Source organism: Coregonus lavaretus (assembly GCF_964263955.1).
Source record: "Coregonus lavaretus genome assembly, chromosome: 14".
In the NCBI taxonomy this organism is placed as follows: Eukaryota; Metazoa; Chordata; class Actinopteri; order Salmoniformes; family Salmonidae; genus Coregonus; species Coregonus lavaretus.
Window position 1 is genome coordinate 15,716,612 of NC_140001.1, and position 72,089 is coordinate 15,788,700.

Genomic DNA, 72,089 nt, shown 5'->3' on the forward strand with positions numbered 1-72,089 from the left:
TGCACATGGGGGGGCGGAAGGTAGCCTTGAGGTTAGAGCGTTGGGCCAGTAACCAAAAGGGTCCCCTGTAGCTCAGTTGGTAGAGCATGGCGCTTGCAACGCCAGGGTTGTGGGTTCGTTTCCCACGGGGGCCAGTATGAAAAATGTATGCACTCACTAATTGTAAGTCGCTCTGGATAAGAGCGTCTGCTAAATGACTAAAATGTAAAAGGTTGCTGGTTTGAATACCGGAGCCGATAAGATGAGAAAATCTGTTGCTATGCCCTTGAGCAAGGCAGTTAACCCTAATTGCTGTACAATGGCGATCCTGGTCGTGACCACAGTCCCTGCGGGTGTCTCGGGGGGAGTTGTGATATGCAAAAAGACACATTTACATTACAAGCTTGTGTGTAACAGGACAATAATAATTATTATGTTTGTAATTGGCGGGGCAGAAGTGTCTGTGGTCTTGTTCTTCTATCCTCCTGGGGAACTGAAATCCCCAAAAGTCCCCACAAGGATAGTAAAACAAGAAAAATTCTCCCTCATGGGGACATTTCCCACGTCCCCACAAGGACAAAGTTAGGGTTAGGTTTACAATTAGGGGGTAAGGTTTAGGGTTGGGGTTAAGGCTAGGGTTAACATTAGGGTTGGGGTTAGGAAAAAAGGATTTTGTATGGAATAGGTTTTAGGCTCCCATGAAGATAGAAAAACAAGTGTGTGTGTGTTTGTTTGTGTGTTTGTGTGTGTGTGTGTGTGTGTGTATATGGTTTGTGGTTGAACGTGCAGCCTTTAGTTCGACTCAATGAGTCCTGCTGTCCACTACAAATGTTTAGTATGTTCCTCTGCCTCCATTACATAAATTTGCAAACAAGCTCTCATACAATGACAACCATCTGTCTCCACTGCCGCACTCCTCACTGCATCTCCAAAGTAGAGGGGAAACTGTTCGGCTTTTACAGACGATCAAAATTAATACACACCGTACAATGGCTCATCAAATGACAATTGTTCTCAATGAAACTGGAACTTGCTCCGTTGCCTCTCACTCTCCAACAGATGTCCAAAAAGCTGTGGAAACTGGTTTATCAGGGTACACAAAGGAAAACATTTAAAAACCTTTTGCAACGGAACAGTTTCCCTGTTTCAGTCCATTTGGAACCTCACATACAGTGCATTCAGAAAGTATTCAGACCCCTTGACGTTTTCCACATTTTGTTACGTTACAGCCTTATTCTAAAATTGATTAAATAAAACATTTTCCTCATCAATTTACACACAATACCCCATAATGACAAAGCGAAAACAGGTTTTTTGAATTTTTTTCTAATTGATAAAAAATTAAAAACAGAAATACCTTATTTACATAAATGTTCAGACCCTTTGCAATGAGACACGAAATTGAGATCAGGTGCATCCTGTTTCCATTGATCATCCTTGAGATGTTTCTACAACTTCATTGGAGTCCACCTGTGGTTAATTCAATTGATTAGACATGATTTGGAAAGGAACACACCTGTCTATATCAGGTCCCACAGTTGATGTTTTATTATGTTATATTTATTTATTTATAATTATTTGATGTGAATGTCAGAGCAAAAACCAAGCCATGAGGTCGAAGAAATTGTCTCTACAGCTCCGAGACAGGATTGTGTCGAGGCACAGATCTGGGGAAGGGTACCAAAAAATGTCTGCAGCATTGAAGGTCCCCAAAAACACAGGGGCCTCCATCATTCTTAAATGGAAGAAGTTTGGAACCACCAAGACTCTTCCTAGAGCTGGCCTCCTGGCCAAACTGAGCAATCGGGGGAGAATGGCCTTGGTCATGGAGGTGACAAAGAACCCAATGGTCACTCTGATAGAGCTCCAGAGTTCCTCTGTGGAGATGGGAGAACCTTTCAGAAGGACAACCATCTCTGCAGCACTCCACCAATCAGGCCTTTATTGTAGAGTGGCCAGACAGAAGCCACTCCTCAGTAAAAGGCACATGACAGCCCACTTGGAGTTTGCCAAAAGGCACCTGAAGACTCTCAGACCATGAGAAACAAGATTATCTGGTCTAATGAAACCAAGATTGAACTCTTTGGCCTGAATGCCAAGTGTCACGTCTGGAGGAAACCTGGCACCATCCCTACTGTGAAGCATGGTGGTGGCAGCATCATGCTGTGGGGATGTTTTTCAGCATCAGGGACTGGGAGACTAGTCAGGATTGAGGGAAAGATGAACGAAGCAAAGTAAAGAGAGATCCTTGATGAAAACCTGCTCCAGAGCGCTCAGGACCTCAGACTGGGGTGAAGGTTCACCTTCCAACAGGACAATGACCCTAAGCACACAGCCAAGACAACGCAGGAGTGGCTTCGGGACAAGTCTCTGAATGTCCTTGATTGGCCCAGCCAGAGCCTGGACTTGAACCCGATCGAACATCTCTGGAGAGACCTGAAAATAGCTGTGCAGCAATGCTCCCCATCCAACCTGACAGAGCTTGAACGGATCTGCAGAGAAGAATGGAAGAAACTCCCCAAATACAGGTGTGCCAAGCTTGTAGCGTCATACCCAAGTAGCCTTGAGGATGTAATCGCTGCCAAAGGTGCTTCAACAAAGTACTGAGTAAAGGGTCTGAATACTTACATTACCGGTCAAAAGTTTTAGAACACCTACTCATTCAAGGGTTTTTCTTTATTTTTTTACTATTTTCTACATTGTAGAATAATAGTGAAGACATCAACACTATGAATTAACACATATGGAATCATGTATATTTGACATTCTTCAAATAGCCACCCTTTGCCTTGATGACAGCTTTGCACACTCTTGGCATTCTCTCAACCAGCTTCATGAGGTAGTCACCTGGAATGCATTTCAATTAACAGGTGTTCCTTCTTAACAGTTAATTTGTGGAATCTCTTTCCATCTTAATGCGTTTGAGACAATCAGTTGTGTTGTGACAAGGCAGGGGGGGTATACAGAAGTCCATATTATGTCAAGAACAGCTCATATAAGCAAAGAGAAATGACAGTCCATCATTACTTTAAGACATGAAGGTCAGTCAATACGGAACATTTCAAGAACTTTTAAAGTTTATTCAAGTGCAGTCGCAAAAACCATCAAGTTCTATGATTAAACTGGCTCTCATGAGGACTGCCAGAGGAATGGAAGACCCAGAGTGACATCTGCTGCAGAGGATAAGTTCATTAGAGTTACCAGCCTCAGAAATTGCGGCCCAAATAAATGCTTCACAGAGTTCAAGTAACAGACACATCTCAACATCAACAGTTCAGAGGGGACCGTGTGAGTCAGGCCTTCAGGGTCAAATTGCTGCAAAGAAACCACTACTAAAGGACACCAATAAGAAGAAGAGACTTGCTTGGGCCAAGAAATATGAGCAATGGACATTAGACCGGTGGAAATTTGTCCTTTGGTCTGGAGTCCAAATTGGAGATTTTTGGTTCCAACCGCTGTATCTTTGTGAGACGCGGTGTGGGTGAACGGATGATCTCCGCATTTGTATTTCCCACTGTAAAGCATGGAGGAGGAGGTGTTATTGTGTGGGGGTGTTTTGCTGATGACATTGTCTGTGATTTATTTAGAATTCAAGGCACACTTAACCAGCATGGCTACCACAGCATTCTGCAGCGATACGCTATCTCATCTGGTTGGGCTTAGTGGGACTATGATTTGTTTTTCAACAGGACAATGACTCAACACACCTCCAGGATGTGTAAGGCTATTTTACCAAGAAAGAGAGTGATGGAGTGCTGCATCAGATGACCTGGCCTCCACAATCCCCTGACCTCCACCAAATTGAGATGGTTTGGGATGAGTCGGACCGCAGAGTGAAGGAAAAGCAGCCAACAAGTGCTCAGCATATGTGGGAACTCCTTCAAGACTGTTGGAAAAGCATTTCAGGTGAAGCTGGTTGAGAGAATGCCAAGAGTGTGCAAAGCTGTCATCAAGGCAAAGGGTGGCTATTTGAAGAATCTCAAATATAAAATATATTTGGATTTGCTTAATACTTTTTGTGTTTCTACATGATTCCATATGTCTTATTTCATAGTTTTGATGTCTTCACTATTATTTTACAATGCAGAAAATAGTACAAATAAAGAAAGACCCTTGAATGAGTAGGTGTTCTAAAACTTTTGTGATATTTCAGTTTTTGCAAAAATGTCAAAAAACCTGTTTTTGCTTTGTTATTAAGGGGTATTGTGTGTTGATTGATGAGGGGGGAAAACAATTTAATGAATTTTAGAATAAGGTTGTAACATAACAAAATGTGGAAAAAGTCAAGGGGTCTGAATACTTTCAGAATGCACTGTATTATTCAAATCAGGCAGTCAGTTAAAACCACAGAGACAATCCAAAGTGGCACCCTATTAATTCAAAAGGCCCGTTGCGTATGTCTGTCTGTCTGTCTGTGTGTGTGTGTGTGTGTGTGTGTGTGTGTGTGTGTGCGTGTGTGTGTGTGCGTGTGTGTGCATGCGTGTGTGTGTGTGGGTGGTCTCACTTTACTATCCTTTTGGTTCCAAAAGTCCTCACAAGGATAGTATAACAAGAAAATAAAAAAAGTGGGGATTAGAGTTACAATTAGGGTCAGGGGTTAGGGGTTATGTTTAGGGTTCGTTTTAGGGTTAGGGGTTTCGGGTTAAGATTAGGGTTAAGTTTAGGGTTAGGAGTTAGGGAAAATAGGATTTTGGATTAGGGTTGGATTAGGGTTATATTCTTTGGTCCCCACTTGGATATTAAAACCAACGTGTGTGTGTGTGTGTGTGCGTGTGCGTGTGTGCGTGTGTGTGTGTGTGTGTGTGTGTGTCTGTTTGCGGGCATGTGTGAGTGTCTGTGCTTATGTGTGTATGTGTGTGGCGTTAATTTTATTTGTGTGTGTGTGTGTTGTGTTTTCGTGTGCCACTTAGAAATCTGACGTCTGTCCAGGCACCAGGGATATTAGGAGATGCCTTCAAAACCGGGCACTAGGGGCAATGGTGAGTGCTATTACCATCAAGAAGGCTTTCTATGTGGGTCTGGACGGGGGTGGCAGATGGCCGTAAACCGTGATCTCCGGCTCCGAGGGTCGGTTGTTCAATCCCAGTAATAGGCACCCGTTTATATTTGTTTTGTTTTAACCCTATCCCAAACCTTAATGATCCCCCCCCCCCTCCCCCCCCTCCCCCCCAATCTGATTAATAGTTGTGGATTACAGTTAATTCATATACATTTTTTACATCGCAGAGGAGATGCTGGTGATGAGGAGGATGATTGTTATCATTACCATAATCATGACACTTTGTCTACACGTGTGTGTATGTGTCTGTGTGTGTCTGTGTGTGTCTCTGTGTGTCTGTGTGTGTCTGTATGTGTGTGTTGTGTCGCGTGACCGCGTAAATACTGTATACCCGCTCGCAGAGGTTTATAAACTCATATTCATTTGCATTTTGTCTAGACATGACATCACATTTATCCTTTTGTTTTCCATAAACAATATGTATTGATCTCTACTTATGTTTTAAGACCGGCAGCTAACAACACAGATAAAAACCCTTTTGTTTTAAGAGAGTGGGGACAGGAATTGGAGACTAATTTCCCATCTCCTCCTTCTCTCCCATTCCGTAGACGAGGGTGAGACACGGAATTAAACAGAATTATGAGTGCCTGGATAATGTGATAATGTGGATAGACAACAGGGAGGAACGTAGTAAGCAGAGGGATGCTGCTACAAGGTCAAGGTTAGGCCATAGTGCCCATGGAGTAAGTCAACATTGCTTTTGATTCATAGTGGCATTTCAAACAAAAAAACATCCTCTTGCAGCATGCAGACTGAGCCTCTCTATCTCTCTGTCCAATCACAACACTACAACGATCTCAGAAACAATAAGAAGGAACTGCACAGCCAGTTAGAGGTTTCCCTATGTAGTGATCTCCTTGAGACCAACTCTTGCACAGCTCCACGCATGCTTACTTAGATGTCTCAATAACTTGTGTAACGATTACTTCAAGCATGGCTTTTGAAAGAACGCATAGATATATGCCATATGTCATATTTGTTGTATTTTGTATACACCATCTGTCATATAGGGCGGCGCACAATTGGCCCAGCGTCGTCCGGGATTGGCCGGGGTAGGCCGTCATTGTAAATAAGAATTTGTTCTTAACTGACTTGCCTAGATAAATAAAGGTTAAATGAATATATATATATGTACAATTTATAAACCGGGTAGTTTGGATCATGGTTTCTGATTGTCAGAAACAGCATTTCCAGCCATGTGTATCAGATGATATACGTGTTTAATGTTCTATCTGAAGTATCACTACGCTGTTCTTGATATGCCATGGCAAATTACAAAAGAAAAGCAATAAAGCTTTTATTAACACACTATTTACCCTTGCTTCTAACCTAGTATTTGGTTTACAACAGTGGGGGTTTGTATTAACCTTGCTGTCTGCCGCTGTGACCTCGGCAACAATGTTGATATTTAGAAATGTAATCTCCCCTTTACCATAGAGACTGAACGTTGTCCTGACGAGACAACAACTTTTCTGAGCCAGGCGAAATCAAGTACCAGCATTATTATTATGGATATATTCAAATAAATGTCAATAGAAAATAGCTTACAGAAAACGAAAATGCAGCTAGTTTGTTGTCATTCCAGCTGCAGAGTTTGACATGATTTTGTTAGCTGTAGATGGCTAGCTAATGAGGTAGAAGAAGGTTAGCCAGCCTGCATAGCAACCATTCATGTTGATAGACCCTAGGATCAAACTCAAGCAATGTCTTTGCGCTACCACTTAACCAGACTCCGGCACTTGATTTTGACTTCCAAGATACCAAGCCTGGTTTTCTCCTCAGCGGTGATACACAATAGAAGACTGATCATAGAGAGATTGTTAACACTCAATCTCACTGGATGAATATAATTTGGAGTGGGAGACATTAAGCCTTGTTAAACATCGTTAATGTTACTATAGGACATCCCTGCCATAGTGATCCCTGCCAAACTCAGGCCTGACGCGCGAGACTCTGGGAGGGAGTTTTGTTGGACATGAAGAGGCGCTGGAAGAGATGAGGCTGTCACTTCAGCTGTCTGTCTGTCCATGGCGAGGGAGGCGCGAGGATGAGACTGGGAACCCCTAACGAGCAGGTCCCTAAAAGCCCGCCGATTACCCCAATTAAGCAGCGTTCCCATCACCATCCAACAGTTCCCATCACCGGCCCGGAAGCCTGTCTGAATCAGTTTACTTAGCCCACACGGACCTCCCCCCTCCCCCCCTTCCAATATAGATACACAAACTCGCTCCCAACACACAAACTCAAGCCCCATCACAAACCCCCCACCTTCCCACATATACACCCCCCCACCCCCCCCAGACACCCCCACCCTCCATCGGATACAGAACATACACATGCCCCCCCCCCCCCCAATGCACCAGGCCCGTTGCTCTGTCTGAAGGACATCCTCACACACACACACACAGCCTACACAGTAACAGTGCGCTCCTCTAGTCCCGTCCTGTTGTCTGGCTGTCACAACCCAATTGTTGGGCCTACTGCTCACTCAGACAAGCGCTCTCTGGGCAGATCATATTTAGACAGATTAGAGAACCCACGTCCAGCTGTCTACATCAGCAAAACACTGCCTCTGTGATCTTTTAACCTGATATGCTCTCGCTCTCTCTCTCTCTCTCTCTCTCTCTCTCTCTCTCTCTCTCTCTCTGTCACAACTTCCTCCGAAGCTGCCTCCTCTCCTTGTTCGGGCAGGCTTCGGTGGTCGTCGTCACCGGCCTTCTAGCCACTGCCGCTCCTCATCTCATCATTCCATTTGTTTTGTCTTGTTTATTACACACACCTGGTTCATATCCCCTCATCAGTACCTGTATAAGTGCTCCCTCTGCCCCCCTTGTCTTTGTGTGTGATTGTTTATTGTGGAAGATAGCTAAGCTCAGTGGAGCTATATTGTATTTTGTATCGCCGGGATATTCACCCGTGTGCCTTGTTGTTTTCCAGTGCGCCGTATTTCCGCACTGGAGTGTTTTACGCATTTCTGCGTACTGCTGTGTTATGGAATAAACCAGTTATTCTGTGATTTACCCTCCTGCGCCTGACTACTTCTAAATCACGCATCACACTCTCTCTCTCTCTCTCTCGCCCTCCCTCCCTCTCTGTCTTCCCATCCCATCTTTATTTTTGTGTGCTTTGTTACCGTATAATGTTATTTGGTGCTGGATGTTTGTCGACTGCTGTCAGAGGCTTTTGCTGTTGAATTAGATTAGGTCAAGTTCTTCTGAGCATGGCTGTGTAAGCCTTTTTCCTCCTTCGAAAAAGCATTGAAGAACACATATAGTTATCCATGTATAGAGCGAGAGATTGCAAAATAACAAAACTTGCATAATAATGTGCATCTGCCTGTGTATGTGTGTGTGTGTGTGTGTGTATGTGCATGCGTGTCTGTGCATGCTTGTCTGTGTCAGTCTGTTTGTGTGTGTGTATGTGTATGACTCATGCTTGCCTGCAACCACTTAAATATCCATTGGTTCCTAATAAAACTTGTTTCCGAGCCCACACACATGCTGTAAATGTAAAGTAAATATCTCATTATCTCTGCTTTGTTTACATAAGATCACATTGCCACTTTGGAGCCAAAATTGAAGAAGATTTTCCAGGTTTACCAAGCCTACTGTTCTCAGGGACTGCTGAGGGGGAATGAGCAGGTCCCTCTTGTCAGGGAGTGTGTGATGGCTGAGGGCTATTCTAGTGAATGGAACGGCTCCCTCCTGCGCCATAGCGTTCTAATGACACAACAAGTGCTCTGAAGGGGGATTAGAGATGCTTACAGTACATGTGCACTCAATAGACCTCCACTTTGCACTTTCTCCCCCTCCATCGTTATCTGCCTGTATGTATAGCAGGTGAAGAGATAGGGGGAGGAGGGAAGCTTACAGGCCCCACGCTGATCAGACAGATTGCAGAGTGACAGGTCTGTGTAGTTTGAGACCATTGAAAAGACGACAACATGAAACCAACATAGTCCTATGCATTTCTCTGTGGACAATGTCTTTTGGCAGTTTGTTTTCTTTCTTCAAATCAAATCAAATCAAATTGTATTTGTCACATACACGTGTTTAGCAGATGTTATAGTGGGTGTAGCGAAATGCTTGTGCTTCTAGCTCTGACAGTACAGTAATATCTAACAAGTAATATCTAACAATTTCACAACCTATACCCAATACACACAAAACTAGTAAGGAATGGGATTTAAGAAGATATACATATATGGACAAGCAATGACAGAGCGGCATGGACTAAGATACAGTAGAATATTATAGAATAGAATGCAGTATATACATATGAGATGAGTAGTGCAAGATATGTAAACATAATTAAAGTGACTAGTGTTCCATTTCTTAAAGTGGCCAGTGATTTCAATAGGCAGCAGCAGCCTCTAATGTGCTAGTGATGGCTATTTAACAGTCTGATGGCCTTGAGATAGAAGCTGTTTTTCAGTCTCTCGGTCCCAGCTTTGAGTCACCTGTACTGACCTCGCCTTCTGGATGATAGCGGGGTGAACAGGCAGTGGCTCGGGTGGTTGATGTCCTTGATGATCTTTTTGGCCTTCCTGTGACATCGGGTGCTGTATGTGTCTTGGAGGGCGGGTAGTTTTCCCCGGTAATGCGTTCGGCAGACCGCACCACCCTATGGAGAGCCCTGCGGTTGTGGGCAGTGCAGTTGCCGTACCACGCGGTGATACAGCCCGACAGGATGCTCTCAACTGTGCATCTGTAAAAGTTTGTGAGGGTTTTAGGTGCTAAGCCGAATTTCTTCAGCCTCCTGAGGTTAAAGAGGCTCTGTTGCGCCTTCTTCACCACACTGTCTGTCGGTGATGTGTACGCCAAGGAACTTGAAGCTTTCCACCTTCTCCACTGCGGTCCCGTCGAAGTGGATAGGGGGATGCACCCTCTGTTGTTTCCTGAAGTCCATGATCATCTCCTTTGTTTTGTTGATGTTGAGTGAGAGGTTATTTTCCTGGCACCACACTCCCAGAGCCCTCACCTCATCCCTGTAGGCGGTCTCGTTATTGTTGGTAATCAAGCCTACTACTGTTGTGTCGTTCTGCAAACTTGATGATTGAGTTGGAGGCGTGCTTGGCCTTGCAGTCATGGGTGAACAGGGAGTACAGGAGGGGGCTGAGCACGCACCCTTGTGGGGCCCCAGTGTTGAGGATCAGCGAAGTGGAGATGTTGTTTCCTACCTTCACCACCTGGGGGCAGCCCGTCAGGAAGTCCAGGACCCAGTTTCACAGGGCGAGGTTCAGACCCAGGGCCTCGAGCTTAATGATGAGCTTGGAGGGTGCTATGGTGTTGAATGCTGAGCTATAGTCAATGAACAGCATTCTTACATAGGTATTCCTCTTGTCCAGATGGGATAGGGCAGTGTGCAGTGTGATGGTGATTGCATCGTCTGTGGATCTATTGGGGCGGTATGCAAATTGAAGTGGGTCTAGGGTGACAGGTAAGGTAGAGGTGATATGATCCTTGACTAGTCTCTCAAAGCACTTCATGATGACAGGGCGATAGTCATTTAGTTCAGTTACCTTTGCTTTCTTGTGTACAGGAACAATGGTGGCCATCTTGAAACATGTGGGAACAGCAGACTGGGAAAGGGAGAGATTGAATATGTCCATAAACACACCAGCCAGCTGGTCTGCGCATACTCTGAGGACGCGGCTAGGGATGCCGTCTGGGCCGTTAGCCTTGCGGGGGTTAACATGCTTAAATGTCTTAATCACGTCGGCCATGGAGAAGGAGAGGCCACAGTCCTTGGTGTGGGCCTCGTCAGTGGCACTGTGTTATCCTCAAAGCGGGCGAAGAAGGTGTTTAGCTTGTCTGGAAGCGAGACATTGGTGTCGACGACCTGGCTGGTTTTCCTTTTGTAGTCCGTGATTGTCTGTAGACCCTGCCACATAAGTCTCGTGTCTGAGCCTTTGAATTGCGACTCCACTTTGTCTCTATACTGATGTTTTGCCAGTTTAATTGCCTTGCGGAGTGAGTAGCTACACTGTTTGTATTCTGCCATATTCCCAGTCACCTTGCCATGGTTGAATGCGGTGGTTCGCGCTTTCAGATTTGCGCAAATGCTGCCATCTATCCACGGTTTCTGGTTAGGGTAGGTTTTAATAGTCACAGTGGGTACAACATCACCTATACACTTCCTGATAAACTCAGTCACCGTTTCAGTGTATTTGTCTAAATTATTTTCGGAAGCTACCCGGAACATATCCCAGTCCGCGTGATCAAAACAATCATGAAGCGTGGATTCCGATTGGTCAGACAAGCGTTGAATAGTCCTTAGCATGGGTACCTCCTGTTTGAGTTTCTGCCTATAGGAAGGGAGAAGCAAAATGGAGTCGTGGTCAGATTTGCCGAAAGGAGGGCAGGGGAGGGCCTTATAACCATCCCGGAAGGTCGAATAGCAATGGTCGAGGATTTTGGCAGCGCGTGTACAACAGTCGATATGTTGATAGAACTTCAGCAGCCTAGTCCTCAAATTTGCTTTGTTAAAATCCCCGGCTACAATAAATGCAGCCTCAGGATATGTGGTTTCCAGTTTGCATAAGGTCCAGTGAAGTTATTTGAGGGCCGTCGTGGTATCGGCTTGAGGGGGGATATACACGGCCGTGACTATAACTGAAGAAAATTATCTTGGGAGATAATACGGTCGGCTTGTGAGATATTCTAGGTCGGGTGAACAGAAGGACTTGAGTTCCTGTATGTTACTACAATTACACCATGAGTCGTTAATCATGAAACACACACCTCCGCCCTTCTGCTTCCCAGAGAGATATTTATTCCTGTCTGCGCGATGAACTGAGAACCCATCTGGCTGGACCGATTTCGACAGAATATCCCAAGAGAGCCATGTTTCCGTGAAACAGAGTATGTTACAGGCCTTGATGTCTCTCTGGAAAGAAACCCTTGCCCGTAGTTCGTCGACCTTGTTAACCAAATACTGAACATTAGCAGGTAGTATACTTGGAAGCGGTGGGTGGTGTGCGCGCCTCCTAAGTCGAACCAGCAGGCCGCTCCGAGTGCCTCTACTCCACCGGCGATGTTTTGGGTCAGCCGCTGGAATCAGTTCAGTTGCCCTGGGGAGAGCAAACAAAGTATCTGCTTCGGGAAAGTCGTATTCCTGGTCGTAATGCTGGTGAGTTACCACCACTCTGATATCCAATAGTTTTTCCCGGCTGTATGTAATGATGCAAAACTTTCTGAGCTAATTATGTAAAAAATAATACATAAAAAAACAAAATACTGCAAAATTTCCTAAGAGCTAGTCTTACTGTGTTGTCGTTGAACTCACATGAGTTGTATCCAAGAAGACCCAACTTACTTTTTAATCAGGCAGAACACGGCAGAGTTTTGATTTTCAGCGAGGTGAGAGGGAGGGAATGTGGTGAGAGAAGCAGAGGAGGGAAGGAGAGAAAGACGAGTGGTCTGCACCGACCAGTGCTGATAAGAGAGAGACCTCCCACTGCAGGTGCCAGATTGGCAGGATTTCCCCTGCAGACAGGAGACCCTCCTGCCACAGTTACCATTGTTGTGACTGATGCATGGATCTATGGAAAGATCTCACTAGCATACTCCTCGTGTCCTCTCTCCTCCCTCCTCGTCTCCTTCTCAAAACCCATTGTAGGAGAAGGTCAAAGGGGAGGGACCTCTGGCTTTCTCATCTAATGGGTTTTGAGAAAGAGATGAGGAGAGAGAACACGATGAGTATCCAATTGAGATCTTCCCTATGTTGTCCTGACACATTTAGTCACACGGTTATAGACTGACAGTTATAGTCAGCTATTTACTTTTAGGATAGAACAACTGTCTGATTATGGAATAAATCAGGACAATTTCGTTTGACAGAAACCTGTATTGCAGTATTGCAATATATAGAAAACAGTATTGCTATATTGCAATATATAGAAACCAGTATTGCAGTATATAGAAGCCAGTATTGCAGTATTGCAGTATATAGAAACCAGTATTGCAGTATATAGAAACCAGTATTGCTAGTAGATGGCAATTCAACTGTTTTGTGTCTTTCTGTGAATTCCTTGACTGGCATCATCCAGAGTAGGTTCAGGAGGAAGTGATGCCCGTTTCTTTTGTATCTTGAAGCTATTTCATTTCACACAGTAACAATGAAGACGGGACACAGAGGTGGTCAATAACAACAACCTTATATGCGTATCACATAGAAGTGCAGGGAAAGGACAGGCCCCATTCAGGCCCCATTCAGCCTGTGCCAAACTATAAGCTATACAACAACACCCCAAAACAATAGTAAACAGACCAAATAAAAAACATTTATTTAAAACGCAGGAACAGAACGAGAGAGAGAGGGTTCTCTGGCTGTTGCATCTTCTACCATCGGGGAAGGAACAGGGAGGTAGCGATTGCGACATGTTTTAATCTCAGCAAACAAAAGTGTTGTTTCGTCTCTTTTGTCGCCTCGGAGCGCCCCAAGGGGGAAGAGGTGTCGCCTTTTTGCGTGGCTATTGTCCCGCGGACGGCAGAATGGCCTGCTGGGTAACCTGAGCTGGGAGGTAATGGGTGAGCTGGAGCATCAGATGTAGGATAATAAGAGACATGGACACCTCTCCAGGTCTGGTCCTATCCCAGCACACTCCCACTTCCCTCCCCTTCTCCTCTTCATCATCCTCACCATCTTCATCTCCTTCCTCCCCAAGTGTTTATCAATCCAACGCTTAAATGTATTCTTCTGATGAATAAAAAAACATTCACAATGGGACCAGACTATCTTTAGATTTCCCTGTATGAACTACGAAAGGTGTTACGACATCCACGTCAATGGCGATCCATGTCCTTTATATTAAAAGGAGTTACTCTGCTTTGGATTGCGTTGTCGATTCATGTTTTTATTATTTATGCAACAGGCTGGGGTAAGGTTATGTCATGGAGGTGCAGCTATGATGGCGGGGGACTATTTAATAACTCTTAGCAGGAGATGGTGATGACTTGAGAAAGTCAATGAGGTGGAGATCATGTGACTCTGGGTGATCCAGTGTGTGTGTGCATGTGCGTGTGTGTGCGCACATGCGTGCGTGTGTGTGCGTGTGTGTGTGTGTGTGTGCAGGCTCAGGGTGACCTGGAGGCCAAGATGCCCTTCTCTCTTTGAAACAGCAGCAAAATAGAATACAGTATGTGTTGTATTATTATTAGTTTTACAGATCCACTCACTCAGAATAGGTCTATCTATCTGATATACACATACACATTGTCTGTAGAATGTAGAGAGAAGCGTAATTTTTTTATTTTATTTTTACATGTATTAGATGCAGCATCAGCGGGTTGGGAGATGGAAAGCTCAGGAGAAAGGGTGCAGTAGCCGAATCCAGAGCCACTACAGTACTATTAAATCACACCAGTCTCCTCTGGGTTGACTTGCCCTGACTGAGTATGCTACAGATTCTACATTGACAGATTCAAACACCCAGAGGCAGGACTGTCACAGGAGTGACTTATTTGCATGTTTAACCTAACTAGCAGTCCTATTGGTTAATTGACAGATCATGTGACTTTAAATCATTGTATTTAAACCCCCCTGTTTTTGTCTTCCAGGTGTCCGCACACAGGAAGTGAATGCAGTATGGAGGAACCGAGGTTGTGGTTGGGTTCCCCTGCTCAGATGTTGCGTGCATCAACCAATAGTTGCTTGCCACATCATCGACTGTTCTGTCAGGCACCAGATTGCTATAACATAAGATGTGGTTTACCTGATACATAAAATACCTATCCAGGCGTTGTAAGATCTGACATGCGTCAGCAACACCTGAGCTGAGGAATGCACCCTTTGTCTCAGAATGTAGTGCAGGGTTTCCAAAACTTGGTCCTCGGGACCCTAAGGGGTGCACGTTTTGGTTTTTGCCCTAACACTACACAGCTGATTCAAATAATCAACTAATCATCAAGTTTTTATAATTTGAATCAGCTGTGTAGTGTTTGGGCATAAAAAGCGGGGGAAAACGCTTCTAAGTGGATAAGGTGATATGCCTCCGCCTGTAATATTTGATTTAAAATGGCGAGGTCAAGTAGGGCCCTGGTGAGGACGTTGTGTTGGAGGCCGAACAGTCTCCTTCCTACACCTCTGCTGTTCCTATGGGGGGCACTCTGCAGGAGTGTCTGCCCTATGACGGGGTGTGTGAAGTTTTCATCCCGACATTTGTACCCCCGCATCAAAAGGTTAGTGGACAGTGTTTAGGGCCTGGGCAAGGTGTTCATCAGATTCAGAAAACTTTAATGTCCTCAGAGAGGCAATTTATTTTGCAGCAGTCATAAAACATATCACATATATAAAATAAATAGCAAAGGATATTTACAAGCAAATAAGCAGTGTAAGTGCAGTTTCATAGTGCAAGTGCTAATTGCAATTAGTCCAACATTTTGTTAAGTTGCAGAATTGCATTCGGAATAAAAGACTTGGCCCTATTATTATTAGTTTTTTGAATTTTCTTTTTTTAACCTTAGGTAGTCTGTACCTGTGGCCAGAGGGAAGGAGCTGGAATTCGGGGTGGAGTGGAAGGGAAGAGTCAGCCGCTATTTTATTCACCTTCTGGAGGGCTCTGCCCAGGTAGAGGGATGACAGTTCTTGCTGTTGCTGCCCCATGTTTTTCCCACAAGTCCTGACTATCTTGCCCAACCTATTTTCTGTAGGTCAAGCAGTAGGACAGAATGCTCTCAAAGAATGATTTTATAAAAGAGAACCATGATGGTTAGATCAACATAAAAAAAGTGCAGTTTTCGTAGGAAATACATTCTCTGTCGGCCTTTCTTAAAAATAGCGTCAGTACACTGATCCCAGGACAGCTTGTTGTCAATGACTAGCCCAAGGTATTTGTCGTCCTCCACTATTTCAATGGGCTCACCTTTCATCAGTGATGGTGTGTGCATGGTAGTGTTCCTTCCAAAGTCAATCACCATGTCCTTTGTTTTTTATGTATTTAATTTTAGATGGGATGACTCACACCAGACCATAAAATCATTCAGAGCCGGTCCGTGCTCCGTCTCGTCCCCTTCGAGAAGACTGACCAAAGCAGTGTCGTCAGCATATTTGATCAGGTGGCGCCCTGGGAACCGGCTCCAGCAACTGTCTGTATACAGTATGTATAGTACTGGTGAAAGAACACTGCCCTGTGGGGTTCCAACTGAAGTAGTGCACACCTCAGAGAGTGTATTGCCAACTAGTACCTACTGAGACCTATCAGTTAGGAAGTTGGTGATCCATATGATAAGCATAGCATCAAGTCCGAAGTCTCCTCTGTCTGTCCGTGAGGACCAACGGATTGATTGTGTTAAATGCCTAGGAGAAATCTGCGAACATGATACGCACATGGGTTTTACTGCCCTCCAAATGCATGTACACCAGATGTAAGAGTGAGAGTATGTTATCATCTGTTCCTCTCTCCGACCCGTATGCAAATTGAGGGGGGTCAAGAAGGCGTTTGGTGGTGTTGATTATGTATGCCTTGATGATCTTTTCAAGTGAGAGGAAAGAGCGACAGGTCTGTAGTCATTTGATGCAGATGGATGAGAGGTTTTTGGGACAGGTACAACAATTAATTTTTTTCCATAGAGATGGAAACGTCTCTCTCCACTATTGCGGGCTGACTCCCGCCAATTCGTGCACACTATTTGTTTCACTGTGTCAATTGTTTGTCAATGCCTTGTGAAATATATATATATTCATCAGTGAAGTTACTGTTAACATATTCACCCATTAATTTAGAATGTTTGGTTACGGAGATTAAATATAATATACATTCATACCATTCTCATTTTCCAAGTGTACATGTTGTTTGAAGAGCACACAAACTGCGCAACACTTGTGATAAAGAACTTTTGGTTTATTTCATTGCGTTTACCTGTCAATTTCTTTGTTTGGAGAGCATGTGTTCCGTTTCTCCATGTTGAATGTTGTGTGAACCCTTTAGTGTGCATAGATATACCTGGCCTGTGCGCCAAGAATAGGTGGCCAAATGTATTTAAGTGCCCATTTAGGGATGTTCTAGTTAGTTCACTTTTGGTTAACTCAAGGGGGAGGCTGTATCTGAGCCTGCTAGACCCCCCCTGTGCTAAACTTCTTGGCTTTTGTTGACCCGCAGCAGAGGGAAGTGTACTCGTGCACATGCGCAAATACTCTGTGTGAGTGCAGCATCTTGCATGGCGCTGATCTGCAATATCTTCGGTTCATCCTGCTGCTCGTGACAACATCATATCGCGGATTTTCAGTTTAATCTTCAGTTGCACGAATTGGAATTTGCCCATTTGTTTCAATGAGGAACCACCCATTTTCATAAAGAATCTGTACTCCCTGCCAACATAATCAGTCAGCTATTTTTAGAGGTGTACTCTAATCTGCATGAATATACAGTATGTCTAGAATCTGTTTATAAGTGCCTGGATTTTTTCAACTTTGGAGAATCTCTCAAGATGGGTAAAAGTAATGTACAACAATCATTTATATAAAAAAATATAAAATGGTTACTTCTGAGAACTTTGAATTGTCAAGAGGCATAAAACAAGGTTGCCCTCTGTCACCATACCTGCAGTATTTATTATGGCCATTGAATTGTTAGCTTTAAAAATCAGATCTAATGATAACATTATTAAGGGGATAAAAATGAAGGAATTAGAGTACCAATGTATGCAGACGATTCAAGTTTTCTCTTGACTCCTTAATCTTCAATATTGAAGGGCCTAATTGAGGACTTTGATAATTTCTCCTGTTTCTCTGGACTAAAACCCAACTATGATAAGTGTACTATATTACGGATGACTTTCAATTGCTATGTGGTCTCTCGATTTAAATGGGTGGATGGTGAAGCTGATGTGCTTGGTGTACATATCCCGGAAAAGTTGAGCGATTTTGTGACTATTAACTTCTATCTAAAATGTAGCAAAATATATAGTGTCATGACTTGCCCTCATGGGCTGAGGATCAAAGATGCCAGCTAGGCAAAGGTTTGAACACCCACTTTCCTGGGGGCCAGTTTTATGACTGGTCGTAAATTCCTTGCAGAAACTTTCTTTTCCGTGCCATGCAATATTGGGAGAGGGAATTTCCCTGTGAGACAAAGGAAGTCTTCCTGCCAAGACTCCAACATCCAAAAGTGGATAATGAAACAATATTCCTACTTAAAAGAATGTGGGAAATGGTTGGTGAGGACTTAAAGGACAATCTTGTCAAATTCGTTACTATGTTGTGATGTCATTAAAGATGGTGGAACAACATAACTGTATCTCTGGGGGTGTACACTTCCCAGTTATGAGGGTTGCATCTAATTGTTGTATAAAACAAATTATTAAGTATAATAATACTTTTGTGAAGATAACAATGTGATTTTAGCATTCTAGATGAGATTACTCAGTCAGTGGCCACGCCCAGATGAGCACAAACATGATGGAACGCCCCTTTTACCCCGAATACATAAAAAGCCTTGTGATGAAATTCACCTCAGACCAGGAAGCCCCACGGCTTAAAATGGTTGAAACTCTACAGACCAGCAGACGTGAAGCGTGAGCTAAACATTACAAAATGGTTTAAAACTACAACTCCATTACCAAAGGAAGACCAAGCATACTACGGTATTAGCCAGATGTTGCAAATGGTTGAATTTCTACAAGACCCTGAAGCTACACGTTACAAAATGGTAAGACCAGAAAACGTGAGATGTTAGTCCACACGTTTAAAATGGAGGAACTCTGAAACTCTCAACCTCTACACGTGGTGAAGACGAAGACCATGCACTAGACATTATCATCTCAGTCTGCAGCTGGCATGTTTAGTCGTCTAGAGAACTGTCACTAAAGACACGAGTTGGGAAAGACAATCCCTCTCAGACAACTGCTGCGACATCTGAAGTATCCATTCTAACCACCACTACGACCAGAAACTCTACCAAGGACATTGGGATCTCTGGTGGGCAAACCAGAGTCCTACAACATCAACTCAACTATCGAGGACAGCTACACGTAAATACATGTTGCATTTCTAATCCGAATGAGCGTTTAGTGGAGTTTTAAGCATTTGTATTTCCGTGAGCGTAGTTTCCAAAGTAACCACGATAGTTTGAATCTCTTTCTCTCCCTTCCACTCTGACCCTCCTCTACCCAAGCATTCATGCTATTATTAGTCCAGTCCACTAGGGACCTGTCTTCATTGTTTTACGTTAGTAATCAATAACCTGTGTTTGTGTGTGTGTTTGTATTGTAAATAAGTAATTAAGCCAATTTGTGTATTGCTGATTCATCAATAAGGTTAGGGTTCTTGCAGGTTCAAGGATTATGCGACGGTCAGAATGAGACTGATAAGAGGTAATTATTTGATAAGTGACTGTTATATATATATATATATATATATAAATATTTATGAAGGACATTGTAAACAAGAACGGTAAAATTATGTCACACAAGCAACTAACAACAGTGTATGGAGGTGTATGCGCAATACAAAATGATAACCAACTCATCATGGCTCTGCTACAAAATTGGAAGAGACAATTACTTAAAAAATTTATGAAAGAATTTGTCTGTCACCCATAAAAAAAATATAAATGGCTTAAAATAATTAGTATAAATTGAGAAATGTTTCAGTTTCACTTCAAGCCAAAACATTTCACTGCAATACCGTATACATTTCAAATCAGTTGGGAACAGGTTTTAGATGTCCCAATACCTTGGCTTCGGGTCTATGAACTGATATATAAAACAATTGACACAACAATCCGTTCATTTCAATTTAAGCTATAATATAAAATAATTACTACAAAAATAATGCTCAATATACAGTGCATTCGGAAAGTATTCAGACCCCTTCCCTTTTTCCACATTTTGTTACGTTACAGCCTTATTCTAAAATGGATTTAATTAACATTTTCCTCATCAATCTACACAGTGAAAACAGATTGCTAATTTGTTAATTTATTAAGAATAAAAAACTGAAATACCTTATTTACATAAGTATTCAGACCCTTTGCTATGAGACTCGAAATTGAGCTCTGGTGCATCCTGTTTCCATTGATCATCCTTGAAATGTTTCTACAACTTGATTGGAGTCCACCTGTGGTAAATTAAATTGATTGGACATGATTTGGAAAGGCACACACCTGTCTATATAAGGTCCCACAGTTGACAGTGCATGTCAGAGCAAAACCCAAGCCATGAGGTAGAAGGAATTGTCCGTAGAGCTCCGAGACAGAATTGTGTTGAGGCACAGATCTGGGGAAGGGTACCAACAAATTTCTGCAGCATTGAAGGTCCCCAAAATCATAGTGGCCTCCATCATTCTTAAATGGAAGAAGTTTGGAACCACCAAGACTCTTCCTAGAGCTGGCCGCCTGCCCAAACTGAGCAATCGGGTGAGACCAAGAACCTGATGGTCACTCTGACAGAGCTCCAGAGTTTGTCTGTGGTGATGGGAGAACCTTCCAGAAGGACAACCATCTCTGCAGCACTCCACCAATCAGGCCTTTATGGTAGAGTGGCCAGACGGAAGCCACTCCTCAGTAAAAGGCACATGACAGCCCGCTTGGAGTTAGCCAAAAGGCACCTAAAGGACTCTCAGACCATGAGAAACAAGATTCTCTGGTCTGATGAAACCAAGATTGAACTCTTAGGCCTGAATGCCAAGCATCACATCTGGAGGAAACCTGGCACCATCCCTACGGTGAAGCATGGTGGTGGCAGCATCATACTGTGGGGATGTTTTTCAACGGCAGGGAGACTAGTCAGGATTGAGGCAAAGCTGAACGGAGCAAAGTACAGTGAGATCCTTGATGAAAACCTGCTCCATTTGCAAACAAATTCAAAAAACATGTTTTTGCTTTGTCATTATGGGGTATTGTGTGTAGACTCAATTTTAGAATAAGGCTTTAACGTAACAACATTTGGAAAAACTCAAGGGGTCTGAATACTTTCCGAATGCACTGTAGTCTACCTATTTCATTATCAAAATAACTCGGTCACTTGTGTCATGGCTTAATCGACTCCATGTAAACCAAATCTATTAATAACCTATGAAAGAATATGCCGCTTGAGTGTTGTAAAAATCATTACTGATCAATGATCACTTGTAATGATCATTTATCTCAGCAGGGTTGTTGTGAGAAGCTCTGTCGCTCTGAGTAACAAGACTGCATCAGAGATAAAGTGAAATAACTTTCACTGGCAGTTACAATCAAAGAGGATATGACTGAGATTGCAGAGGCAGTCAGGCCGATGATGGCTCGCCAAATGCAACATTCCACAGGTGTGGATGGTCAGTCCTTGCATCCATTGCGCTGTCTATGAATTGGAAAGTGGATACATTTCTCCACCCCCTCAGCTGTTTACCAAAAAGTGGTGGGGTAACCGCTTTGTTGTTGTTTGAATCCCAGATTGACCCTTTAATGGACAGATATATTTTCTGAAAACACCTCATTGGACAGAATAAGGGGCACACAGTCCCACGCCCAGAAGCAGAAGCTCAATTAACATTTTATAATCACTACATCCTCACTTTTGTAACTGCAGTTGTGCAGTCATTTTGTTGTTCAACTGCAGTTCAACTGTAGTTATTTTGCAGTTACAGTGCAGTACATACTGCAATTACTGCGTCCAAATTAACACTGTTTATTTTAGTAAAAGTAGGTATCCAGGTAACGAGTATTGCCTGTGTCAATGTTTTTTTAAGAGTTACCTACATATTTGTTTGTTTTGATCAATCTCCTTACGTTAGTGAGAGGAAACCATTTTTCACTGCTCTTTGCGGACACTGCTTTGCCTCATTGAAAACACCTCACATTCCTGCACATGATGAATGACTGTCCATCCACACCTGTAGCAGGCAATCAGCAGACACTGTCCACTGATCTGCTCGAGCCTACCTGGCCAAGAGGGTTATGTCATCTCAGGTCTATGGTGTACATAAAACCAAATGCCTAGTTATCTTTGCTGTCTATGGTGATGTGTTTGGTAATGGGAGCCAGTTCGTATAGTGATGTACTACTGTATAAAGAAGCTGGTCTGTAGGGAAACGTCCAATAAAGAGGGGCCTATAGAGTCCTTTCTGATGGGTGGAGATGTGACAAGCTGCCAGCTCATGTGGTGTTTGTGGTTGAGTCACTTCACAGTGGGTCGCGGGCCCCTCTCGCCCCCATCCCTGGCCTCAACCCCATTCTCTCACAACCTCGTTTGAGCCATTAGGGCCATAGCAGAAGACGCCCCATGTTTCAACCCCCCCCCATCCCTTCATTCCTCTGCCCTCTACTACAACTCCATCCCATCACCCCCTCTGTGTCTCATAGACAACCTGTCATGACACGTTGGCTGAGGGTTAACTGCACTGCGTCACAGTGTTTAGGGTGTGTTATGAAAAGCCCTCTCTAACGATGCCATGATTACATGTCTGTCCATCAGCCAGTGCTGTAGCAAATCCACAACTCTGAGAAGACAAGGGGCCAGGGATTTGAAGGGGTTAACTGCCTTTGTAATAGTGATTGAACTGAAGTGATTCATCAGGATACTCTGTCTCACATTGATAAAGCTCAAGGGAGTCGAATGAATATGTATCTTTGTCATGTATCTTTTGTTGTATCTGTATCATTTTCAATTCTTCCCAGATAATGTAATATTTGATTGTGTTAAGCCATGCCCTTTTCACTGGCAAGGAAACCATTTTTGGGGGGCTGGTATGGGTCTTCTGTCTGGATTTTCTGCCAGGTTACCTATTGTACAGAGGCAGACGAGTGTTGGGTTTTCCCTAATCTGGTAAATAACACCTGTAGGAAATACAAGGATTACAACTGACTTGAAACAGACAAATTAGGCAATGTAATACTCAACAGTGCTGTACTGCAGGAAAGCTGAACACTGCATGTGTAGTGATATCATCGCTCAATGTTATGTTAGAATTTAAATGGGTCTATTGATTACATGGTCATTCATGTAGTCATTCTTCCAAACACCTTTGTTTTGATTCTCCGACAGAGAGCCAAACATGATCAATGTGTGTTGAAAATGCCTATACCACATGTGATTTCTGAGAAATACCAATGCTGTAGCTAGAATGTGATGGGTGTGTTGCATGGAGGAAGGGGAAGGGTATAGGAGAGAAACTGAGTCTCTTTTTCTCTCACACACACACACACACACACACACACACACACACACACACACACACACACACACACACACACACACACACACACACACACACACACACACACACACACACACACACACACACACACACACACACACACACACACACACACACACACACACACACACACACACACACACACACACACACACACACACACACACACACACACACACACACACAGAGCTATGGTTATCAGGAGGACCCTGATGTAATGAGATCTTGATCCAGAGTAATATAGGGTGTGGATATATGAGAGGCGTGTGTGAGGGATTCATAATTGTGTCCCAAGATTTGGCATGGTGGAATGTCCCCAACAATGGCTAGACTAAATCTTCTTCAGTCCGCTGGATATAATGGGTATGATATATTAACTTTATGCTTCTATCTCTTTCAAATGTACAGGTGTTTACTATTATTCTTTTTTAGACTGATGCCAAAGTGACGGTATTAAAAATGGGTAAGTTCAGGTAGAGGATTATTACAGGATATGACATTACTGCAGTAACATGCATGGCACATAGACATTTGGATAACAGCTTTATTTTGTGACAATCTCTCAGCACGTGTCAGAGACAGGGGTGTGCTTTGCAACAGGTGCTTTACATTAGCATGGACTTGGTCACAGTGACCCCGCTGATCATGACAATTCATAACATGGCTGCTCTGGTTCTATCTCCCCATGGCTGTCCCTATCTGAAACTGTCTAGGCCCTGTGTCACTATGTCACCTCCGTGAACTGTCATCCCTGTGACTATCTGTTATATTGTCATTCAGTCATCACAATGAGTGATACGGTAAACAAAAGACAGATGGTATTCAATCGGTGTGAGACATTGGTTGAATATTTCAGTCATTTTGCCAGTAGACGCCTCTTGCCGGTCGAATTAACCGCACCACAATCTAAGTTGCTTCAACTGCTGTGTTTCAAGATGAGGTGTGTGTGTTATTCTTAAGAACTTTACACATTATTTAACAACTCAAACAAGTAATATCAGCAGGTAGTTAAACAACCAACATCTATGTAACATTACATATAATTCATTTTTCCCCCAGAATTCATAAAAACATTTCCTGAAAATGTCCAATTGTTATTTTTGTTGTTTTTTGTTGCCAATCCTGGATAACTAACCACCATACAAAATGTATGGCTACAGTACGGTTCTCGATAACACCTTTTTTGGATAGTCCATCTGTAGATGCTTTACAGACTATCAGTAACATTTCAACTACTACTAACCCTAACCCTAGCTGTAACCCTAACCTTAACTGTTATCATATCCCTAAACTTAGACCTTACCCTAACCTTAACCCTTATTCTAAACCTAAACCTAACCGTAACCATAGCAAGCAGTTACTTATCAACAGATAGTTTGTTGATAGTAATCCGAACTATCCAAATAAAGTCTGACCTGGTTCTCTAATTGCGCTAACAGCTAACCTAGGCTAGCAGGTTCAAGCTAGCTACCTCTAATCAAAATCGTACGCTAGCTAGCAAATGTTGTACTTCACTGCTCACTAGCCTCTTCTGAGTATCTTACAGTGTTGATAATTGGTAGTAGGGATTTATTCGTAATCGTCGCCACAAAACTAGTACAATGCCAAACTGATATGACATAGAACTTTCATCGCTGGCTAATCCCTGGCTAAGTATAACTGCTGGCTTAAATTTTACTGCTGGCTTGGCAAATGTGAAAATGGCTCAGATGGAACTGTATGTCCTCCAACAACCCCTTAACAGCTTTCCTCTTTATTGTCCTCCCTATCCCTTATGCTACTGATCCAATCCCCATAATCAATATAACTACTCATCAGTGTCCTGGAAAAATCGTGTATAAAAAAAAATAAGTTCACTTTTCAGGAATCTAAAACAACGTTGTTGTTGCCATATATTAATGGAAATTCAAAAGGCTTTTTGAATTACTTATATTAGTCCTAGTTTCATTACACTTTCACAGAACATGGAAGGGATTGTTCTGTGAAACTTTCAATTTATGTTTAAAAAAGTGAGATACAGGGTTTTTCTAGGACGCCGACGTACGGCAGAATTCGCTTCACCCTCATGCAACACACTCCTTCCTCCTCCTCAAGCTCAGTGATCACCATCCCTAGTCCTGGACACCTATAGGGTGTGGAGATTTTTGTTCCAACCCTACACTCACACACCTTGTTCAACGACTCAACTGATCATTGACCCCTTGAGTAGCTTGACGTGTTAGTAAGGTCAAGAACAAAAAGCTGATCACTTGGGCTGTTCCCTGAGGGCCCCTGTGTCTGTGGCTTTCCAGATGTGGAGGGCTGTCCCGGCCGAGAGGACCAGGAAAAGGAGGAAGGCGGTGGGGAAGCCCACCCAGTCCACCAGGCCCCCCGCCAGGGCACTGAACATCAGCTTCCCCAGCACCTCCAGAGTGGACAGGAAACTGTAGTGGGTGGCCTGTAGGGAGAAGAGGAGAGGGTTAGGTAAAGGTGAGCTCAGAGATAAAAAAATAAAATAAACAACAGGACATGAGAGAGAGAATGTAGAGAGCGAGGCCACACCACACCAACACAGATTACCTAACATCCCAGACTCCACCTCTCATGCCCATAGCAACACAACAAGGCAACATAGCCAACGCATCTCCGTAGGTCTCCACCCTCCACTGACACCTAAATGTTCACACGATGGCAACCCTATTCCATACACTCAGGTGTATACACCACCAGACATAAAGACTTCAAGTGTGTTAAACCACTGAACACCTCTACAAATGAAACCATGTAAACTGCTAACCGCTTAACTGAACAGATTTATTTCAGCACAAACCACTAAGACATCCGCTGTGGCATGCATAGTTATCAGTACAGCTCTGGCTATGCCTAAATCCACATGATCAAAGTGAGATGGATCTTAATCAGTAAGGGGAGGGATGGGCAGAAGTAGGTTGCCGGGGGAAAACATCATTGAATGATTATGGTGAGCAGATGACTTCGATTATTAGAACTTTGGGCGGTGAAAAGGCGACAAGGCCTTTGTTCGTTGTACCTTTTACACCGTGTAACATAGCTCCCGTGTGGCTAAGAGTAACTTAGCCAGTTACCTAACTCAGACAAATGTCACCGGCCATAAAATGAGCAAGCTGTAAAGGAGACATTACCCAGGCATCTTTGCTGGGTCTCAGTATTGAGTACAGTGCTGGGTTGAGCCAGATTCACACAGTCGGAGTGCCTGTAGACCCGAGTTAAGTGAAGTGCTTTTATTCGGGCTAACTTGCTTAAGAGATTCCGTTTCTCTCTCCTGGGCCATCGACAAGCACTCACTCACGGTATCAGCTTTCCGTCACTGGATATGACCTTAAAAGGGTAGCTATATGTGTCACTGTCATGAGAACATTTCAAATTAACCCCAGAGGTTATTAGCTTTGTTTCATTAGGTTTTTCTTCCTTAATTGCCCAGATACAGCTTTGTATCCTCCTTAGTGTAGTTTTCCTAGTCAACGACTCCTAGGTAGAACCGCGGCAACTCGTCACCTTCAAAATTGATTGAGTGACATTTGAGAGGCTGCGAACAGAACACCTCCAGGCGGCGATGCCCCAGTTTAAAAGGGCCAAAATAAGTTATGTCAAAAAAGAGGGGGAGAGAGCGAGAGGGAAATATAGATATGTAAAAGGAGACAGAGAGAGAAAGGGAGAGAGCTAGGAGAAGAAAAGGGGCTCGTCAGTCCCAGCTGACCGGTGGGTGTTGTTGCTGTGAGGAGGGCTACCTGTCCTGCCTGTTGACATCATAGGATATAATCTAACTCCATTCCAGAGGCCGCTGGGTTTCCAGAGAATCTCGTCTTCTTAGATAAAAATCCTCTCCTCCAAGTGGAGGTAAAAAGCTGAGTGCCTCACTCCGTAAATGTGTGCATATCCTCAAAGAGTGGGCCACAGGCAAAAGTGTAAACAATTTAGCAAATGCATGACATTTGCACATGCAAATAGCACTTGATTTCTATGACACATTTCAAGGAATTACTTTATCTTTTAAAACGTGATTTGAAGTTGAACATAATTTGTTTGGAAATTGTCAGATGACGACAAAAATTGAGTTCTAGATTCTTTGTTTTTTTGGTAAAGATAATGTACTGATGATGTTAGACATTTGTACTTATCTCAGTCATATTCACCAAAATCAAGGGATATATGTGATTATTTAAAATTATTCATGTGTTTCTCACATGAAGGACCTGACTTGGCCATGGGAAATTATATTCTAGGTTGACAGGTGTGTAGAGGTTGACTCTTACCTGTACACTCTCCTCCGCTCTCTGTGTGCAGTGCATCATGGTCGTGAAGGTGAGCGTGGTGATGAGGCCGCCCAGGAAGTGCTGAATGCTCAAACTCAACACGGCCATACCTGAGGGGCAAACACAATAACAGCCATGACACTGTCTCAAACTCAACCCAATGTTGCCAGACATTATGGGTGCTTATATTTGTCCTGTTTCACACGTGTGAATTGGACATGTGTTTTTTACATATCCCACCCTCCCTGAGACAGTTCGAGAGAGGGGTCAAGGCCAGTGTCTGCCATTACCAACAGCGACCCTGGAACAATTAGAGGTTAAGTGCGTTGCTCAAGGGCACATCGACAGATCTTTCACCTTATCGGCTCGGGTATTCGAACTAGTGAACTTTCGGTTACTGGCCCAATGCTCTAACCGCTAGGCTACCTGCTGTGTTCTGTCCTAAAGTGGTGTTATCTAAATCTGCCTCTTTCGTTTCACTCAGAGTTCCTACTGGATGGATGGTGTGAGAAGGAGAGCTCAGTGGCGCAGCGTATATCAGTGGAGCCTGATCTGTCGCTGAACCGAGACAACAAAGGTGGAAGTAAGGGGGTGCTGTCTCCTCGCGTTCCCCCAAACAAGTTGTTCCCTCTCAGGAGACAGCAGAACACAGGCGACACAGAGCGTCTCTCAGCTCCCACTGACACTGAATTATTCACCGGAGATGTCGAGTTTTGCAGAATAAGACTTCTCCATTTCACAGGATTCAGAGAGCGAGACACTAACTCAGCTTATCAGAGTGAGAAAAGGGGGCACTCATGTAATATTGAGAATTTTACAGCAACATTTTTTGGGATCTTTGACATCATTGTTCCTGCTCTAAGAGGGGGGGGGGGGCTCCACTTCCAGCGGTTTCCAGAGTGAACAGCTCAACAAAGGTTCAAACAGGTCACTGAGAGAGCTTCTATTCTGCTTTCAGATTTCCTTCACTTTAGTCATGAGATTAAAATGGGATGTTTGTGAGATGCTCAAAGCGCTGTAAACTGACCTCTTCACGCACCTCTTCTTCCACCACATACAGTGCCTTCAGAAAGTATTCACACCCCTTGACTTTTTCCACATTTTAATTGATTTAAATTTAGATTTTGTGTCACTGGCTTACACACAATACCCAATAATGTCATAGTGGAATTATGTTTTTAGAAATGTTAACAAATTAATTAAAAATTAAAAGCTGAAATGTCTTGAGTCAATAAGTTTTCAACCCCTTTGTTATGGCAAGCCTAAATAAGTTCAGGAGTAAAAATGTGCTCAACAAGTCACATAATAAGTTGCATGGACTCCCTCTGTATGCAATAATAGTGCTTAACATGATTTTTTAATGGCTACCTCATCTCTGTACCCCACACATACAATTATCTGTAAGGTCCCTCAGTCGAGCAGTGAATTTCAAACACAGATTCAACATCAAAGACTAGGGAGGTTTTCCAATGCCTCACAAAGAAGGGCACCTATTGGTAGAAAAAAAGCCGACATTGGATATCGCTTTGAGCATGGTGAAGTTATTCATTACACTTTGGATGGTGTATCAATACACCCAGTCACTACAAAGATACAGGCGTCCTTCTTAACTCAGTTGCTGGAGAGGAAGGAAACTGCTCAGGGATTTCACCATGGAGGCCAATGGTGACTTTAAAACAGTTACAGAGTTTAATGGCTGTGATAGGAGAAAACTGAGGATGGATCAACAACATTGTAGTTACTCCACAATACTAACCTAAATGACAGAAGGAATAAAAATATTTCAAAACATGTATCCTGTTTGCAATAAGACACTAAAGTAAAACTGCAAAGAAAATTGGCAAAGTAATGAACTTTAAGTCCTGAATACAAAGTGATATGTTTGTGGCATATCCAACAACACATCACTGAGTACCACTCTTCATATTTTCAAGCATGGTGGTGGCTGCATCATGTTATGGGTATGCTTGTCATCGGCCTGGACTATAGTTTTTTTTAGGATACAACAGCCTAGAGGAAAATGTGGTTCAGTCTGCTTTCCAACAGACACTGGGAGACAAATTCACCTTTCAGCAGGACAATAGCCTAAAACACAAGGCCAAACATACACTGGAGTTGCTTACCAAGATGACATTGAATGTTGCTGAGTGGCCTAGTTAAAGGTTTGACTTAAATCGGCTTAAACATCTATGGCAAGACTTGAAAATTGCTGTCTAGAAATGATCAACAACCAACTTGACACAGCTTGAAGAATTTTAAAAAGAATATTGTGCAAATATTGTACAATCCAAGTGTGCAAAGCTTTTAGAGACTTACCCAGAAAGACTCACTGCTGTAATCACTGCCAAAGGTGATTCAAACATGTATTGACTCATGGGTGTGAATACTTATGTAAATAAGATATTTCTGTATTTCATTTTCAATAAATGTGCAAAGATTTCTAAAAACATGTTTTTGCTTTGTCATTATGGGGTATTGTGTGTAGATGGGTGAGAAAAATAATACTGAATCCATTTTGAATTCAGGCTGTAACACAACTAAATGTGAAATAAGTCAAGGGGTATGAATACTTTCTGAAAGCACTGTATGTGTGTTGTATGTATAGGCCTTATGTACCAGGTCTCTACTAAATAGATTCCTATCTCAACGAGACTAACCTGGTTAAATAAATAAAGAAGGCCTAAATGTAGATGGTTACACATGACAAAATGTTTTATGTATAGGCCTAAATGTGGATGGTTACACATGACAAAATGTTTTATGTATAGGCCTAAATGTGGATGGTTACACATGACAAAATGTTTTATGTATAGGCCTAAATGTGGATGGTTACACATGACAACATGTTTTATGTATAGGCCTAAATGTGGATGGTTACACATGACAAAATGTTTTATGTATAGGCCTAAATGTGGATGGTTACACATGACAACATGTTTTATGTATAGGCCTAAATGTGGATGGTTACACATGACAACATGTTTTATGTATAGGCCTAAATGTGGATGGTTACACATGACAACATGTTTTATGTATAGGTCTAAATGTGGATGGTTACACATGACAACATGTTTTATGTATAGGCCTAAATGTGGATGGTTACACATGACAACATGTTTTATGTATAGGCCTAAATGTGGATGGTTACACATGACAACATGTTTTATGTATAGGTCTAAATGTGGATGGTTACACATGACAACATGTTTCCACATTATGTTACGTTTCCCCCATCAATCTACACACAATACCCCATAATGACAAAGCAAAAACAGGTTTTTTTTTTAAAGAATTTTGCTAATTTGAAATAACACATTTACATAAGTATTCAGACCCTTTACTCAGTAATTTGTTGAACCACCTTTGGCAGCGATTACAGCATAGAGTCTTCTTGGGTATGACGCTACAAGCTTGGCACACCTGTATTTGGGAAGGTTCTCCCATCTCTGCAGAGGAGCTCTAGAGCTCTGTCAGAGTGACCATCGGGTTCTTGGTCACCTCCCTGACCAAGGCCGTTCTCCACCGATTGCTCAGTTTGGCTGGGCGGCTAGCTCTAGGATGAGTCTTGGTGGTTCCAAACTTCTTCCATTTAAGAATGATGGAGGCCACTGTGTTCTTTTGGACCTTCAATGCAGCAGACATTTGTTGGTACCATTCCCCAGATCTGTGCCTCGACACAATCCTGTCTCGGAGCTCTACAGACAATTCCTTCGACCTCATGGCTTGGTTTTTGCTCTGACATGCACTGTCAGCTGTGGGACCTTATATAGACAGGTGTGTGACTTTCCAAATCATGTCCAATCAATTGAATTTACCACAGGTGTACTCCAATCAAGTTGTAGAAACATCTCAAGGATGATCAATGGGAACAGGATGCACCTGAGCTCAATTTCGAGTCTCATAGCAAAGGGTCAGAATACTTATGTAAATAAGGTATTTCAGTTTTTAATTTGTTAGAAATTTGCAAAAATGTTCACTTTGTCATTATGGGGTATTGTGTGTAGATTGCTGAGGAAAATATTTTATTTAATCAATTTTAGAATAAGGCTGTAACGTAACAAAATGTGGAAAAAGTCAAGGGGTCTTAATACTTTCCGAAGGCACTGCATAGGCCTAAATGTGGATGGGTTCACATGACAAAATGTTTTATGTATAAGCCTAAATGTGAATGGGTTACACATGACACAACAACGTGTTATTTGTTTTGCCATGGGGTCAGGGGGTTAGAGTACGGTGGGTTAGAGTGTGGCCGTTGTAGATGCATGCGATGGGTATCCGGTAAAGTCCATCATGTGTTGCTTTCATGTACCAAAGCGGATGGATCTGCGAGCCCAGTGGGTTTGTTCATTATAGTCATGGTTACCTGTGTGAGTCAGTGAGGTCACATGGAGGTGCCTGCCTTCATTCATCAGAGTCACACTGTCACCTGCCACCTGCTCCCATTTTGTGCAAGGTGAAAGAAAGAAAGATATCGAGCTACGGATGGACAAACAGATGTGGCTTGTGGGGGACTAGAGACGCATACAGGTCTAGATCAGTGGAAAAGGACAGGCTGGTTAGAGTAAATGATGTATGTCCATTGTTAGAGTGTGTGTGAACTGATGATATTGACCACGTTTACAGTGAGGGAAAAAAGTATTTGATCCCCTGCTGATGTTGTACGTTTGGCCACTGACAAAGAAATTATCAGTCTATAATTTTAATGGTAGGTTTATTTGAACAGTGAGAGACAGAATAACAACAAAAAAATCCAGGAAAACGCATGTCAAAAATGTTATAAATTGTTTGCATTTTAATGAGGGAAATAAGTATTTGACCCCCTCTCAATCAGAAAGATTTCTGGCTCCCAGGTGTCTTTTATACAGGTAACGAGCTGAGATTAGGTGCTCCTAATCTCAGCTTGTTACCTGTATAAAAGACACCTGTCCACAGAAGCAATCAATCATTACATTTACATTTACGTCATTTAGCAGACGCTCTTATCCAGAGCGACTTACAAATAGGTGCATTCATCTTATAGCCAGTGGGATAACCACTTTACAATGTTTATTTTTATATTTTTTTATATTTTTTTTTGGGGGGGGGGGTGGGTTGGGGTAGAAAGATTACTTTATCCTATCCCAGGTATTCCTTAAAGAGGTGGGGTTTCAAATGTCTCCGGAAGGTGGTGAGTGACTCCGCTGTCCTGGCGTCGTGAGGGAGCTTGTTCCACCATTGGGGTGCCAGAGCAGCGAACAGTTTTGACTGGGCTGAGCGGGAACTATGCTTCCGCAGAGGTAGGGGAGCCAGCAGGCCAGAGGTGGATAAACGCAATGCCCTCGTTTGGGTGTAGGGACTGATCAGAGCCTGAAGGTACGGAGGTGCCGTTCCCCTCACAGCTCCGTAGGCAAGCACCATGGTCTTGTAGCAGATGCGAGCTTCAACTGGAAGCCAGTGGAGTGTGCGGAGGAGCGGGGTGACGTGAGAGAACTTGGGAAGGTTGAACACCAGACGGGCTGCGGCATTCTGGATGAGTTGTAGGGGTTTAATGGCACAGGCAGGGAGCCCAGCCAACAGCGAGTAGCAGTAATCCAGACGGGAGATGACAAGTGCCTGGATTAGGACCTGAGCCTCTTCCTGTGTAAGGCAGGGTCGTACTCTCCGAATGTTGTAGAGCATGAACCTACAGGATCGGGTCACCGCCTTGATGTTAGCGGAGAACGACAGGGTGTTGTCCAGGGTCACGCCAAGGCTCTTCGCACTCTGGGAGGAGGACACAACGGAGTTGTCAACCGTGATGGCGAGATCATGGAACAGGCAGTCCTTCCCCGGGAGGAAGAGCAGCTCCGTCTTGCCAAGGTTCAGCTTGAGGTTCAGATTCCAAACTCTCCACCATGGCCAAGACCAAAGAGCTCTCCAAGGATGTCAGGGACAAGATTGTAGACCTACACAAGGCTGGAATGGGCTACAAGACCATCGCCAAGCAGCTTGGTGAGAAGGTGACAACAGTTGCTGCGATTATACGCAAATGGAAGAAACACAAAGGAACAGTCAATCTCCCTCGACCTGGGGCTCCATGCAAGATCTCACCTCGTGGAGCTGCAATGATCATGAGAACGGTGAGGAATCAGCCCAGAACTACACGGGAGGATCTTGTCAATGATCTCAAGGCAGCTGGGACCATAGTCACCAAGAAAACAATTGGTAACACACTATGCCGTGAAGGACTGAAATCCTGCAGCGCCCGCAAGGTCCCCCTGCTCAAGAAAGCACATATACAGGGCCGTCTGAAGTTTGCCAATGAACATCTGAATGATTCAGAGGAGAACTGGGTGAAAGTGTTGTGGTCAGATGAGACCAAAATCGAGCGCTTTGGCATCAACTCAACTCGCCGTGTTTGGAGGAATGCTGCATATGACCCCAAAAACACCATCCCCACCGTCAAAAATGGAGGTGGAAACATTAGGCTTTGGGGGTGTTTTTCTGCTAAGGGGACAGGACAACTTCACCGCATCAAAGGGACGATGGACAGGGCCATGTACCGTCAAATCTTGGGTGGGAACCTCCTTCCCTCAGCCAGGGCATTGAAAATGGGTCGTGGATGGGTATTCCAGCATGACAATGACCCAAAACACACGGCCAAGGCAACAAAGGAGTGGCTCAAGAAGAAGCACATTAAGGTCCTGGAGTGGCCTAGCCAGTCTCCAGACCTTTTAATCCCATAGAAAATCTGTGGAGAGAGCTGAAGGTTCGAGTTGCTAAACGTCAGTCTCGAAACCTTAATGACTTGGAGAAGATCTGCAAAGAGGAGTGGAACAAAATCCCTCCTGAGCTGTGTGCAAACCTGGTGGCCAACTACAAAAACGTCTGACCTCTGTGATTGCCAACAAGGTTTTTGCCACCAAGTACTAAGTCATGTTTTGCAGAGGGGTCAAATACTTATTTCCCTCATTAAAATGCAAATCAATTTATAACATTTTTGACATGCGTTTTTCTGGATTTTTGTTTTGTTATTCTGTCTCTCACTGTTCAAATAAACCTACCATTAAAATTATAGACTGATCATGTCTTTGTCAGTGGGCAAACGTACAAAATCAGCAGGGGATCAAATACTTTTTTCCCTCACTGTACCTGCACACCAATATCCCGTTATTACTACTCAAGTGTTCTATTTTTGAGTTGATGCATATAAACATCATATCCCGTTTACAATAACCTGAAAAAGCTTGTATCTCGGTTATAAGAAACCCAGATAAGATGCCTGGGATATGCTGATCTAAGATGGGATACTGTGGCATGTAAACATCTTATCCCGTTTACTGTTGTTTTTCACGGTCCGCGTAGGCAGGCTCAGTTGCACATATCATGGGTGTTGTGCAGTCTATGGTGTTGTGTGATGATATTTTCATCTGATTATCAAACAAATCACTTAAAAAAGTAGGCTACCTGCACAGTTCGATCCACCATAATAATTCCATAATAATTTTGCCTACTATAATTAATTTACTATAATTTAAGATTCTGCTTATAATTTCCGACATTTGGTAGGTCATTTGTTTGTTAACTGTAGTTTGATAGACTACATAAGCTTCTATTCTGTCATAACTTGTTGCCCCAGAAGACTAAATAAAGTAGTGCTCACCAGAATAATGTCTTACATCAATAGAATGAATGCATTAATCTAGTTAACCCCAGAAAAGTTGTCTGTTTCGTTTAGGAACCGGGAAGAAAACGCAATAACTCCAAAACAGTGGAAAGATTGGTCCTGTGCAAAATGTCCAAATGCCATCAGTTTGACTGGTTTTAAGGAAAGGAAAAGCTGAGAAAACGACGAAACAAGTTTCTGATAAGACTTCAGTTCGTCTTGGCTGCATATTTTATGTGGTTGAAATACTGTCTGCTTGCATAACAGTGTCAAAGATAACACATTATACGCGCATTCACATTTTCTCAAGTGATGCTGAAATAAATAAATCAAATTTCTCCACTCCTGTTCCAGAGACAAAATTAACATTTGTTGTATAATTTCACTGCAAGAAATGCATAAGTCAGAGTGCAGTCTGGTCTTCTCTCACCTTTCATGAGTGGGGAAGGTTCCAGCACAGTCAGGAGGGAGCTCTGGAACACCATACTGACAGTCCGCATCACAAACACCCGCCTCATCAGAGAGCCAATACTGTGGAGACACACAAGACGGACAACCAGTCATTTGACACACACACAGGCAAATAATAGTATGTAGTATGTGTATGCTAACAAAAACAAACACCATATTTCCCTCTACAGTAGCAAACACACCCACACTCCAGGGTTTCTGTTAGGAAAATGTGGCACCGGACATTTGACTGGCAGCATTTTAATTTACCGGACATTTGAGAAATGTACCGGACCCATACGCCATTGGTTGCGTAACCTGATCAGGGCGTCCACCCACGGTGCTCAGAATGACAGAAATCACATTTAGATTATAGTAATTCATCTTAACAAATCATGAACCTCGAGGATGAAACGGTGTGGGTCCTTCTTACCAAATTCCGATGTGCATTTAAAGATGTTAGAATAACTGCCACATGTACTTTTCCTCAGCCAACAAGACGAGTAATGAACAGCCAAACCACTAGCCTATGTCAATCTACTATCCCCAATTTGTTTGTTGTTTTGGCACTGTACTTCAGCACTTTGAATTTGAAATGATATAATGAGTGAAATGATATAATGACTATGAAGTTAAAGTGCAGACAGCTTTAATTTGAGTGTATTTTCATCCATATCGGGTGAACTGTTTAGAAATGAATGGTAAATAATGTAATAATTGCGTGCTAGGAATATGGGACTACTTTAATACACATAAGTGAATTTGTCCCAATACTTTTTTGTCCCTTAAAATGGGGGGACCATGTACAAAAAGTGCTGTAATTTCTAAACGGTTCACCCGATATGGATGAAAATACCCTGAAATTAAAGCTGACAGTCTGCACTTTAACCTCATTCATTGTATTATTTCAAATCCAAAGTGCTCGATTACAGAGCCAATAATTTCTTTTTTTGCCACTGTCCCGATACTTTTGCAGCTCACTGTAAATAATTGCCTCCACATTTGGTCTCATTTTGGCTAGGGTACTTTAAGGCAAGGTAAACATGCCTCATAATATGTAGTAAAATGTTCAGATTTCAAACTATTTAGTATATGTTTTCCAAATGCATACTGCCTCCAGCTCATTGCAAAGTGGTGTGTGATGCGCTGAAGCCTACCTACCATTATATGCACTTAAATGGCGAATGGGAAGTGCGCTTCAAATACCAGTTGAGAAATAAAAATAGTAGCTATTTTTTATCGTGCTCAAAACTGTTTTTAACATGCGATTTCATTTAGAATTGTTGCACAATGATTGGGCTTATAAAAGCAAGGTTCACTCCAGCAGCCCCAGGAGCTGTAGCAGCAACTCTCGTGCTGTCAAAGATTTTCAGCTTAAACTAGGCTCTGTACCTGTATGCTGTGCGCGTGTGATAAATAAGAGTCATAACGACTAACGAAAATACACACGTGCCAATTTAATTCCACTAAATTATGCAAATGAACCCATAGACCGATAAGCATGACCGGTCAAATGTACTTACATCGACTGGTATTTTCATAAATTAAAAGGCTAAAAGGCATTATTTTGCAATGGGATTTTTTTCTTCTCCCAGACAGTTGGCCGGTACAAATTTGATTTATCAGCATAAAAACATATATATTGGCCATAAGCCGGCTATTACCGGGTAACGGAAACCCTGACACACACACACACACACACACACACCCCTACACACCCATGCACACGCGACGTGTCCCCAGACACTAATCCTTGTTAGTCAGAGAGCCGGTAGGCATGGCTCATGGGGTAATCAATAACTTAAGGAGCTCCCCAGTGTGGTAAATTAATGACCATCAGTCGTCTCACCCCCTTAAAGCATTGTGTTGTGTGTGTGTATGTGTGCCTCCCAGGGATTACCACTGTGCCAATCAGTCCCCAAAGGATCCTGTCAATCAGACAAACCAGACGCGTGCCACTGTCTGATATCTGAAATCTATACCATCTGACATGGACATTACCACATGGACATTACCACAGCTTAGTTTGATTTAACTCTGACATGAGCAATATACCAACTATACTCAAATCTGATACCAAATAGTATCTGTCTCGTTTCTGTCCATTCTGTCAGTCTGTACGTCTACAGGATCTATAACACCTCTCTAATTTCTCCTTCTTTACCCTTTCCACCTGAAAACCAATCTGCTATCATTCATATGCTAAAGACATTCTTTCTCTCATTCTTTATTTACTCCCTTCACAATGACACTCTTTCAAATCTGGCTCTCTGGGGAGTTGCCGTAGTGATGGGGTGAGAGGAGAACCTGCCTCGCTACTGACACTTCACACGGGCCAGGCTCCGATACCATTTAGGCTCTTGGGTTGCCGATGGCGATCTGTGTGAGGGGGTCAGTCTCTGGCCACTCAGGCGTTTCTGATGGGGCCCGGGATAAACGTCCAAATTAGATTTGAGAGCATTGAGACGGCCTGGTGGATGGGCTTTGTTTAGTGTGTGTGCTTGCGTGCATGCGTGTTGGGAAGTGGGGGAGAGTGGCGGGAGGTCATTCTGTGGGAATCTGGACTGGGTGTACAGTGTCAGGTAAACGCACCTCTGTGTGTGAAAATGTGACAAGGTAGAACGAAAGAGTAGAAGTACCGCAAAAATATGACAGCGCTTTTGTGAAAGAGATTCCAAACAAAAGGTTTGCCTTTGGAGGCTTACATTGTATTTGGTTGTATTAGTTTATGGGTAGTGTGACAAACACCTGGGAGCATCAGAGACCATATGGAGATGTAATTCAAACAGGACAGACCACAGTCTTCTGCAGACGTTTTATACAAAGACAAGATACTGGTATTCTCTTCATATAGGGCCTATTTCAGCTCGATGCTAATGGTAGTATTATCATTAACCAATCTAGCTTTGTGAGTGCTAGTGATGGATAAGGTGATGTAAACTACATGACTAAAAGTATGTGGACACCTGCTCGTCGAACATCTCATTTCAAAATCATGGGCATTAATATGGAATTGGTCCCCCTTTGCTGCTATAACAGCCTCCACTCTTTCTGGGAAGGCTTTCCACTAGATGTTGGAACATTGCTGCGGGGACTTGCTTCCATTCAGCCACAAGATAATTAGTGAGGTCGGGCACTGATGTTGGGCGATTAGGCCTGGCTCGCAGTCTGCATTCTAATTCATCCCAAAGGTGTTCGATGGGGTTGAGGTCAGGGCTCTGTGCAGGCCAGTCAAGTTCTTCCACACAAATCTCGACAAACCATTTCTGTATCGACCTCGCTTTGTGCATGGGGGCATTGTGATGCTGAAACAGGAAAGGGCCTTCCCCAAACTGTTGCCACAAAGTTGGAAGCACAGAATCGTCTAGAATGTCATTGTATGCTGTAGCATTAAGATTTCCCTTCACTGGAACTAAGGGGCCTAGCACGAACCATGAAAAACTGCCCAAGACCATTATTCCTCCTCCACCAAACTTTACAGTTGGCATTATACATTGGGGGCAGGTAGCGTTCTCCTGGCATCCGCCAAACCCAGATTCGTCCGTCGGACTGCCAGATGGTGAAGCATGATTCATCACTCCAGAGAACGCTTTTCCACTGCCCCAGAGTCCAATGGCGGCAAGCTTTACACCACTCCAGCCAATGCTTGGCATTGCGCATGGTGATCTTAGGCTTGTGTGTGGCTGATCGGCCATGGAAACCCATTTCCTGAAGCTCCCGACGAACAGTTATTGTGCTGACGTTGCTTCCAGAGTCAGTTTGGACCTCGGTAGTGAGTGTTGCAACCGAGGACAGATTATTTTTACGCGCTACAACACTCAGCGGTCCCATTCTATGAGCTTGTGTGGCCTACCACTTCGCGGCTGAGCCGTTGTTGCTCCTAGACGTTTCCACTTCACAATAACAGCTTTTACAGTTGACCGGGGCAGCTCTAGCAGGGCAGAAATTTGATGAACTGACTTGTTGGAAAGGTGGCATCCTATGACGGTGCCACATTGAAAGTCACTGAGCTCTTCAGTAAGGCCATTCTACTGCCAATGTTTTGTCTATGGAGATTGCAAGACTGTGTGCTCAATTTTATACACCTGTCAGCAATGGGTGTGGCTGAAATAGACAAATCCACTAATTTGAAGGGGTGTCCACATACGTTTGTATATGTAGTGTACAGTGGGGAAAAAAAGTATTTAGTCAGCCACCAATTGTGCAAGTTCTCCCACTTAAAAAGATGAGAGAGGCCTGTAATTTTCATCATAGGTACACGTCAACTATGACAGACAAAATGATGTATTTATTTGCAAATTATGGTGGAAAATAAGTATTTGGTCACCTACAAACAAGCAAGATTTCTGGCTCTCACAGACCTGTAACTTCTTCTTTAAGAGGCTCCTCTGTCCTCCACTCGTTACCTGTATTAATGGCACCTGTTTGTATTTTCAGTATTATTTTCAGTATATTTACACTACTATCTTCCCCACTAAGTCATGGAGTCAGTCAGACCATTAAACCTTGAGTCCTTGAGTCCCCAATTTATCACCCTTAAGAGACCCAAGGTCAGCCTTCTGCTAGTAACCAAAATGAGTTATCAGTAAGAAAACTCCAAACAAACAGAAAAGTAAACAAATGAAGATCCAAATTGAACAGAGGAGTAAACTGAAGATGCAGCAGCAGCTTGACGGCCCTGCGGAAGCACAAGTCTTATTGAACATAATCCCAGGGGTGTGACAGGGTGCCCATACTCAGGGCCATAGCTACATATGAGGACACCAAGGTCTGGACCTCTGTAATCTTTCAGAATAAAAAAATACAGTGGGGAAAAAAAGTATTTAGTCAGCCACCAATTGTGCAAGTTCTCCCACTTAAAAAGATGAGAGAGGCCTGTAATTTTCATCATAGGTACACGTCAACTATGACAGACAAATTGAGAAAAAAAAATCCAAAAAATCACATTGTAGGATTTTTAATGAATTTATTTGCAAATTATGGTGGAAAATAAGTATTTGGTCACCTACAAACAAACAAGATTTCTGGCTCTCACAGACCTGTAACTTCTTCTTTAAGAGGCTCCTCTGTCCTCCACTCGTTACCTGTATTAATGGCACCTGTTTGAACTTGTTATCAGTATAAAAGACACCTGTCCACAACCTCAAACAGTCACACTCCAAACTCCACTATGGCCAAGACCAAAGAGCTGTCAAAGGACACCAGAAACAAAATTGTAGACCTGCACCAGGCTGGGAAGACTGAATCTGCAATAGGTAAGCAGCTTGGTTTGAAGAAATCAACTGTGGGAGCAATTATTAGGAAATGGAAGACATACAAGACCACTGATAATCTCCCTCGATCTGGGGCTCCACGCAAGATCTCAAAGAGGTCAAAATGATCACAAGAACGGTGAGCAAAAATCCCAGAACCACACGGGGGGACCTAGTGAATGACCTGCAGAGAGCTGGGACCAAAGTAACAAAGCCTACCATCAGTAACACACTACGCCGCCAGGGACTCAAATCCTGCAGTGCCAGACGTGTTCCCCTGCTTAAGCCAGTACATGTCCAGGCCCGTCTGAAGTTTGCTAGAGTGCATTTGGATGATCCAGAAGAGGATTGGGAGAATGTCATATGGTCAGATGAAACCAAAATAGAACTTTTTGGTAAAAACTCAACTCGTCGTGTTTGGAGGACAAATAATGCTGAGTTGCATCCAAAGAACACCATACCTACTGTGAAGCATGGGGGTGGAAACATCATGCTTTGGGGCTGTTTTTCTGCAAAGGGACCAGGACGACTGATCCGTGTAAAGGAAAGAATGAATGGGGCCATGTATCGTGAGATTTTGAGTGAAAACCTCCTTCCATCAGCAAGGGCATTGAAGATGAAACGTGGCTGGGTCTTTCAGCATGACAATGATCCCAAACACACCGCCCGGGCAACGAAGGAGTGGCTTCGTAAGAAGCATTTCAAGGTCCTGGAGTGGCCTAGCCAGTCTCCAGATCTCAACCCCATAGAAAATCTTTGGAGGGAGTTGAAAGTCCGTGTTGCCCAGCGACAGCCCCAAAACATCACTGCTCTAGAGGAGATCTGCATGGAGGAATGGGCCAAAATACCAGCAACAGTGTGTGAAAACCTTGTGAAGACTTACAGAAAACGTTTGACCTGTGTCATTGCCAACAAAGGGTATATAACAAAGTATTGAGAAACTTTTGTTATTGACCAAATACTTATTTTCCACCATAATTTGCAAATAAATTCATTCAAAATCCTACAATGTGATTTTCTGGATTTTTTTTCCTCATTTTGTCTGTCATAGTTGACGTGTACCTATGATGAAAATTACAGGCCTCTCTCATCTTTTTAAGTGGGAGAACTTGCACAATTGGTGGCTGACTAAATATTTTTTTTCCTCACTGTATGTTTCATGCTAACGCCATGTGTGGGAAAATACATACGCATTGTTGTTATTTATAGATTGCATTACATCACATCTATTGTCTTATGCAATGGAGGTTGAGTTAGGGTAGTGTATGTGTTGTAATGGCAGTTGGTGAAAATGTAAGGTTAACTAGCAATTGAAAGGAGAACTTTAATCTCTAGAGCTGAGGCTGCCCTGCTTTTTTGTGCAGGTGCTGCCTTTCAAAACGTATGTTCTACTACGGCTTGCTAGGAACTTCAGATGATTGGTAGAAAATAAGATGATGCCAAGGAGAGTCTATAAGAATTTACACTAGGAGTGACATTTTCTATGACCAAATGGCCCTGCTGCAGATTATAATGACTTTTAGGCTAAAGTCTGTGCTCTGTGATCTCTCTCAAAAATAAGATAGTTTCAGTTCACTTCAGGTTAGGTCAATAGAAACGGTTGATTATTGGTGGATGCTTTGAATTATCAGCTGTAGAAGACAGAAGACCTAGTGTTGCTGTTGAGGCCTGTCTCCTTGCCTCACTGGAGGCTTCAAAGCATCTCCCCCTGCTGCTCTCCTACCACACACAGAGGGCTATAGACACACACACCCCAGTGTGGGGAGTGGAGGTGATGGGGTGATGTGATATCTGTGCAACAGAAAGGGACGCTAAAATGGGCACTATAGACTAAAAAACTAAAAACAAATAAACAGATGGTGAGTATTACAAATGAGTTACAAAACAAGTCATGGAAGCATGCGAGTTAGGTAAATGACTAAAATGTAAATGTAAAACTGAAATCAGAGTGTTGCCTATGGACGCTACCTGAACTGGGAGAGCAGGAATAAAGTGTTGCCTCTGAACGCTACCAGGAGAGTGTTGCCTCTGAACGCTACCAGGAGAGTGTTGCTTCTAAATGCTACCAGGAGAGTGTTGCCACTGAACGCTACCAGGAGAGTGTTGCCTCTGAATGCTACCAGGAGAGTGTTGCATCTGAACGCTACCAGGAGAGTGTTGCCTCTGAATGCTACCAGGAGAGTGTTGCATCTGAACGCTACCAGGAGAGTGTTGCTTCTGAATGCTACCAGGAGAGTGTTGCCTCTGAACGCTACCAGGAGAGTGTTGCTTCTTAACGCTACCAGGAGAGTGTTGCTTCTAAATGCTACCAGGAGAGTGTTGCCACTGAACGCTACCAGGAGAGTGTTGCCTCTGAACGCTACCAGGAGAGTGTTGCCTCTGAATGCTACCAGGAGAGTGTTGCATCTGAACGCTACCAGGAGAGTGTTGCTTCTGAATGCTACCAGGAGAGTGTTGCCTCTGAACGCTACCAGGAGAGTGTTGCTTCTTAACGCTATCAGGAGTGTTGCTTCTGAACGCTACCAGGAGAGTGTTGCCTTTGAACGCTACCAGGAGAGTGTTGCCTCTGAATGCTACCAGGAGAGTGTTGCATCTGAACGCTACCAGGAGAGTGTTGCTTCTGAATGCTACCAGGAGAGTGTTGCTTCTTAACGCTATCAGGAGTGTTGCTTCTGAATGCTACCAGGAGAGTGTTGCCTTTGAACGCTACCAGGAGAGTGCTGCTTCTGAATGCTACCTGAACTGGGAGAGCAGCACGCCACCAAGGGAGGAGCCACAGATGGAGAAGCCCATGGCGATCACTCCGTTCCAGAACCCCAGCTCCCGCGCTGTCATGTGATGGTCCAACAGGAAGAGAGGGAACATGGTCACCGCACCCTGCTCGCCTGTGGACAGAGAGAGAGACAGGACAAACCAGTTGGAGTTCAGGTTAGACAAGAGAGAAGGTTAGATGCTTAACACAAACGACAACTCTGTGACAGTGCACAAAGCAGTTACCTGCTTAATAGACTGGACAATGATATAGTGGTGCTGACGTCTTTTCTAAATCTAACAACACAACACACAATATTCCTAGATAGTGGCTATAATAGATGTCAAACAAAAAAAGAATATCCTCATATCCGTCATTTTTCAAAACGGCCTAATGCAAAACGTCCTCAGATAACGTAAGCCTCAATCATAGAGCTTTTGGTTGAAATAAAAGTTTGTCAGTCAGACAATAGTCTCTCTGTCGCTGTGTGGCGTCGAAGGCGGGATAATGTTCTGCCGAACGACGGTGTAAAATATTCAGCGCTGCCGCCATTATTAATGGAGAGTGACTTCACAAAGACAGGGAGACGGAGCGTTGAGTGACAGCTCAGAGACTGCTGTCAAAGAGACGACACACACACACACACACACACACACACACACACACACACTTGGCCAGAAGAAAAACAAAAATAGAGAGAGAATATTTCACATGAAACGGAGAAGAAAATCAAAAAGAGTTCTCAGAGAAGATGCTGAAAACCTCCTGGCGCACGGGAACACTACGACAACGTACACGTAAACGTTCTGACAACGCTATGTGACAGCCAAGCTAAATGTATGGCAGGAGAATGACAGGGATAAACAGGTTGCTATGATGACATATTCATCACATTCAGCATCTATATTCTATATTCCAAGGCAGCGCTAACATCAACAGCTATCAGCTACTCTGCTACTCACTATTCCCCACCATCACCAGTTGAAACCTGGGGAACCTTTTATCATCCAACAGTGTAGGTAGTTTGAGCATTTGTCATTACGGCAAGACATTACTTAAATGGGCAATCTGCGATTGCTACATCAATTTTTTGACTTTTAAATGATCGATATACACCCGTTGATTCTTGAAGAATATATACTGAGTGTACAAAACATTAGGAACACCTTCCTAATATTGAGTTGCACCCCATTTTGCCTTCAGAACAGCCTCAATTCGTCAGGGCATGGACTCTACAAGCTGTCGAAAGCGCTTCACAGGGATGCTGGCCCATGTTGACTACAATGCTTCCCACAATTGTGTCAAGTTGGCTGGATGTCCTTTGGGTGGTGGACCATTCTTGATACACACGGGAGCGTGAAAAACCCAGCAGTGTTGCAGTTCTTGACACACTCAAACCAGTGTGCCTGGCACCTACTACCATACCCCGTTCAAATGCACTTAAATCTCTTGTTTTGCCCATTCACCCTCTGAATTGCATATACACAATCCATGTCTCAATTGTCTCAAGGCTTTAAAATCCTTCTTTAACCTGTCTCCTCCCCTTTCATCTACACTGATTGAAATGGATTTAAGTGACATCAATAAGGGATCATACATTTCACCTGGATTCACCTGGTCAGTCTGTCATGGAAAGAGCTACCTTGTGTTGCTAATGTTTTGTACTCTCAGTGTAATTCATAAATGCCTCATGAGCTTAGTTCAATTGTTTTACTCCATCAAAACCCCAAATATAAACTTGTTTTACTCCTTTGTTTGTAAACAGTGTAGGCCTTATTGTAAACAAACACTGCATCAAAATAGCCTCAAAATATGATATTAACTATAATTTTGATGTCATTCTTTTTTTTTTTTTTTTTTCATTTTAGTCATATAGCAGACGCTCTTATCCAGAGTGACTTACAGTTAGTGCATTCATCTTAAGATAGCTAGGTGGGACAACCACATATCACAGTCATAGTCAGTACATAAGGTAGCTATCAGCAAAGTCAGAGTTAGTAAGAGGGGGAAAAGTTAAGTGCGAGTGTTAGTTCAGAAAATGCAGATGTTTTCGGAAGATGGGCAGGGACTCTGCTGTCCTAGCTTTAGAGGGAAGCCGGTTCCACCATTGGGGTGCCAGGACAGAGAAGAGCTTGGACTGGGCTGAGCGGGAGCTGCCCTCCCGTAGGGGTGGGAGGGCCAAGAGACCAGAGGTGGCAGAACGGAGTGCTCGGGTTGGGGTGTAGGTCACTCATGGATTGTCATCCATAGCTCTGTTTTTGAATTTGAGAGTGGTTACATTCCTCCAACCCCATCCCTCAGCTATTTACCAAAACACTGGATAGGGTGACCGCTTTGTTGTTGTTTGAACAACAGATTGTCCTTTTAAAGCCTTTATAATGTCTAATAAACCGCAGGCTACTGTCGCACATGGAAACCATGTGTTTTATGTATTTGATACCAATCCACTCATTCTGCTCCAGCCATTACCACGAGCCCTGTCCTGCCCAATTAAGGTGCCACCAACCTCCTATGCTTGATTCTTTACCAGTGGTTATATGTCTCTACAGCATTCAGTGCTCCCACTGCTTCAAACTCATTAATTCTTTAAAAGGGGAGTGCAGACAAACACAACAAGGCTGATTATTCATTTCTATAAATATTCTCAAAGCAACAATTGTCCATTTCAGTGGGGATTTCATTAGGCATCCACAAAGAAGAAACTAGTAGAGAGGGGGGTATGGGAGAAAGATATAGAGACAGAGAGAAAGACAGAGAGAAAGGGGTAAGGGAGAAACATGAACAGACAGAGATAGAGGGGTAAGGGAGAATCATGAACAGACAGAGATAGAGGGGTAAGGGAGAAACATGAACAGACAGAGATAGAGGGGTAAGGGAGAAACATGAACAGACAGAGATAGAGGGGTAAGGGAGAAACATGAACAGACAGAGATAGAGGGGTAAGGGAGAATCATGAACAGACAGAGATAGAGGGGTAAGGGAGAGAGACAGTGAGAATGATTTATGGAGAGAGACAGAGACAGGGTTTGAGAAAGAAAAGGGACAAATACAGAGGAGGAGGGATGTGGAAAGAGAGGGAAAATGTGGAAGAGTGAGAGGGTGAGGAATTTGGTGCAGGGGGTGTGGGGGGGAGAGGAGGGCTGACAGGTTGCTGATGGGAAACGAGAAGTGTTTGTGTACAAGTGAGAAAGAAAGACAGAAAGAAAGAGTGAGTGAGAGAGGGAAGAGGAGGAGGGATCAGCATGAGAGGGTAGGTGGGGTGAAGGGTAAATTAGGACACAGAATGGTCGGGTCACAGAGTGGTCACATGAAGCTCAGACACTACAGGCCAGGATCAGAGGGGATCACAAGGACACTTAGGAGAAAACAAGACACAACACACCCTGGGGACACGACAAAGAGAGATGTCTAGTAAATCAGTAAGCTACAGGTCTACGTACACCTTCCATAGAAAGTAGAGACCCCACACACTCACATGACCAGCCCTATTGACACACTCACACATTAATAGCAATCCCTACAGGTGTGCACTTTGCAGGGTGTCACAGAGTTTGTTGAAGCCCTAAGGAACTAGGCCGAAGCACGGGAAAAAACACTATCTTGCTATTGGCAAAGGGTAAAGCAAGGCAACTTGAACCCCACCCACCCTACCCAGATGGGTCACTTTGATAAAATGCTTTTATGTTACCAACTACGTTTTACTCCCATTACCACATTAACTATAACTGTCCTCTCTAACCTGTCTACATAAATCTGTAGAAATCTGCTGCACTACAGAGCTCCATAGCACCAGGAGAACCACACCACCCCATCAATCAGGGATCCTGTTGGGCTGGGGGCGATATGGCCAAAATAACATATCACAACATTTTTCTCTTTTTTTTTAATGGTTTGGCAGTATTTGACGGTATTATATATTTCTGAATACTACAAGTTCTAAATATGTTTTATGAGTAATGCATAACTCTAGGATGGCAACATATTCATTCTAATTGGTTTAATGGGCTTTCTCCTTTCTGATAGTTTTGTCCAAGTTTGGTTGAGTATAAAACAGACTTTTCATTTATTTAGCACTGTATCAACATATCGTTATAGACGGTATTATAAAAAATCCATATCGGTATACCTTCAAATATGACATATCACCCAGCCTTAACTTCATGTCACCAGTGATTTATATCTATGCACCATCCCAATACTGTCCTCTCTCTTTAGGCCTCTTTGCCTTTATCCATCGCTGTCTCTGTCTCGCTCTGGGCACCATGTGGTGGTTCTTCATTAATTCATCCCCCCTTCAGCCTCCCTGCCGTCCTCCTTTTTCCCTCTGGAAAATTAACCCACATCCCCCCACACCGCTCTCTCCCTCCACTTCCCAAGCCCCCCCCCCCTCTCTCACCCATGCTCGCCATCATCTCTCCCGTGTCTCACTGTCTATCCTCCCAGTACGGCTGTGCATGGTGGGGGGGGGGGGGGGGAGACCAGTTTCCCACAGCAGGAAAATAATCCTGCAACAACAGGACATTTGAATTATTGTGTGGATTATAATTAATGAACATTTTTGTAGGGGTTGATACATTTTTCATTAGGGAAAATCAAGTCTGACATTTAATGTGGAAATTACCAACTTTAGAAGCCTTTTGAAACCTTGAATACAATACAAGTTTGGAAATTATCTGCAACAACAGTGTGATCAAATTAAGATCCTACATCTGTAGATGTTGGTCCTAAATGAACCACTGACCAATACAGTCAGTTTTTCTCTGTTTGACTAGTGGTTAAGGTTATTATTGTAGGGTAGGTTAATTTGATCCTAGATCAGTGGGTACTAAACCCAATAAGAGCAATCCTATCACTTTCCCATCTACCAATACCAGCCTATCCCCCCATCAGTGTTCCCTGGACTACAATACACAGGTTCATTCTCCTTCTATCCCTTTTGCCCCCGTCTCTCTCTCTGGGATTCTGCCCAGACAGCAAGTCCCATGGCCGTGACATCAGATGCCACAGGGGTCATCCAAACGGCTCCCTCTCATTGGTTGTGCAGTTCTACACAGAGCAAACTCACTGTGTTCATTAAGAGTGTGTGGGAGAGAGGGGTCTGAGATGAGAGGAGTGTGTTTGTGTGTTGGGGGGGGGGGGGGGTTAAGGCAGACCTTTCACTCCAAAATCTCACACACAAACACACACCCTTGCACATACATAATACAGTCTCATATTCACACGGATTGTTGAGTTTCACCCAACAGTTGCACACAAACACAAACAGTCTGACCTTTTTATTCTGAATTAAAGAGCGGACAACTAAGCTGGTTATTTGTAAATGCTGATTATATTAGATATGATTATTATGTTAATATTGATAACATCATGAGGATGAGGATGTTAACGATAATGGCGATGATGACAATGAATTCTATGGAGATGGTGACAGTGATGATGATGATGCTGGTGAACCCCTCAAACGGATTGGGGGGGGCAGCCAGTCTTACTGTCCTGTCTAGTGTCTGCCTGGGATCATCCAATTACTGTGCCACCCCTAACACACTCTCTCTCAAACACATACAGGAAAAACAATGGCACACACATTCACAAACAAGCACATGTATGCAAATGTATATAGAACATGTTTTCCCACCACCCAAACAAACACACACACCAGTCTGATGCTGCGTCTTCCATTTCAGTTTCCATGAAAAAAACACCACAGACACAAAGACACTAATCCTTACATAATCCCCTTCTGCAGCCAAACACCAAACTCTGTCCATATCAACTCTCGCTCGCTCACACACACACACACACACACACACGCTGCTTAACACCAAACTGTGTTTATCATAAAACCTTTTCTCTAACATCTCACTAGACCTAATATGTACCTGTTGCTTTGTACATAAATGCTATTCACAGAGTTCAAAATGTCATATTTTCCAACAACGGAACTTTAAGTAGGCTAGGTTCTTGACTCACTACCAAGTCCCTGATAATAACCCACTCATTCCATAAAAACAGACTAGATGATCAGTCGAGATCAGGGTCAACACTAGTTACCACAGCCACAAAGTCATAAACCCCGCCTATTTCTACAATTTATCTTCTTAAAATGTGATTTTAAACCTAGTCCTAACTTTAACCACACTGCTAACCTTATGCCTAACCTTAAATTAAGTTCATACATTTTTACGATATAGCCCATTTTTTACTTTGTAGCTCTGGTAAGAACAGTGGTAAGAAATAAGACCACAGCTGAATGGAGAAAAGACGATTCTGTCTTGCTTACTTCATTTTTACATTTTAGTCATTTAGCAGACGGTATAATTCAGAGCGACTTACAGGAGCAATTAGGGTTAAGTACCTTGCACAAGGGAACAGACAGATTTTTTTTTCACCTAGTCAGCTCAGGGACTCAAACCAGCAACCTTTCGGTTACTGGCCCAACGCTCTTAACCACTCGGCTACCTGCCACCCACTTCAGAAATGAGGCTACAGGTCATCAGGCTTGTATTCAATAGGCACCAAATGGATGAAAACTGACTGAAACAGGGCGGGACTATGAGGACTTGTCCAATAAGAAACGCTTGTTTTCGTTTTCTGTTGCAAAATGTTTTGCTACGTTGTGCATTAATGAGTATAACCCAAGGAGGTTTTCTCATAGGAGTCAAACAGACACTACCACATTGATGAGCTTTGCCTGTATTGAAAACTCTTCTGTCACTTAAACTCGATGATCCAAACCCCACTTACATAGAGAATGAGTAGAGAACTCGTTAAAGGCCATTTTAATGAAAAACTATGTGTTCAAATGCTGGGAATGTACTGACGCAACTCAGGACAACTTTGGACAGTCTATACGGTAAAGATTTTCAAAGTGGAGATAGTCTTATGAAGTGGTGGAGGGGTTTTCTACATAGATATAATATATCAATATGGATGTATCTCTGTGCTTTCCAACACAGGCACAGCACATTGATGGAGTAGTCACCTAGACCTGTAGGACTACTATTAGAAGAAAACATGTTTTGTCTAAGTAATTTATGTACTAGTAGGTTTCTTATGTAGTAGCCTTGTAGTGGATCAGGTTTAGTGTACAGTAGGTGAGAGTGGAGGTTAGTGTTAGGACTTTTAGCTACTTCTCCAGTTGGTACAGTAGGTGAGTGTGCATGGTTGTCAGACTGACTAGCAGACTTACCCAGTTTGTATGTGAGAACGTAGATCATGGTCCAGGGCGTCCCAGGTACTGACAGCAGCTTCCGCCACACCCTCCAAGGATGCAAAGCGTCCGACTGGACCCCCTTCCTCCCCTCTGCCTGGCCCCTCAACAGCTCATTGTCCAGCACGGGGGCCCCCCACACAAACAGTGCCACCCCGAAGTACACAAAGGCCAACAGCATGAACATAGGGCCCCACCCTGCCACGTCAATCACAGCAAGGAGCCCGCCCCCGGCGAACACCGAGCCGGCCTTGTAGCCCACTACCTGAGCCATGTTGCCCAGGCCCAGCTCACTGCGGCCCTTCAGCAGGCCCACGGCGGCCCCGTCCACTGTGATGTCCTGAACCGACGCCAGGGCGTTCATGGCCAGCAGAGTCCCCGCCACACCCCAGAAGTGGGCCTCTGGGGCCAGAGCGGCACTGGAGAGACAGGTAAGCGCCAGGCCAGAGACCGTGGCCACCAGCCAGCGCCGCTTGGTGCCCACACGGTCCACCAGGGGTGCCCAGAGAACCTTGAGCACCCAGGGAAAGTAGAGGATTTTGGTCAAGCCGATGTGGGTGAGGGAGTGGCCCGCCCCACGGAGGTAGACTGGGAGCAACAAGGACTGCAACCCATAGGGGATTCCCTGCACAAAGTACAGGAGGCCCAGGAAAACCAGCTTGTCATTCATGATTCAATAGGAGACTGACAATTCGTCAGGTCATGACGATGGTCCGCCAGGAGCTGATCAAATGGGTCGATCAGCCTAGGAGAGATGGGGAAGAGAGAGAGGGGATCATTTCACTGACGGAAAACATGAGCAAATTAGTGCCGGAGTCTGGTCTCGTGTTAGTCCTGCAGAGTCCAGACCACACATGCAAGCTGGTGACGGGGTTCCAAATTCCACCATGGTCCCTCTGTATCTGTCACCTTGTCTACCTTCCGACTGCCACTGTACATAAAACAATAAATATTAAAACATACAGTACCAGTCAAAAGTTTGGACACACCTACTCATTCAAGGGTTTTTCTTTATTTTTACTATTTTCTACATTGTAGAATAATAGTGAAGACATCAAAACTACGAAATAACACATATGGAATCATGTAGTAACCAAACAAGTGTTAAACAAATCAAAATATATTTTATATTTGAGATTCTTCAAAGTAGCCACCCTTTGCCTTGATGACAGCTTTGCACACTCTTGGCATTATCTCAACCAGCTTCATGAGGTAGTCAACTGGAATGCATTTCAGTGAACAGGTGTGCTTTGTTAAAAGTTAATTTGTGGAATTTCTTTCCTTATTAATGCGTTTGAGCCAATCAGTTGTGTTGTGAATAGGTAGGGGTAGTATACAGAAGATAGCCCTATTTGGTAAAAGACCAAGTCCATATTATGGCAAGAACAGCTCAAATAAGCAAAGAGAAACGACAGTTCATCATTACTTTAAGACATGCAGGTCAGTCAATACGGAACATTTCAAGAACGTTTAAAGTTTCTTCAAGTGCAGTCGCAAAAACAATCAAGCGCTATAATGAAACTGGCTCTCATGAGGACCGCCACTGGAAAGGAAGACCCAGAGTTACCTCTGCTGCAAAGGATAAGTACATTGGAGTTAACGGCACCTCAGATTGCAGCCCAAATAAATGCTTCACAGAGTTCAAGTAACAGCTACATCTCAACATCAACTGTTCAGAGGAGACTGTGAATCAGGCCTTCATGGTCGAATTGCTGCAAAGAAACCACTACTAAAGGACACTAATAAGAAGAAGAGACTTGCTTGGGCCAAGAAACACGAGCAATGGACATTAGACCGGTGGAAATCTGTCCTTTGGTCTGATGAGTCCAAATTTGAGATTTTTGGTTACAACCGCCGTGTCTTTGTGAGACGCAGAGTAGGTGAACGGATGATCTCCGCATGTGTAGTTCCCACGGTGAAGCATGGAGGAAGAGGTGTTATGGTGCTTTGCTGGTGACACTGTCAGTGATTTATTCAGAATTCAAGGCACACTTAACCAGCATGGCTACCACAGCATTCTGCAGCGATACGCCATCCCATCTGGTTTGCGCTTAGTGGGACTATCATTTGTTTTTCAACAGGACAATGACCCAACACACCTCCAGGCTGTGTAAGGGCTATTTGACCAAGAAGGAGAGTGATGGAGTGCTGCATCAGATGACCTGGCCTCCACAATCACCCAACCTCAACCCAATTGAGATGGTTTGGGATGAGTTGGACCGCAGAGTGAAGGAAAAGCAGCCAACAAGTGCTCAGTCCTTCAAGACTGTTGGAAAAGCATTCCAGGTGAAGCTGGTTGAGAGAATGCCAAGAGTGTGCAAAGCTGTCATCAAGGCAAAGGGTGGCTACTTTGAAGAATCTCAAATATAAAATATATTTTGATTTGTTTCAAAGAAAAATGGTTACTACATGATTCCATATGTGTTATTTTATAGTTTTGATTTCTTCACTATTATTCTACAATGTAGAAAATAGTAAAAAATAAAGAATGAGTAGGTGTGTCCAAACTTTTGACTGGTACTGTACATAAATATTAAATAATGAGCAAATGGAATAGTCCTCAATATAAATAGTTTGGGGTTTTAGTATATGTATTAAATGAAGGACACTCAGTGGTAGAAGCACATTATACACTGAACAAAAATATAAATGCAACATGTAAAGTGTTGGTCCCATGTTCCATGAGCTGAAATAAAAGGCCACTCTAAAATGTGCAGTTTTGTCACACAACACAATGCCACAGATGTCTCAAGTTTTGAGGGAATGTGCAATTGGCATGCTGATTGCAGGAATGTCCACCAGAGCTGTTGCCAGAGAATTTAATGTTCATTTCTCTACCATAAGCCGCCTCCAACGTCGTTTTAGAGAATTTGGTAGTACATCCAACCGGCCTCACAACCGCAGACCACGTGTAACCACACCTGCCCAGGAGCTCCACATCTGGCTTCTTCCCTTGCGGGATCGTCTGAGACCAGCCACCCGGACAGCTGATGAAACTGAGGAGTATTTATGTCTGTAATAAAGCCCTTTTGTGGGGAAAAACTCATTCTGATTGGCTAGGCCTGGCTCCCCAGTGGGCAGGCCTGGCTCCCAGGCCCACCCATGGCTGCACCCCTGCCCAGTCATGTAAAATCCATAGATTAGGGCCTAATGAATTTATTTCAATTGACTTATTTCCTTATATGAACTGTAACTCAGTAAAATCGTTCAAATTGTTGCATGTTGCGTTTATATTTTTGTTCAGTATAGATTCTTGCATACTGATGCATCAGACAGCTGTCATGCTTTATTCACAAGCAAGAATGTTCATTTTCCTTTTAATTAAATGTATAACATATGTGATAGTGTAGATATCATTTTACGCCCCAAACTTGACCTTTAGATAGTAGCAGGCTAAACTGATAATACTGTATCGGTAACTTGGCTAGTTATAGCACTAGCAAAAAACAATAAACATGCATGGTCAAATAGCTAGTACTCAAGCTAACGCTGTCATACTACCAATTCAGAACAAGTATCAGCGCTTGCCAATAGCTAGCAAATTCGGTGGTGAATTTGTATAAATATTATATCATAAAACATTAATCTGAGTGCAATCAGTTTTGATAGTTGTGTTGTTTGCTAGCTATCTACATACTGGAAAGGGAAAACCTGTTATCGGCGCTTCGTCAGCAACACTAAAATTGTACTTCCGGGTCACGGAATATCGGAACTTTTCACAATAAAAGTCCCCCAAGTAATAGTAGAAACGTGTCAATAAACTGTAGTTATTCATGATATATGAAAAAATACTTGTCTAAACATTAACAATGATTCATATTTGTTCATATTTAAGTGACATTTGCATTAAATGTGGGTTTTAAAACATGTTCCAAGGTCAAATGAATGCCACAGTAAAAGTATTGTAGGGAATACTCAGTAAAGTCTGTAGAATATATATATGGTGTTATGTCATGGTGGACTGAGATCTATATGCCCAGCAACACTTTTTACACCACCCACTCCATTGGTCTCAATACACTATAGGTCAATAAATTACATATTTGCTTAAATAGAGAAAACTATTCTAGGTGTCGAAGTAAAATGTATGTATGCCGATGTATGTGCTGTGCCTTATCCCTGATTCTCTGCTGGTGCACCTATATTTAGTATGGTCTCAATTAAAATGATCCATAGCCTATAATTAAGCAATAAGGCCCGAGGGGGTGTGGTATATGGCCAATATACCACGGCTAAGGGCTGTTCTTAGGCACGACGTAACATGGAGTGCCTGGATACAGCTCTTAGCCGTGGTATATTGGCAATATACTACAAACCAAGAGGTGCCTTATTGCTATTATAATCTGGTTACCAACGTAATTAGAGCTGTAAAAATAACTATTTTGTCATACGGTATGACACACCACAGCATTCAGACAATCAGCATTCAGGGCTCGAACAACCCCGTTTTGAATGGGCTACAGGCCTAGGCTATACGAAGAGCATGCTCAGACAAGCACAGGGCAAAGTTTTCTATATATTTTTAATTACTTCATTGCTGAGTTTTTGTGCTGCTGGGATGGTGTAAATAAAACTAGGTTACAATGCATTACACACTGCAATGGATATCCCAATCATGAGCCCTGGCCTGCCCTGCTCTTGCTGATGCAAACCTTTTTGTGCTGGCTAACTAATGGTTGTGCTGTGTACAGTCACACTTCAGGAGGTGAGTCAAAGGCTTTTTTTGAAAATCATTTTTGATTTGTCCAGAAAATGCAATTTATCTGTGGAGGGACTGATAAAGGGTGGACTGATAGTGACGCTGTTGTCTGTGGTGATAGAGTTAACTGTGGAGTTGACCGTACTTATAAATGCATAGAGCAGAGTAATTTCACACAACATATTATGAACTAAAATAATGCTGTTGAACCATCAAATCTAAAACATAAATTGTATGGGAGTGGCAGGGATGTTGGGGAAGATCCGAAAGTTAAGAATCACATAACATTTTTTTGGGAAAATACATTTTTGGATTACCATGCTATTTCAATGGTAATATATTCAGTTTTTTTTTTTTTTTTTTTTTTTTTGGGGGGGGGGGGGAATGGATCAGCTTAATATTGCAGATAGACTGTATCTTCTATCAATGTAATTGTCTGCATCACTTCCAATCCCCCATGTTTTTTTAGTTTTTTTTTTATATATATATATACTCCCTTTTACTTGGAGTAAATTAGTGAACAACAATGCCCAGGCCTCTACTTCCGGTCTATACTTACTATCTACACCTTATGGACAGAGTTAATTTTACAATAATTCTATTATATATATATATATATATATATATATATATATATTTTGTTTTTTTATTGCTCCTGAACTTCTTCTACTCTTAACCTCTCCGATCATTTTCATGATGTCCATCCGGTTTGCTTCTATATGCCATATCTTTCTAACTGTGCTCTTTCCCAAAAGCTCCCAACATACAACCTATATACTTATTATGGACACAGTATGCTTACATTATTAGCTATCTTTGTTATTATTTGTTGTTATTTGTTATTAGTCCCATCCTTCAACTCTATTCAATACCTTCCATCTATCTCTTAACACCATCCATATAGGATTTCTATTTGCCATATATATTTCAACCGTACTGTGATGTTTTACAAAAGTTCTGAACCTTTCTATTCTCATTGCTTCTACAGATTGTGAATTAAAAATAAACATTTTTGCTAAAAGTATTATTATATTATTGATTGATTGACTATGACTTTTCAGATCACCCAGTAATGCTATCTGCAAGGTTAGTTCCAGGTAAATATTGCAATCCTTTAGCCATTCCTGGACCTGTGTCCAAAAACAAGCTACAAATGGACAGAACCAAAACAAATGATCTAATGATTCAAAATCTGCAGAGCTGGGAAGATTGTATCCCCCATATAAATAACATTCTATTGGTAGCAAGAATTTTATATAATAATTTAAATTGAAAGATTCTAATTTTTGAATCCGGTGTCGTTTTGTGTGTCAGTTCATAAACACTATGCCATGGGATCGGTACGTCAAAGATCTCTTCCCAACTATTTTGCAATCTATATGGGACGGCTGTCAATCCTTTGGTCCTTAAGTGAAACTGATATACTTTTTTATTTATCACAGTTTTCCTTAACCAATTATGTTCTTTAATGCAAGGCCGACAGACAAGTTCCTTACTTTCTCCCCCTTCCACTTTCCTCTTCCACTTTTGCGGTAAGGCTGCAATTATTTGGTTGTAATTTTGGGTAGAGCAGACATTTCCATATGTTTTTGTCAGCTGCATGTGCGACATAACTCCACCAGTCCTACCGATGATATCATTTACGAAGATTATACCTTTTTTAAACATTCTGTCAAAAAAGAAAGGTTTTTTGTCAATTAGTATATTTGAATTTAACCACAATATTTGTTGCATTATTTGTTCTGTCGTTTCTGGAGGAAAAAATTGAAATTGCAACCAACTTTCTATGGCTTGTTTTAGAAATAGTGACATTTGGGAGATTATTTCCTTTTCAAATAACTGAAAGTGAGAGGTTGTAATCTGAATAAAGGGAAAAAGGCCTTTCTTGAACATTGGGTGAGACAATCTTACTAATTTGCTTGAGAACCAGTTCGGATTTAAGTATAACTTTTGTATGACTGAAGCTTTTAGTGATAGGTCTAATGCTTTAATATTTAATAATTTCTGTCCTTCGAATTCATATTCATTATATAAATATGCTCTTTTAATATTGTCTGGCTTGCCGTTCCAAATAAAATTGAATATTATTTTCTCATATAATTTAAAAAACTGTTCGCTAGGCGTAGGCAAGACCATAAGCAAATAGGTAAACTGGGATAATACTAAAGAGTTAATCAGGGTGATTTTTCCACACATTGACAGGTATTTTCCTTTCCATGGTAGTAAGATCTTATCTATTTTTGCTAACTTTCTATTAAAATTTATTGAAGTGAGATCATTTATTTCCTTTGGGATATGTATTCCGAGTATATCCACATCACCATCAGACCATTTTATTGGTAAACTACATGGTAATGTAAAAATTGTATTTTTTAGTGATCCAATACGTAATATAGTACATTTGTCATAATTTGGTTGTAATCCAGAGAGGTTAGAAAATGTATCTAGATCCTCTATGAGGCTGTGGAGGGATTCTAGTTGTGGATTTAAAAGAAAACATGAATCATCAGCGTACAATGACACCTTTGTTTTTAAGCCCTGTATTTCTAATCCTCTGATATTATTATTGGATCTGATTTTAATAGCTAACATCTCAATGGCCACAATAAATAGATATGCCGAAAGTGGACAACCTTGTTTCACTCCTCTGGACAGTTTAAAACTTTCTGAGAAATAGCCATTATTTACTATTTTACACATAGGGTTACTATACATGATTTTGACCCATTTTATAAGAGATTCTCCAAAATTGAAATGCTCCAGGCATTTATATATAAACCCCAGTCGAACTTTATTAAATGCCTTTTCGAAGTCTGCTATGAATAGCAGGCCTGGTTTCCCATATTTTCCATAGTGTTCTATTGTTTCCAATACTTGCCTTATATTATCTCCAATGTATCTTCCATGTAAAAAACCTGTCTGATTAGAATGAATAATATCCGACAATACCTTTTTAATTCTATGCGCTATACATTTTGCTAGGATTTTTGCATCACAACACTGAAGTGTAAGGGGCCTCCAATTTTGTAAATGGATTGGATCTTTATATTTTCCACTTGTATCCTGTTTCAGTAATAATGAGATCAGACCTTCTTCTTGAGTGTCAGATAATCTACCATTTACATAGGAGTGGTTAAAACATGCTAATAACGGTCCTCTTAGTATATCAAAAAAGGTTTGGTATACCTCGACTGGTATGCCATCCAACCCTGGAGTTTTCCCATACTTAAAGTCTTTAATTGCATCCAGAAGTTCCTCCTCTGTAATTTCACCTTCACATGAGTCTTTCTATTGTGGCTGTTAATTTGACATTATCAATAGAAAAAAAATCTCTACAATTAGCTTCAGTTAGAGGAGATGGAGGCGACTGAAAAGAAAACATATGCTTAAAGTACTTTGTTTCTTCCTTCAAAATATCATTTCGTGAATTATGGGTGACTCCGTCAATTGTAACCAGTTTCATAAGTTCTTTTTGGTAGCATTCCTATGTTGAAGATTAAAAAAGAATTTTGTGCATTTTTCCCCATATTCCATCCAGTTTGCTTTATTTTTATAATATATTACACTTGATCTTTCTTGAATAAGTTTCTCCATTTCTTTTTGTTTTTCCTCTAATTTATTCTGAGCCTCTATGTTACAGTTTTTATTGCCATCTATCTGTTCTGTTAGACTTTCTATTTCCTTTCTTAGTATAAACTCTTTTGACCTAAATTGCTTTTGTTTTCGAGATGAGTACTGAATTGCATGGCCTCTAAAGGCATATTTAAAGGTGTCCCATACAATAAGGGGATTCGCTGTACCTATGTTATGTTGGAAAAAGTCAGTTATAAATTCCTTTGTTCTAATTATAAATAAATTATCATCCAGTAGGCTTTGATTAAATTTCCAATATCCTCGCCCACGTGGAAATTCAGTAAGAGTAATGTATATGCCTATTATATGATGGTCCGACCGCATTCTGTCCCCTATCAACACTTTTTTTACTTTTGGTGCCAATGAGAATGAGATAAGAAAGAAGTCAAGACGACTAGCTTGATTCAGTCTCCGCCATGTATATCTCACTAGATCAGTATATTTAAGCCTCCATATATCTACTAGTTCTAATGTATCCATGACATTCACAATTTCCTTAAGAGCATGTGGGTGATTGTTTGTGGCGTGATTTATTTTACGGTCCATTGAGCTATTTAAAACAGTATTACAATCCCCCACCATAATAATATAATAATACATTCAGTTTTGCAACATAATCAAAAATTAGATTTCACATTTTGGGAGTAAGTTGCCAAAACTTTGCAATGGCCAATTGGAAAACCCATTGTCACTAAACATAGTTTCAAAAATCTTAGGAATATGTGGGACAAGAATAGAGAGAACATTTATACATTATATTACTTGTGACAACAAGGTGAAATCAAACTAAATGGTACAAACAGAAAATGTAAATGAAGCTCAGGTACAAAACCTATTGCCTGTGGAGAGTTTAAATTAAGGAATGTCAACTGCTCAGAGAATACCCTCATACTGCCAAAATAATATGTAAATATACACACTTTTGAGGATAAAGATCCTGCTTCTGATCTTCATCCTGATGTAGGCAAGTGTTGACATGATGGTGTCAGTGGTGCAGCCCAATCAAATCTCAGACACCCAAGATATTGGGAATGAATACTACCACTTAGAGACAGAAAGTTGTGGTAGAGGTTTATCAGATGAGGATATTGTAAGCTCTATGACAACTGAATCAGATGAGCAGCATGTAACTGGAGTGGTTGATGTCAAAATAAGAGAGGATATGCTGAAGTGTGTTTTGTCAGATGAGGCACAATTTTGAGGGTTCATTCTTACCATTTCAAATAATAGTGTTTACGTCGACTCATGATGAATGCCTTTTAAAAAACAGTAGCAGTTGTGGTGTTTATGTGTGCTTGTTCTCTAAAGCAGTCTTATGAGAGGGCAATGTGAATACACTTTTTCACAATGGCATGCAATACTATGTTTTACATGAGTTATCGGAAAGGAAACTACCGTCCCCCCCTACTCACAACGCAGGCAATACGCTTGACCTCATCTTTACTAGATGCTGTTCTTTTACTAATCTCACTGCAACTCCCCTCCAAGTCTCCGACCACTACTTTGTATCCTTTTCTCTCTCGCTCTCCTCCAACACTACTCACTCTGCCCCTACTCAGATGGTAATGTGCCGTCGCAACCTTCACTCTCTCTCTCCCGCTACTCTCTCCTCTTCCATCCTATCATCCTCTGCTAAATCCTTCTCCCTCAGATCTCCTGATTCTGCCTCCTCAACCCTCCTCTCCTCCCTTTCTGCATCTTTTGACTCTCTATGTCCCCTATCCTCCCGGCCGGCTCGGTCCTCCCCTCCTGCTCCGTGGCTTGACGACTCATTACAAGCTCACAGAACAGGGCTCAGGGCAGCCGAGCGGAAATGGAGGAAAACTAGACTCCCTGCGGACCTGTCATCTTTTCACTCCCTCCTCTCTACATTTTCTTCCTCTGTTTCTGCTGCTAAAGCCACTTTCTACTACTCTAAATTTCAAGCCTCTACCTCTAACCCTAGGAAGCTCTTTGTCAGCTTCGCCTTCCTGCTGAATCCCCCTCCATCCTTCCTCTCTGTGGATGACTTCGTCAACCATTTTGAAAATAAGTTTGACGACATCCGATCCTCATTTATTAAGTCAAATGACACCGCTGGTCCTGCTCACACTGCCCTACCCTATGCTTTGACTTCTTTCTCCCCTCTCTCTCCAGATGAAATCTTGCAACTTGTGACGGCCGGCCGCCCAACAACCTGCCCGCTTGACCCTATCCCCTCCTCTCTTCTCCAGACCATTTACGGAGACCTTCTCCCTTACCTCACCTCGCTCATCAACTCATCCTTGACCGCTGGCTATGTCCCTTCCATCTTCAAGAGAGTGAGAGTTGCACCCCTCCTCAAAAAACCTACACTCGATCCCTCCGATGTCAACAACTACAGACCAGTATCCCTTCTTTCTTTTCTCTCCAAAACTCTTGAGCGTGCCGTCTCTAGCCAACTCTCCTGCTATCTCTCTCAGAATGTCCTTTTTGATCCAAACCAGTCAGGTTTCAAGACTGGTCATTCAACTGAGACTGCTCTTCTCTGTGTCACGGAGGTTCTCCGCACTGCTAAAGCTAACTCTCTCTCCTCGGCTCTTTTCCTTCTATACCTATCTGCTGCCTTTGATACTGTGAACCATCAGATCCTCCTCTCCACCCTCTCCGAGTTGGGCATCTCCGGCGCTGCTCACTCTTGGATTGCGTCCTACCTGACAGGTCGCTCCTACCAGGTGGCGTGGCGAGAATCTGTCTCCGCACCACGTGCTCTCACCACTGCTGTCCCCCAGGGCTCAGTTCTAGGCCCTCTCCTATTCTCTCTATACACCAAGTCACTTGGCTCTGTCATATCCTCACATGGTCTCTCCTATCATTACTACGAAGACGACACACAATTAATTTTCTCCTTTCCCCCTTCTGATAACCAGGTGGCGAATCGCATCTCTGCATGTCTGGCAGACATATCAGTGTGGATATCGGATCACCACCTCAAGCTGAACCTCGGCAAGACGGAGCTGCTCTTCCTCCCGGAGAAGGACTGCCCGTTCCATGATCTTGCCATCACGGTTGACAACTCTGTTGTGTCCTCCTCCCAGAGTGCAAAAAACCTTGGTGTGACCCTGGACAACACCCTGTCGTTCTCCTCTAACATCAAAGCGGTGACCCGATCCTGCAGGTTCATGCTCTACAACATTCGCAGAGTACGACCCTACCTTACACAGAAAGCGGCACAGGTCCTAATCCAGGCACTTGTCATCTCCCGTCTGGATTACTGCAACTCGCTGTTGGCTGGGCTTCCTGCCTGTGCCATTAAACCACTACAACTTATCCAGAACGCTGCAGCCCGTCTGGTGTTCAACCATCCCAAGTTCTCTCATGTCACCCCACTCCTCCGCACACTCCACTGGCTTCCAGTTGAATCTCGCATCTACTACAAAACCATGGTGCTTGCCTACGGAGCTGTGAGGGGAATGGCACCTCCTTACCTTCAGGCTCTGATCAGACCCTACACCCAAACGAGGGCACTACGTTCATCCACCTCTGGCCTGCTAGCCCCCCTACCTCTATGGAAGCACAGTTCCCGCTCAGCCCAGTCAAAGCTATTCGCTGCTCTGGCACCCCAATGGTGGAACAAGCTCCCCCACGGCGCCAGGACAGCGGAGTCACTGACCACCTTCCGGAGACACTTGAAACCCTACCTCTTTAAGGAATACCTGGAATAGTATAACAGTAATCCTTCTACCCCCCCTCCCCCACCCCCCCATTAAAAAATAAATAAATAAATATTGGGTTGTTGTCCCACTGGCTATCCTAAGTTCAATGCACCAATTTGTAAGTCGCTCTGGATAAGAGCGTCTGCTAAATGACTTAAATGTAAAATGTAAATGTACTTAGTTGAAAGAAGTTATGGTTTTAAGCTTGAATGATACAGCAGACTGATGAAATGAAGCTATATGCTTAACAATTATATTATATTTCAATATAAATGTGTTATTTATTTCATTTAGTGGTGGGCACCCTTATCGATAATTTGATATGATATCGATACCGTTTGATATTGATATGAACAAGGCATATTGTGATATTGGTTTAATCTTCCTGTTAACCTACACTATTCTGTAAAAAAGCATACATGACTGTTCCTGCATGCACAAAGTCCTCTCACAGACCTAACAGGCTGCATAGCATACTTTAAAAAACGAACACTAAAACAAAACAGGCTGCTTATAATAAAGAATTGCCTACTGATGGGCCATCAATTGTGGATGGGCTTCTCATTCAATTAAAACTGGTTAGGTAGGTTTATACCACCAGAACACATCTGGCCCAATGGGCAATCCGCTGTCAGTTATCTAGACTTCATAGAAAAGTGCATATTCACACATTTGCGATGTATTTTCTACAAACCGATATAACATCAATATCAAATCGAAAAATGCAACTGATATCGATATACATTGAGTATACCAAACATTAGGAACACCTTTTGCCCTCAGAACAGCCTCAATTTGTCGGGGCATGGACTCTACAAGGTGTCGAATGCTTTCCACAGGGATGCTGGCCAATGTTAACTCCAATGCTTCCCACAGTTGTGTCAAGTTGGCTGGATGTCCTTTGGGTGGTGGACCATTCTTGATACACACGGGGAAACTGTTGAGCATGAAAAGCCCAGCAGCGTTGCCGTTCTTGACACAAACCGGTGTGCCTGGCACCTACTACCATACCCCGTTCAAAGACCCTTACATATTTTTCTTGCCCATTCACCGTCTGAATGGCACACATACACAATCCATGTCACAATTGTCTCAAGGCTTACAAATCCTTCTTTAACCTGTCACCTCCTCTTTATCTACACTGATTGAAGTGGATTTAACAAGTGAAATCAATAAGGGATCATAGCTTTCACCTGGTCAGTCCATGTCATGGAAGGAGCAGGTGTTCTTAATGTTTTGTATACTCAGTGTAGATTTTCCATATCGGTGCCCATCACTAATTCAATGGATTTATTCGATGAGGGATTGCAATGAATGAATGTATCATAAAGGATGTTAGACCATACGTTTTATGCCGAAACATTTTATGAAATGGAGGACTGAAGTGAATGAAAGTATAATAGAGTTTGTTTGTTTTTTAACTGACACATTTTAAATAGATCTCAGACCCTACTAAATGCTCCCCACCCCACTTTTACATCGGAACAAATATTTGTTTTTCCTGTACAGTGCTATATTTGTACCGTATAGTGTCCAGTCACCCCATTTTAAGTGGTTTGACAGTAATAGGCCAGCAACACTCAGTATTATTCAGAGCTGGTTGTGTAGGGGGACCCCATGTTGTACAATGAGCTGTTGAGGGGCCAGGCAGAGGGGAGGAAGGGGGTCTGGTCGGACGCTGTGCATCCTTGGAGGGTGTGGCGGAAGCTGCTGTCAGTACCTGGGACGCCCTGGACCACGATCTACATTTTAGTCATTTAGCAGACGCTCTTATCCAGAGCGACTTACAGGAGCAATTAGGGTTAAGTGCCTTGCTCAAGGGCACATCGACAGATTTTTCACCTAGTCGGCTCGGGGATTAGAACCAGCGACCTTTCGGTTACTGGCACTACGCTCTTAACCACTAAGCTAACTGCCGCCCTACGTTCTCACATACAAACTGGGTAAGTCTGCTAGTCAGTCTGACAACCATGCACACTCACCTACTGTACCAACTGGAGAAGTAGCTAAAAGTCCTAACACTAACCTCCACTCTCACCTACTGTACACTAAACCTGATCCACTACAAGGCTACTACATAAGAAACCTACTAGTACATAAATTACTTAGACAAAACATGTTTTCTTCTAATAGTAGTCCTACAGGTCTAGGTGACTACTCCATCAATGTGCTGTGCCTGTGTTGGAAAGCACAGAGATACATCCATATTGATATATTATATCTATGTTGAAAACCCCTCCATCACTTCATAATTGATCTCCAAGTTGAACAGCTTTACCATATAGACTGGCATCAGTACTTTCCCAGCATTTGAACACATCGTTTTTCATTAAAATGGCCTTTAACGAGTTCTCTACTCATTCTCTATGTAAGTGGGGTTTGGATCATCGAGTTTTAGTGACAGGTAGTGTCTGTTTGACTCTTATGAGAAAACATGACAAAACCTCTTTGGGTTATATTCATTAGTGCACAATGTAGCAACGGAAAATGAAAACAAGCATTTATTTATTGGACAAGCTCTTATAGTCCCTCCCTGTTTCAGTCTTTCTTCCGTTTGGTAATAATGAAAACAACCCTGATGCCGCCATTCTAAACATCTCTTTCTCAGGGTCATGTTCACTAGGGCATGCAACAGAACACATTTTAAAACGGTTTGCTATGGTGAACAAAATTAAGCGTTTCATATTGGTTCAATCCAAGTAATACCCTCGCTGTTTCAGTCATTTTTCTTCCGTTTGGTGCCTAAATGAACAGAACTCAAATGACTTGTAGCCTCATTTGTGAGGTAAGCAAGACTGTCTTCTTTTCTCCATTCAGCTGTGGTCTCATTTCTTACCAGTAGATGTCAATGTTGCCCTATCTAAGAGGGCCCTGAGCTAGGTTTCCCACTAGTTACCACAGCCACAGTAGAAAATGGGCTATATCATAAACATGTATGAAAACATACATTTGCTTTTTGGTGTTAATTTACGGTTAGGGTTAGGCATAAGGTTAGCAGTGTGGTAAAGGTTAGTGTTAAAATCACATTTTAAGAAGAGAAATTGTAAAAATAAGTGGGGTTTATGGCATTGTGGCTGTGGTAGTGACGATCCTGATCTAGACTGATCAACTAATTTGTTGATGAATAAAGGGAATGAGTGGGTTATTACCAGGGACTATTACCTAGCCTACTTAAAGTCCCGTTATTGGAAAATACGAAATGTTGAGCTGTGTGAATGGCATTTATGTACAAAGAAACAGGTACATAGGTTTATATTTCCAAGAAAAAAAGATTTATGATGAACACAGTTTGGTGTTAAGCAGTGTGTGTGTGTGTGTGTGTGTGTGTGTGTGTGTGTGTGTGTGTGTGTGTGTGTGTGTGTGTGTGTGTGTGTGTGTGTGTGTGTGTGTGTGTGTGTGTGTGAGCGAGCGAGAGTTGATATGGACAGAATTTGGTGTTTGGCTGCAGAAGGGGATTATGTAAGGATTAGTGTCTTTGTGTCTGTGGTGTTTTTTTCATGGAAACTGAAATGGAAGACGCAGCATCAGACTGGTGTGTGTGTTTGTTTGGGTGGTGGGAAAACATGTTCTATATATATTTGCATATGTGCTTATTTTTCTGATTGTTTTATACTCAACCAAACTTGGACAAAACTGTCTCGCTCTGGGCACCATGTGGTGGTTCTTCATTAATTCATCCCCCCTTCAGCGTCCCTGCCGTCCTCCTTTTTCCCTCTGGAAAATTAACCCCCCCCCCCCCCCCCCCCACCATGCACAGCCGTACTGGGAGGATAGACTGTGAGACACGGGAGAGATGATGGCGAGCATGGGTGAGAGAGGGGGGGGCTTGGGAAGTGGAGGGAGAGAGCGGTGTGGGGGGATGTGGGTTAATTTTCCAGAGGGAAAAAGGAGGACGGCAGGGAGGCTGAAGGGGGGATGAATTAATGAAGAACCACCACATGGTGCCCAGAGCGAGACAGAGACAGCGATGGATAAAGGCAAAGAGGCCTAAAGAGAGAGGACAGTATTGGTGTAACAGTGTTGCTTCCGTCCCTCTCCTCGCCCCTACCTGGGCTCGAACCAGGGACCCTCTGCACACATCGACAACAGTCACCCTCGAAGCACCGTTACCCATCGCTCCACAAAAGCTGCGGCCCTTGCAGAGTAAGGAAAACAACTACTACAAGGTCTCAGAGCGAGTGACGTCACCGATTGAAACGCTACTAGTGCGCACCGCTAACTAGCTAGCCATTTCACACCGGTTACATTGGGATGGTATAATATTACTTTTTCAATACTGAAAGCAAACCAACCAGTGACCCTGTTTGGTTGTCCATAACACTGCTCCCCTGGATTGCATAGTCAGTGTTTGTTTGCTCTGTCAACTGCATAGATATAAATCATTGGTCAATACACTGGTGACATTAAGTTAGGGCTGGGTGATATATCATATTTGAAGGTATACCGATATGGATTTTTTATAATACCGTCTATAACGATATGTTGATACAGTGCTAAATAAATGAAAAGTCAGTTTTGTCCAAGTTTGGTTGAGTATAAAACAATCAGAAAGGAGAAAGCCCATTAAACCAATTAGAATTTATCTGTTGCCATCCTAGAGTTATGCATTACTCATAAAACATATTTAGAACTTGTATTATTCAGAAACATATAATACCGACAAATACTGCCATACAGTCGAAACATTTGAAAAATGTTGTGATATGTTGATATCTAGGTTAATATATTGCTATGTTTTCATTTATAAAGCCCTTTTACAAAAGATCCCACTGTACCTAACATCATTTCTAACCTTTAGACATACGAGTTACCACACCCAGTCTCAGGGATGGCTAACTCTGGAAATTCCTTTGGTCTCTCTACTGAGTTAGGTAAATCAGCTTTTAGTTGTTATCTTGCACCTTATTTGTGGAACAATCTTCAAAATGTTCTTATTTGATGTTCTGGTGCCTCTAGGGCAATTCAGAAGGCTGATTGAGGACCTCATTAATGATGAATGTATTTTTTTTTTTTATGACCGTGTTTTTCTTTCTTTCTGCTTGCATTTTGTATTTATATTGATAATTTATATTTTCTGTAATTTATGTAATTCAGGGCTCATCTGTAAAAGAGACCTTGGTCTCAGTATGACTCCCTGATAAAATAAAGGTTAAATAAATAAATAACATTATTTTGGCCATATCGCCCAGCCCAACAGGATCCCTGATTGATGGGGTGTTGTGGGTCTCCTGGTGCTATGGAGCTCTGTAGTGCAGCAGATTTCTACAGATTTATGTAGACAGGATAGAGAGGACAGTTATAGTTCATGTGGTAATGGGAGTAAAACGTAGTTGGTAACATAAAAGCATTTTATCAAAGTGACCCATCTGAGTAGGGTGGGTGGGGTTCAAGTTGCCTTGCTTTACCCTTTGCCAATAGCAAGATAGTGTTTTTTCCCGTGCTTCAGCCTAGTTCCTTAGGGGTTCAACAAACTCTGTGACACCCTGCAAAGTGCACACCTGTAGGGATTGCTATTAATGTGTGAGTGTGTCAATAGGGCTGGTCATGTGAATGTGTGGGGTCTCTACTTTCTATGGAAGGTGTACGTAGACCTGTAGCTTACTGATTTACTAGACATCTCTCTTTGTCGTGTCCCCAGGGTGTGTTGTGTCTTGTTTTCTCCTAAGTGTCCTTGTGATCCCCTCTGATCCTGGCCTGTAGTGTCTGAGCTTCATGTGACCACTCTGTGACCTGACCATTCTGTGTCCTAATTCACCCTTCACCCCACCTACCCTCTCATGCTGATCCCTCCTCCTCTTCCCTCTCTCACTCACTCTTTCTTTCTGTCTTTCTTTCTCACTTGTACACAAACACTTCTCGTTTCCCATCAGCAACCTGTCAGCCCTCCTCTCCCCCCCACACCCCCTGCACCAAATTCCTCACCCTCTCACTCTTCTACATTTTCCCTCTCTTTCCACATCCCTCTTCCTATGTATTTGTCCCTTTTCTTTCTCAAACCCTGTCTCTGTCTCTCTCCATAAATCATTCTCACTGTCTCTCTCCCTTACCCCTCTATCTCTGTCTGTTCATGATTCTCCCTTACCCCTCTATCTCTGTCTGTTCATGATTCTCCCTTACCCCTCTATCTCTGTCTGTTCATGTTTCTCCCTTACCCTTCTATCTCTGTCTGTTCATGATTCTCCCTTACCCCTCTATCTCTGTCTGTTCATGATTCTCCCTTACCCCTCTATCTCTGTCTGTTCATGATTCTCCCTTACCCCTCTATCTCTGTCTGTTCATGTTTCTCCCTTACACCTCTCTGTCTTTCTCTCTTATCTATTATTTTTGTCTCTCCCTCTAGCTACCTTAGGTCCGCATGCTTTCCATCTGAAAAAGTTTTTAACAGTTTGTGCATATATTATGATTACATTTTGTGACATTTTTGTTCGTTTTTGGTCTTTGGCAAGGTTTTTTTCGGCTGTTTGTGCAGAAGCTGAAGTCGGTAGCTGAAGTCGGTAGCCGAAGTCTAGGCCACTTCGTTGGTGATTGGTCAACAGTAGGGATTAATCATTTTCATGCACATTTTTTCACTTGAGAAACACTGCACCAAACATCTTATTTAGATGTAAAATTGCGCGACTAAGATCTCCTCTGCAAAAACTTCAGAATTAATGACAGATTTCTTGAGTTATCTTAGATTAATTGGGACTATCTTGAGGCTACGGCATCTCAAGATGAACAAACAGTACTATTGCCGCTTTTTTCTAATTTTTCAAGTGAAGGTCTTTTAAGGGAGTACACTCGTTCGGTTCGCCTAGTCGAGTTCGGCTAGTCGTCAGCCGAACCGAAGCATGCTGATGCCTTTATTAACCATCTCTCCATCTCTCTATCTTTCTCCCTTACCCCTCTCTCTATCTTTCTCCCTCTCTCTGTCTCTGTCATTCTCTCTCTCCGTCTTTCTCTCTCTCTCTCTGTCTTTCTCTGTCTTTCTCTCTTTCTCTCTCTCTCTCTCTCTCTCTCTCTCTCTCTCTCTCTCTCTCTCTCTCTCTCTCTCTCTCTCTCTCTCTCTCTCTCTCTCTCTCTCTCTCTCTCTTTCTGTCATTCTCCCTCTCTTTCTCTCTGTCTTTCTCTCTGTCTCTATATCTTTCTCCCATACCCCCCTCTCTACTAGTATCTTCTTTGTGGATGCCTAATGAAATCCCCACTGAAATGGACAATTGTTGCTTTGAGAATATTTATAGAAATGAATAATCAGCCTTGTTGTATTTGTCTGCACTCCCCTTTTAAAGAATTAATTAGTTTGAATCAGTGGGAGCACTGAATGCTCTAGAGACACAGAACCATTGGTAAAGAATCAAGACATGGGTGTAGGAAATATGATGAACTGCAACAGTAGCCTGCAGTTTATTAGACGTTATAAAGGCTTATAGTGCTTATAACATGTAATAACACATTATACCTGCAGGCTTTAAAAGGTCAATCTGTTGTTCAAACAACAACAAAGCGGTCACCCTATCCAGTGTTTTGGTAAATAGCTGAGGAATGGGGGTTGGAGGAATGTAACCACTCTCAAATTCATAGACAGCTCTATGGATGCAAGGACTGACCGTCCATGAGATCAAAATGTATGGTTATTACCATATTTTGAGGCTATACAGTGTTTATTTACAATAAGGCCTACACTGTTTACAAACAAAGGAGTCAAACAAGCGTATATTTTGGGTTTTGATGCGGTATGACAATTTAAACTGGTGATGGTGGGGAATAGTGAGTAGCAGAGTAGCTGATAGCTGTTGATGTTAGCGCTGCCTTGGAATATAGAATATAGATGCTGAATATGATGAATATGACATCATAGCAACCTGTTTATCCCTGTCATTCTCCTGCCACACATTTAGTTTGGCTGTCACATAGCGTTGTCAGAACGTTTACGTGTACGTTGTCATAGCGTTCCTGTGCGCCAGGAGGTTTTCAGCGTCTTTTCTGATAATTATTTTTGATTTCCTTCTCTGTTTCATGTGAAAGATTCTCTCTCTCTTTTTCTCTCTCTCTCTTTTTATCTCTCCCTCTATTTTTGTTTTTCTTCTGGCCAAGTGTGTATGTGTGTGTGTGTGTGTGTGTGTGTCGTCTCTTTGACAGCAGTCTCTGAGCTAGAGGTATTCACAGATATACCCTAACCCGATTACCCGAGATCTGGGGGTCGGATCACGCTCGGTGTCCACGGACCTCGGATCTGTCTGAAAATATGGGAAATATCGACCAAATCCTAAATGATATTTGAAGAATAAAATATCCTGATGAAAATCATTATCCTGATGAAAATAATCACATTTGCTACGCATGGCAGTTGGTTCAGTCAAAAACATTAATCTCTCCTCCACCTGTCTGCCTCTCTCTCTCTGTCTGGCTTGAGCTGTCCCTATAGTGAACTTGCAACATTGTTTCAACTGGGCCCTCACTGTTTCCCCCACCAATGAGCTCAGAACAGACACAGCTGTATTTGAGCAAGAGAGAAGTGTTCAGGTAGCCTATTTTATGACGTTTCCACTGGAGATATGGGATCAGCAACAGTGCTTGACTTGGACTGAAATAGGTGCCGGCACTCATTTTGGGTGGCGGTACTGTTTATATTTAGGTGCAGAAGCTCCACAATAGTTTTGAGCTAATATTCTATAAGAGGAACAAGATTTTAGGTGCCGGTACTCAGCTCCAGTGAGCTCCTGCCCAAGTCAAGCACTGTTCAGCAATATGTTACTATTTCACATCGAGGCGCGGTGCTTAGCCTACTTATTTTTCAAATACAGTAAGTAACTATTGTCGTGTAATCAGACTTGTCTATACATGAGTAAAATAACTTCTAACAGTGTAAAAAAAAAATACTCCTGTGTGGCTCAGTTGGTAGAGCATGGCGCTGGCAACGCGAGGGTTGTGGATTTGATTCACACAGGGGACCAGTACAGACAAAAAGTATGAAAAATGTATGCACTCACTACTGGAAGTCTGCTAAATTACTAAAATAAATAAAAAATGTATCTTTATGAAGGCAAATGTATTGCTAGCTTGACGTTGCTTAACATGAGAGAGCGAGAGATGCTTTCCTCATGAACCCCTAAATTCCCACAGGCCCTCATTAGCATTTGGCCAATCAGGATGCAATATCCAAATAAAACCACATCTCCCCTTTTCAGAGAACAAAGGGTAGACTGCCTTTGTCTCAATAGACCTCAAGGGATTATTCTGCCATTATGTCGGTAGGTCTGTTCCTGACTAGTTCTTCTGGGAACATTTCAACATAGTCATGAACTTAAAATATTTCCTGTAAACTTTAAACCAAAATGCATCTCTCATTTATTTTAACACAAATCTACCTCA

General features: G+C 42.7%; 1 protein-coding gene across 1 annotated transcript; it reads right to left on the minus strand.

The window, feature by feature from the left end:
* Positions 1-23,699: 23,699 nt before the first annotated feature.
* Positions 23,700-54,411, minus strand: LOC311141649 (major facilitator superfamily domain-containing protein 3-like). The gene is made up of 6 exons (XM_084177048.1): positions 54,370-54,411; positions 50,712-51,477; positions 43,508-43,655; positions 35,499-35,599; positions 27,445-27,554; positions 23,700-25,610 (listed from the first exon to the last, which is right to left on the minus strand). Exons 2-6 carry the CDS (start codon positions 51,400-51,402, stop codon positions 25,419-25,421), a joined length of 1,242 nt encoding a protein of 413 aa, XP_084033174.1. The 5' UTR covers positions 51,403-51,477; positions 54,370-54,411; the 3' UTR covers positions 23,700-25,418.
* Positions 54,412-72,089: the final 17,678 nt, after the last annotated feature.

Excerpts from the sequence above, each read along its gene's own strand:
- LOC311141649 (XM_084177048.1), bottom strand. The coding sequence starts at position 51,402 with ATGAATGACAAGCTGGTTTTCCTGGGCCTCCTGTACTTTGTGCAGGGA. Across the intron at positions 43,656-50,711 it reads CGTTCTCACATACAAACTGG|GCGAGCAGGGTGCGGTGACC; the intron begins GTAAGTCTGCTA and ends CTCTGTCCACAG. Across the intron at positions 27,555-35,498 it reads ACCTTCCCCACTCATGAAAG|GTATGGCCGTGTTGAGTTTG; the intron begins GTGAGAGAAGAC and ends TTTGCCCCTCAG.